The 72,089-nt window shown below is 46.2% G+C and overlaps 1 protein-coding gene and 1 long non-coding RNA gene across 3 annotated transcripts; one reads left to right on the top strand and one right to left on the bottom strand.

Moving 5' to 3' along the window:
• Positions 1–14,148: 14,148 nt before the first annotated feature.
• On the bottom strand, positions 14,149–56,572 carry LOC142010415 (uncharacterized). Its single transcript, XR_012644796.1, has 4 exons — positions 56,336–56,572; positions 29,608–29,756; positions 19,878–19,981; positions 14,149–15,431 (listed from the first exon to the last, which is right to left on the bottom strand). It is a non-coding gene; the product is annotated as an uncharacterized LOC142010415 (long non-coding RNA).
• Positions 56,573–56,740: 168 nt separating this feature from the next.
• Positions 56,741–59,843, top strand: TCF21 (transcription factor 21). 2 transcript variants are annotated; one of them, XM_074988747.1, is made up of 2 exons: positions 56,741–57,324; positions 59,264–59,843. In XM_074988747.1, the coding sequence occupies exons 1-2, from the start codon at positions 56,875–56,877 to the stop codon at positions 59,351–59,353; spliced, it is 540 nt and encodes a 179-aa protein (XP_074844848.1). In that variant the 5' UTR covers positions 56,741–56,874; the 3' UTR covers positions 59,354–59,843. The 2 variants fall into 2 exon arrangements, with proteins under 2 accessions (XP_074844848.1, XP_074844849.1); XM_074988748.1 differs by lacking the exon at positions 59,264–59,843 and adding an exon at positions 57,885–57,941.
• The last annotated feature ends 12,246 nt before the right edge of the window (positions 59,844–72,089 follow it).

The following is a 72,089-nucleotide window of genomic DNA, read 5'->3' as shown; positions in this document are numbered from 1 at the left end:
AAGCCTGAGACAGATATTCAGCAGTGAAAATTTCAGCCTGTATGATTAAAGCTTGGTGAAATTGTAAACAATTGATAAAAGGCCATATAATGGGAAATGTTGGGCAACCTTAACTACGCACAGAGCTGTTGGCTCTGCCTACAGCATTAAGGAGCAATACAAACAAACTATACGTTTTCATAAATAAACAGGATAGCCATGTGTCTCTGAAATCAAGGACCTCCTCAAAACCAGGATCTGGGCCTGTTTGTATTACAGTAATTGACTTAGTCTAATTCTGGTTTGAAGAAAATAGTATGGGGAAGTGAGTCAAGTAGAATCTTTATACAAACACAAGATAAGAGTCCATGCCTGTATTAACATATATATTTTCTAATTATTTACTTCATTTCTCTATCACTATTGTACAGTACCTGATAGATCAGTGGACACTTTTCCAGTGATATGAGAACTTATTACCTAGACTGTAAATTTTACCACAGCTCTGACAGTTATTTTGTTCTATATTTGCTTTGTTTTTGAGAATAATTCAATTGTTGCAGACCCTATTTTTCAAAGCATATTTAAATATCATACATTCAAACTGGAAACTGGCCAAACTGTAAGGCAAGCCAAGGGCTTTCCCCCAAAGATTGCAGATCTGGATAACTGTACTGACTAAATAGGAGTGGGAGAAGTCAAGAGTTTTGGATTCTGGGAATTTTCAAAAAGGATTCTGAGAATAAACAGAACAGAAACAATAAAAACTATGGAAGGATTTGGGGAAGAAAATTAAGCTGAGGATAGAATTTATTCACTAGCTAGATTCTGTTCATATTGACTATGTGTGGAGAAAATTGCTGGACTGTATGGCTATGTCTACACAGGCAGCCTCTGTCAACAGAGGTCACGGTTGACAGAGAAACCATGACAATACCTGTGTCGACAGATTCTATCCGCACACCAACGTGGTTCACAATAGCAAACCGTTCTGTTGACAGAGAGCGTCTACGTGCACCAGCTGCTCTGTTGACAAAACCGGCCCCCGTAGCCCCAGAAGGCAGGCGTGCATGGAGGGAAAGCCCTTCCTGGAACACTGCCTCTGCGTACCCTTAGCGGCCCCCCGCCCCGACCCACGTGTCCTGCCCATGCAAAGGCTAGCCTGCCTCTCGCAGGGAACACTAAGCTGTTGCAGTGCTACTTGCTGTTAGTGAGAGACATAGCTCTTTCCAAACTTCTCTCTACCTTACCAACCCTGCATCCTTCCTGACACCCCACCATTCCTGACACCCAAACCCCCCAACCCCACACCCTCTCTAATCCTACACAACCACCCCCACCCAACCCACACCCTCTGACTCTACACCCCTCCTCTCAACTCACCCCCCCAACCCAACACCCCCCAGCTGACCCCTGCCCTTCCCAACTGTGACTACCTAACTGCACCCAGGACCACAGACCAGCCAGCTCCTGCTGGCCCTGCCACTGGTCGTATTCAGTCTCTATGACAATATCTGGGAGGACAACCCCAAGAGACAGTGTGCAGAGCAGGCCCCCGATGGCATAGTGCCACTGCTGCACTCAATCCCTTGGGTGACCAGGTGGAGCTGGCAGCACCCCACCAGCTCCAATTGGTGGGGCCAGGTGGTCCTGTGGCAATGGAGTGACTAGCAATGGACACAGATTTCAGGATGCGCAAGGACACATTCCTGGAACTGTGCAACTGGCTTGCCCCTGCCCTAAGATGTCATGACATCAACATGAGGCTGGCCATACCCTGGAGAAGAGGGCTGTAATTGTCCTCTGGAAGCTGGCCACCCCTGACAGCTACCACTCCATGGATCACCAATTCGGTGTTGGGAGGTCCATGGTTGGGGCCATCTGGCCACAGGCTGTGCACAGAGGGAGAGGGGATGGAAGAACAGTGCTGGGGGGATAGGAGAGAGGGATGGGGAGAGCAGGAGAGGAGGACTGGGGGAGGGGGAGGGGCAGGGGGCAGAGGGGGCCGGAGGGCAGAAGGGGAGGGGAGAAGGGGGCAGGGAGGAGGGGCAGAGGGGGAATGGGGCCACAGGGGGCCAGAGGGGTCTGGGGGCTGAGGGACATGGGGATCACTGCAGCCCAGGGGCCCCATCCCCAGCAGACCCTCACGGATATGTCTGGTCTCTCTCGCTCATAGGTGGTGCAAGCCATAAATGCTGTCCTACTGAGGAGTTTAGTGCAGATTGCTGATGTGGATGCCCTCAATGCTGGCTTCCACCTCATCAGCTTCCCCAGCTGTTTCGGGGCACTGCACGGGACCCACGTCCTTATCAGGGCCCCAGAACACAGCACTGGGTAATACTCTATTAGGAAGGGCTACCAGTCCATGGTGATGCAGGACATGGTGGACCACCAAGGACAATTCCTTGACATCTCTGTTAGGTGGTCGGGCTGGAACCTTGACGCGAGGATATTCCAGAACTCAAGCCTGTTCTGGTGGATGGAGGCAGGCACCTGCATCCCCTGCCAGGAGCTGGCCATCTGGGACATGCCGATGCCCCTGTGCATTATCAGCGATGCAGCCTGCCTGCAACTCCTGTGGCTAATGAGGCCCTAAAACCCAGCACCTGAACCCCACCCAGGAACAATTCAATGCCAGGCTGGCATGGGCAGGGAACCCTCTTGAGCTCACCTTCAGGTGCCTGCAGGGGAGGTTACGGTGCCTCCTGAACCAACTGGTCATGGGGGATCAGAATGTTCCCCACATCGTGGCTGCCTGTTGCACCCTCGATAACTTGGTGGAGAGGAAGGGGGAGGACTTTCTGCAGGGATGGGAGCCAGCAGGCACCAGCCCCTAGAGACAGTCAGGTGCCACACCTAGCCATCAGGTGCATGCCGAGGGGATTCACATCCGGAAGGCACTGCAGGAGCTTCTTGCCCATGGCCCCTGATAACCCTCCCCAGCTCATCTCCAGGAAGCACCCCATACCTGCAGCCCTTCCAACCCCCCACCATAGCCCTGTCTGCCTCCTGCACCACCCGCCTACCCAAACCCAGTATGGTCTTAAAACAATCAAAGCTTTACAACTAGAACCGAAACCATTTGCCAAATGATAGGTAACTGTGAAAGACCTAAACCAACCAACTGTCCAAAACCACAAACCTCTGTACTGTACAGTGGTCCCCACCTGTGGGCAGCGGGCATGCTGGGTGCAGCCAGGGCTTCCCCGGGGCCTCTCCCCACATGTATGCAGCCCGTACCAAATGTCCAGAGTGGTGGGTGCTGGCTGTCATCTGCGGCCATGCCCGATAGAGGGGAGCCATGCTCAGAGGTGTGGTGTGTGGGGTTGGCCCCTCACCCAGGTGGCTGGCGTGCTCTCAGGCATGGCAGGAGTAGGTGTCTGCCTCCTCCAAGGTCCTGGGGGTCAGGCATCTTGTCATGGGGCTGTGAGAAGTGCAGCAACTGTGTCTGTGGGGGGGCCACCCATGGGGTCCAGGTGGGATGCCCAAGTTGGTGCATGGTGCAGGTGCCAGGACTGGGACATGGGTGCCTCGTGGGGCTATCCAAGTGGGGTCCATAGCTTGCCCTGGCTCCCCGTCCCATGGATGGGTGTATGCCCCCCCCAGGGGGGCCACTAGAGGGTTCCGGGAACAGGTCCAGAGATGCACATGCTGACGCCATGGTACTGGAGGGGCTGAAGGACAGGGCGATGGTCAACGTGCCCTGGCTGGAGTTGAGGTTGGGGGCTGGGACATCCTGTTGCTCTGGGGATGATCCTGGACCAAGGTGATGGCCTTGCTGATGGGGGACCACCTCACCAGTTTCCACCATCTCCCAGTCTGGTGCCCCATCGTCACCCCCTAACATGCAATGCAGGGAATCATAGTAAGGGCAGGACGGCAACCCTGCTCCCAAGCAGTGCTGGGCTTTCCTGGCCTGCATGTAGCCCTGGCATAGCTCCTTGATTTTTGCACGCACCTGTTGAAGGGTGAGTGCCAGGCGCCCATGCTGCGACAGGGCGGCCATAGCCGGGGGCACTTTTGCACTTGGCACTGGGGTTCAGGATGAGTGGCTTCTCTGCCCAGAGGGCTGGCAGGTCCCAGATCTTCGTGCTAATCCAGGGTAGTGCCCGCTTGCAGGTCCCTCTTGTGGACTCCTGGGATGGCTCCCAGAGCCCCTGGGCGGGGCCAGCGTAGTTGCAGCATGTGCCATGTTTGTACCAGCTGGTGAGTGGCTGCTGGAGCATGGGACTGAGCGTGTGCGGCCAGCATGTGGCCACGCCCCCAGCTTCCTGCACGGGACTTCTCGGAGCCCTGTTGCTTTAAGGGCAGGGTGGAAGCAGTAATCATAGAGCCCCACTGTCTGTGGTAAGGGCATCTCCTGGCTCCGGCTACCATCCGCCATGGAGGACTCGCTCTGCCAACAGAACTTTCCGTAGGCACTCTGTCAACAAAGCACTGTCTACAGAGGCATTATACCTGATCAGGGAGAAGTATAACACTGCTGACAGAACAGCTGAGTTATGTCGACAAACTGTTGACAGAGCACTTTACCCGTGTAGATGCTTGGGATGTTCTGTCGATATGGGCACTTCTGTCGACCAAGGCTGCCCATGTTGACACAGCTTATGAGTAAAGAAAATTAAATTTGGTTCTCTTCTATGGACCTCTGGATCCAAGCCTTGGCATCTGAATTTGGATCCAAACCTTTCCAGTTTTCAGGCCGGGGAAGAGGATCCAGAGTTCCAGGTTAATTCTACCAATAATTGAAAACTGGGGGAGGGATATCCTATTTTCTCTGTGTGCAAGGATTGGTAGATTAATGGATAGGAATTCTTGGGCCCCATTGTGAGAACCCTGCACATAAATTCATAACTGCTTCCTGTCTACGACCTACGAACATAGTCCATGAATATAAAGCAGATAACCACAGAATTGCAGTTAATGTGAGTTTTGCCATTTGTTTCAATTAGCCCAGGAGTTAACCCTCAATTTGGTAGCTACAGCTTAGACTATTAAAAGCCTGTTATTTGGACGGTTCAACACAGACCAACACCATTTTCTATTATGCTAAATGCAGTATTTAAAAATGAATATCTACTGATACTGAAATCACCCGAAAAAGGTAAATGCCCAAACTATTACCTACAAGGCGTCAGACATTTTAGCTGCATTTCCTAGAAAATCAGAAGACCTTTTGTTGAGATGTGTCACAAAATAAGAATTTGATCCTTTTGTATTTGTTGCTTGTCAGATGTCTAGCTCTGGTTCCTTCAAATTAAAAACATTCCACCACCAGCAGATGAAGGCATTTTGTGATTCAAGTTAATGGGCCCAATTTATCACTAGCCTATCAACTCAAGAGATGGATCTAGCCAAATTATTTTTTTTAGGTTTAGGAGCTCAGTCAAATATCATTTGACAAAGTGGATGGCCTTTGCAAAATTATTTTGTCACTTCTTGGAACCCTGGCTTTATACCCCTGTCTGTTCTCCTCCTGTACTTCAATGTTTCTGCTGCACTCTTCAGATGACACCTCCAAATGAAATGTCAGAGCTTGTAATCTGTTATAGATAACTACTTATGGAGAAAAACACCAAAGCTCATTCAGACAAATGTCTATGTTTGAATGCATCAGCTACTTATCTTTAAAGAACACATGCATAACCATTGTTTACTTCAGAGCCACAAAAATGTGGTTTGGAGTCCCACTGGAGTTGTGTGAAGACATAGTCATAACTGTGAAAACTGGCATTGTACGTGTGTAAGCGCTTTTATTTGTTTAATGGATGTGTCGCAGAGATTGACAAATCAACTGACTGAGGACAGAGCTCGGCTGGCCACAGCTGAGGGTTAGAGCATTTATGGCTTTAAGCCATCTTTATGTTCCCTAATCCCTTGGGCAACTGGGAGCTGACATAACTCAGAACAAGCTAAAGCAGGGGTTAGTAACCTCTCCAAGGCAGGGTGCTGAAATTTGACTTTTGACCTCTATGCACCATCCGAGTGCCAGTGATATTTTTAAGGTCACTAATAGTCCTACTTACAACTGGCAGAGTAGCCTTCTAGCGACCCCAGCACTCTGGTGGAGGGTGGGCAGGGGGCAGCAGGCGTGGATCCTGCCCTTGCTCCAGCGCAGAAGCCACAGGCGCCCATCTCCAAGCCCCACACTCCAGCGGGGGTGGGGGCCGACTACAGCCCCACACTCTGGCTGGGGCTCCAGCTTCAGCCCCAGCCCCACACGGTGGCCTTGGCCCCACACCACACTGCACCTGGGATTCTCCGGCAGGGGCTCCAGCCCCAACCCCATGATCCCACCCCCTCCCCTGCTGCTTGGAGGGTGCTGAACTTCCACCATGTGCCACTCCAAATTGACTTAGGTGCTGGGAGCGGCAAACATGACGGCCATTGCCAACCCCTGCTCTTCGTTACACCAACGTGAAATCCTCATGTTTTTCCCATTACAGTAGCGAGGAAGGCTGCAGTGCAACACACTCTAGCCCTGACCCTTCCCATCCTATGAGCACCCTGTATACATCTGAAACCTCAGGATCCAGGAGGAGCTGGTGCGGAGGGGGGCTATGTCAACGGAACATCATACTCAAGTAATCCCCGGCTCTTTGTACAGGGCAGTTTGAGGACGCTATGTGGCGTTTTTAATTAGAGGTCTGGTTTCTGAAGACAAGCGGCTATAGGAGAATGCCAATTTTCATTTTAAAGAAAAATTTCTCATTCTCGTGGCTGTAAAGAAAGGCCTGAAAGTATGAAACAAATATGTGCCTCCTAAGGCTCAAAAACCAGGAGGCAAACCCTACCAATGCAAAACATTAGTTTTTAAATCGCATGATTTATAAGCCAGTCTCAGGATTTTGGGGCTCTGATTTACAATTTTTGAACATTTGGATTGGTAACACTACCCAGTGATCCCCCCTCACCTTTCCACAAAAGTTCAGGGATGCGATTATAGTTCACCTCTCCCACTAACATTTTCTCATTCTGTTGGGAAGTACTTTTATTGTGAGTTTCATTTTTTCCCTCACATCTTAAAAATTGAGTTAGAGGATCTACTTCAAGTTTGTAGCTCATCCTTTCACTTCACATTAGCTAGCTTTCCTCTGATGTTTATCTCACAATTCATCCAGTATATAAACTCTACTGTTCTCTTCTTCTAATGATCCTTGTAAATTTATGATATTTTTCATGGGGTTTTTTTTCAGTTCAATGTTTAAATGTGGACCACTTAAAGGAGGCAATAAAAAGAGTTTTCAGTCCTGGCATTTCTTCTCCGCTTCAGAAGTAGAGCCACAGTATAAATGTAAAAATAACATTCGTTTATTTTTCCAGTTGTGTTTCCATCAGAAGCTGTAAGAAATAATGAGTGAAAATTATACCTGCCCAGAGTGCCTGCCCGAAACTCATGAAGCACTGCAGCAGGATGGTCTGGCCAGGTCACAGTCTTACACTTTTTGCCAGACGAGCCATCCCAAAGAAAGGCCTCAGCTTTGCCTCAGTCACTTCTGTGCACTCCAATGCTATTACAGAGGAAGGGATGGAGAAAAATAAGGAAGGGGAACCCAAGCCCACCCATTCTACTGGTCCCAACCCCAGGACCCTTGGGATATATCAAATCATCCAGTCCAGTTACTGAGCTACTGCAAATTAAGTTTTCCTGTGGGTCACATCCTTCTAGTCCAGAGTGCCTCATTTTGTAGCATGGTTGTGCCTTAGCAGATGCTCCTCATTCTTCTTCAGGGGTTTCAGTTCCCAAAGGAGATTGTGAGGGGGGGAATCCAAACTGCTGCTAGTCTCCCTCCTTCTGTAATCTTGTGGTAAAATCCTTTTGTAGAAGAATGGCAACTTTCAAATCCTTTCTTGACTATCCCGGGAGGTTAAAGTGTTCCTTTATAGGTTTTAAACAAAAAAGCAGTAAAGTAGCACTTTAAAGGCTAACAAAATAATTTATTAGGTGATGAGCTTTTGTGGGACTTCTTCAGCTCACAGCCATACCAGAACAGACTCAATATTTAAGGCACAGAGAACCAAAAACAGTAATCAAGGTTGACAGATCAGAAAAAAAAATTATCAAGGTGAGCAAATAAGAGAGTAGAGGGGCGGGGGTGGGGGGAGTCAAGAATTTGATTAAGCCAAGTATGCAAAAGAGCCCCTATAATGTCCCAGAAAATTCACATCCCAGTATTGGACAGACTTCAAACCGGTCAGCCAGCATTTTAATGGAGCGGTCCATTCTGTTAATGACTTAAGAATTTGCACCTTACTGAAGAGGAATTTTCACACTACTTTGGAAAGAGAGGCTGATGAACTCTCTTTTATATTCAAATTCGACACATTATCACGTGGTTTGAACTGGGATGTGAATTTTCTGGGACATTATAGGGGCTCTTTTGCATACTTGGCTTAATCTAATTCTTGACTTCCCACCCCTACCACCCCTCTACTCTCTGATTTGCTCACCTTGATAATTTTTCTTCTGAATTGTCAACCTTGATTACTGTTTTTGGTTCTCTATGCCTTAAATATTGAGTCTGTTCTGGTATGGCTATGGTCTGAAGAAGTGGGTCTATCCCACGAAAGCTCACCTAATAAATTATTTTGTTAGTCTTTCAAGTGCTACTTTACTGCTTTCTTGTTTTGATAGTATATAGACTAGCACGGCTTTCTCTCTGTAACTTTATAGATTTATGTGTATTCCAATTCCTGATGTCCGCTTTATGTCCATTTATTCTTTGATGCAGAGACTGTCCAGTCTGTCCAATGCACATGGCAGGGAAGCATTGTTGGCATGTGATGGCAAATATCACACTAGTGGGTGTGCAGGTGGACAAGCCCCTGATGGTGTGGCTGATGTGGTTAGGTCCAGTGATGGTATCACTAGTATACATATGTGGACCGCGCTGGCAACAGGGTTTCTGGCGGGGATTGGTTCCTGGGTTACTGTTTCTGTGGTTCGGTGTGTGGCTGCTGGTGAGCATTTCCATGAGGTTGGGTGGCTGTCTGTAGGACTGGCCTGTCAGCCAAGGCCTATGAGAATGAGGGATCATGTTCCAGTATAGCTGTAGATTGTCAACGATGCACTGGAGGGGTTCAGGATGGGGAGTATAGGTGATGACTAGTAGTGTTGTCTTATTTTCCTTGTAAGGCCTATTGTGAAGCAGGTAACTTGGGTACTCATCTGGTTTTGTCAATCTGTTTCTTTTCTTCCCCTGGTGGGAGGTTAAGTTTTATGAATTCTCCATAGAGAGCTTATAGTTTTTTGTCTCTGTTGCTGACATTGGAGCAGATGCGGTTGCATCTTAAGTCTTGACTGTAGAAAATGGATCGTGTGATGTGTGCCCTAATTTGACCTATGCCATCAAGTACCTGTACCCTGTACCACTCTACAAAAGGATTTTACCACAAGATTACACAGCAGGGCTCAGCAGCCTTTCCGAGGCCGAGTGCCGAAATTTGACCTTCTGACCCCTATGTACAGCCCCAGTGCCTGTGATACTTTTTACAGTCACATTTAATCTTACTTACAGCACAGTGAGAGCTCCAGCCCCAGCCTATGCCGCAGAAGGGCCTCTGGAGAGAGGGCTTTGGCCCCACCCCGTGCTGCTATGAGAGCCTTGGGGTGGGGGACTCCAGGCCCAGCCTTGTGCTGTGGAGGGAGTTCTGGGGAGGGAGGCTGTGGCCCTAGCCCACAGTTTGGGACTCCGCGGCAGGGCTCTGGCAGCAGCACCATGGAGGAGGCTCAGAGTGGAGGGGGGCTCTGGCCCTTGCCCTGCAGAGGGAGCTCCAAGGCAGAAAAAGGGGGCTCCAGATGGGCTGTCATAGCTGGGGTTCCAGGGGGGCCTCTGGCCCTACCCCACAGAGGGGCTCAGGAAGAAGAAAGGGGCACTCTGGTCCCAGCCCCACACCGTAGCTGGAGCTCCATGGGAGGTCTCCAGCCCTGGCCCCAGCCCAGTGCTGCAGCTCCATGCTCTGGACTCCCTAAACTGTGCTCCAGCCCCAGCCCGGTGCTGGGGTTCTGTGGGGAAAAGGAGGGGCCCTGGCCCTGGCCCTGGCCCTGGCCCTGGCCCTGTGCCACAGAGGGGGCTTTGGCCCATGCCACAACAGGACTCTGGCCCCACCCCACACGGTAGGCTCAGGGAGGAGAGGAGCTTTGACCCCAGCCCCATGGAGGGGGCTTCACACTCCAGCCTTGCACCATGGCGGGACTCTGGCATGGCCCTGTGGAAGAGGCTGGGTGAGAAGGGGAGTTCTCGGTGTGGAAGGGACAGTCCTGGCCCCATGCTGTGGCAGAGGCTCTGGCTCCAGCCCTGCATTGTGGCAGGGCTCCAGCCCCATGCTCCTGCCCCCTCGCAAGCTGCATGGGGGAGGAGGGGCAGGGCTGGAGGTACCTCTGCGTGTCAAGTGTGGTATGTGTGATGGGGGTTACCAACCCCTGTTACAGAGAGATACATGTGAACTGGAATTCATTTGCAAATCTGACACTTTTAAATCAAGCCTTAACGGGGATCTCAATAATCTTACACATTACAAGGACAATTTCCCAATCTTTGATATTTGCTGGAACAGCACCCAGCCCACTTAACCTAATTTGCTTTTTCTACTGGTCCTATTAGTGACGGGTAACTCCCCTCTTTCCCCCACCCTGCCCTGATTTGTTCCTCTTTAGAGTAAAACCCTGATTTACAGGAGTTCAACTTATGCATGACTTGGATTGACATGAATCAAAATCAGCAAGAGGAGTCAGCCAGGTAGTGCAGCTGGCTCTGTTCCCCAGTTCCCCCAGGTTGGGGAAGCCAGGGAACAGCCGCACTGGTCCACCCCACCCCTCAGTCCACCCTTCTGCCACTCGCAGGAACCAAGAAACTGACCAGCGCTACTGTTCCTGGTCTGGGCTCCCTGACACTCATGGCAGCAGGGACCCAGGTGCAACCAGGATGAGGGATCCGTCCTGACTTACTTGAATTTTGACTTATGCGTGGTTGCTCAGGCACGCAACCTATGTGTTAAGTTGGGGGTTTAACTGTTCTCCCTGCTCCCCCACCCTGCCAACACAGCTATATAAACCCTGGATTCTACTCATCTGCTCCAAATCTGAGGAAGTCGGCCTTATTTGTGAAAGCTCATTACCTAGTAAATAAATGTGTTAATCTTTAAGGTGCCACAGGACTGCTTGTTATTTATGGATCTGGAAATTAAACAATTTGCAGATAGATTGTGTTGTGAGCTCTGAGAATAGAATAACCAAGACTGCACCTATGTGACATGGGGGTTAAAAACTAAGCCAAAAGAAATCTCAAAATGTGTGCCTCATGTTAGTTCTTCTAAACCCATATTTCTTCTTACTCTAGCCTTAGTCCCATCTCTAGTAGGTGAACTCTTTGAGTCTTTCCTCTTCGTTCCCATATGTCTTGCAGCAGTTCCTCAAAAACTCCTCAGCATGACATCCATCCATCCATCTAATTTGGGGTCTTACAAACATTCCCTTAGCCTCTGCTTCTCATTTCATTGCCCTGTTTCATCCACATTATTCTAATCTTTGTTTTACAAGACCATACCAGGTAAGCCTGAACTCCCTGAACTGTTCTACAATTGGTACCATCTTCACAATACCCCTAACTTCTTTGTTTCAAATATAGTCCATCCTCTGAACCCCAAACGTCCATTTTAACAATCTTATTTGTACTGTGTTCAGGACCTGCTCCTCTGTCTTCTCAAGTACCCAACATACCGAGCCTTACTAAAGTGAAGATCTGAATACCATCTTGAAAATCTGACAATTTTACAGACATTCTCAATCACAGATTACTTTCCTCATAGCTCTTTAAATCCATATTTAGGGATCTAATTAGTTATTTGGATTTTCATGCATCTGACAAAGTTGGTTCAAGCCAACTAAAATTTAACCCCAAATAAATGTATTTGCCTTTAAGGTAGTATTGTACAGGATTTCTCATTATTTTTGCTGAAACAGATTAATAGAGCTACCCCTCTGAAACTTGAGTTTCAAAGGCACTTATTTTATACCTGCAGCTCCCCATTGACTTCAGTAAACTATCCCTCATGGGAGGCATGATGGAGTGAGCATTTTTTATAAATAAGGCAACTTAATTACTTATTTAACTATGGATTTGGCACTCAAGCTTACTTTGTTATAAATTGTCATGCTATTACAAAGCATTACCACAAAGTGGTATCTGAGATTTTTCACACAGGCCTGTGGCTCAGGGCAGATGCATTCACCATCAAGAGCTTGGGGACTTTTGTGTCCTGTGAAAATATCTGAAATTGTTTTACTATTTGTCTCTTCAAAAAAGGAAAGAAAAATAAATAAATCCCACACCACCACGACCATCACCAACACAACACACTCTTGGTATATATGCTTGGCACTCTTCTCACTGCAATAATTTTGGTTTCCATTCTTCTGATGGTCATTGTAATCAAGGAAGCTAATGTCTAAAGAAATAACACAACATAGGTAATGCCTATGATCCAGGGCCTAAGGAAATCAAAAGATCCCCATTGACTCAATGGGCTTTTGATCAGGGTCTCTGAGACGAACAGTGATTGAATGACTTTATTAGAACATAACAACTACTCTCCTTTTCAAACTATTTTCATCTTATGGTGTTATAAATTGCACAGTGCATTCAGCAGCAACCAGACAAATCATTTCTGTGTGCCCTAATAGTCACTTACTTTTAACTGAAGCATTCCAATATGCTTCTCAGAATAACCTACCTGTAAAAAGGAAAGTGCTACTAAATTTGCAACATGTTGACAACACAGTCAGACCTATCTCTCTGTTATTTTTGTTGGAGTTCACTGAGAAGTGTTCTTAAGTTTGAAGCTGTGAGCTGGAAAGACTCTAGCTAGTAAATTAACGTGATCTTTGTTGGCACACTTAAAGCAAAGGGAAAAGGTCCTCAGAGTTTGTTCTAGTGAGACATCTAGCTGCTCTTGCTTGCTAGTATCTTTCAGAAATGAAAATAAAAAATAGTTTTTTCAGGCTGATGGTCTCAACTGCTCTATATATTTAACAACAAATATGAAGATTAAATATCTCACATAGCTCCGATTCAACAAAGCACTTAAGAACATGCCTAACTTTAATCATGTGAGTTCCAATAAAGTCAATGGGATTACTCATATTCTTTCCAATAAAACTAGACTCAGGTCTATGTGAAAGAGAGAGTCCACTGTGATGCACCTCCAGTGAAGCTTATGCCATGACTTAATTTGGTCCAGATCGGATAAGGCAAAGTAGTTTACATTTTATGATGCCATTGAGCTTTCCAAACATTTCAGCTATGTTCACAATTTTCTTACTGGCAGGTTATGTTTCCATGTTGGTTTATGCTGACAAAAAATTGCAAATTATACTTTGGAGATTAAAGTCTGTCCATTACTCTACTTAGATTAGTGTTCATATTGGGTGGGACCCATCCCTGCTTCATGTGGTGGTAGGGGCTTGTCTGCAAGATAGCCTGTAAAGTGATCTAAGGAGAATAAGTAATCTTGAACTCATAAATGAATGGCAGGTGCTGTTAATGAATACTGACTACTGTGTCTGATTTGTGGGCACTTTTATTTGGCATTCCTGTCACACAAAAAATTCTGGACAACTGGTGGTAAATCTTCATGATAAAGGTAAATTAAGAGAAGCACATGACTTATATTCTGAAATTGATTTTACACGCTTTGTATTGGCAGCTCTGAAATAACTAAGCAAATATTTTAAAGAAGACAAGTTCCTTGAGGAACTATGTCTGATTAATTAAGAAGCACACCTGGCAGCCTGGATTAGAAAGCAAAATGACAATACTGCTGAAAATGTAATCCACAGAAGTCAGCACTGATGTAACTGATATATATCTCAAAGAGCTGGAAGGGACCTCAAGAAGGCCATGGAGTCCAGTCCTATGCACCCACAGAGGGACCAATCACCACCCCAACAGAATTTTTGTTTAACTTAACCTGCACCAGACTCTTGAAACGCTCCCCTTAAAAGACTGAGTTCACAACCCTGAGTTTACAGGGCCAATGCTCTAACCATTGAGCAATCAACTTGCAGTTGCAGTATAGCAATTTTTTATGAGACAGCCCATAGTAGGCATTATAAGAGCAACAGTGTGTGTGTACATGACTGCAGGACTTGTGGAAATGTCTAAAGTTTTTTTCCTTAAATAGGTTCCATCCTAAGAGTTTTTAAAGTAACTTTCTGTCACAAGATTAAGATTCCAAAAATAAGCGGTTTGATTTATAGGCTAGTTTGAAAATAGAAAGATTACTATAAATTGTTTTGTTTGTGAGGAGGATGATGTGATTAATCATAAATTATTCAAATGTATTTTAAGTTTCTTGGTAGATGAACGTTGAATGTGGAAAAAGAACCCTCGCAATCAACTATTTTTATAGGACTTTTGTGCTCAACCTTCCTTAAACTGGTGACCCAGTACCATCTAAAGACCTTTCCACTTGGATATGACCAAACCAGCGACTTCAAAAGTTGTCTCCTGTACCTGCTTTTCTTTATTTTTGGAGAGGGCACAGATTTACAGTCTTTGTGGTATCTAATAACATTTTTTTCATAAAATTGTTGGCCTTGATAGGACTTTTCACAAAATTTATGCGATTTAAGGATGATCTAATTCAAACCTGAGGAAACCTGATTGGACCAAGGTTTTTGACTCCATGAAAGACCTTTTACCTGGGTTTTCCCTCGACCTTGGAGCTAAGCATTGAATGACAGTGTAAGCCAAGTGAGCTGAGAACGTTCACCTTTTGAGTCACCAAGACACGTAAGAAAACATTGACTTTCCAAAATCTCCAAGACTTGGCCACTTTGAGGAAAGGAAGTCAAGACATTAAATAAGATTACCCCATCATTTGTCCAGATCTGAAGAAGGCTAGCAAGAAGTGCTGCATCAATAAAACATCACTGTCTGACTCCTTGGCTGAAGTTCTAGCATTGCTTTGATAATTGTATTGCTTTCTTTATTACATATTAGTAATAGATAAGTTTGGACAATGTATTTTTATTTTGTTTAATAATTTTCAACAAAATAGATAAAACTGATACTCTCATTGCTTTCAATAAGCAACATGAGTCAGGAACCTTTGAGTAGATGGGTGGCTACCAAGAAGTCAACCTAAGCCTTGAGAAGCTTTCTCTAATTAGCTTTTGGGTCTCACTTGCTAGATAGCGGAGACTGTGAGTATTTAAATGTTGCACTGTAAACTTATTTAAATCATCACACTCTTCTCATCTGTTAGGAAGTTGTATCTTTAGGCATGTTATACTCCCGTTCAAGGAAATATGATAATTCCGTTTATTCTGTTTATCAGTTTTGCATTTCTGAATTTGTTCATTCAATCTGCTATCTTTCTTTCCGCAACGAAGCCTGGGCCAATTGCTATGCAGATGTTCTGGGGTGGATTGACTCTTGTAATTCCAAATACTAAAAGGAGGACAAAGAAAAGGGCTAATATTAGATTTTGAAAATAAACCTCTCAGATATAATAGCAGTAGGCTGTCAGTCACTTGCCATTATCTACTTTGTGCCACTCTAATAGCTGAGGAGTGGATTAAAGTATCTCCAGAACAGTTCAATGGTATGTCCTCTCCTTTGCTAATAGAGAGGGTTCTCCAAAATGGGTTAGAAGGCAAGCCTCGACATTGCTATTAAATGCAGGGTTCCAGCAACCATCAGAAGCTATTTATGGTAACTACAAATTGTTTTCCATGAAAAATATACATACAGGCAGATACATTTAAGAGTTTGGGAAATGTTCAAAACAAGAGTTATTTTGAGGGTTAGGAAATAGCTTGTCTGACTGCTGCCAAATGCTTTTGGAATAAATCTTCCGTATGATGGAGTGGAAATAAAATGGAGACAAAAAACATCCCCCCCACCCCTTCAAGACTACAAGGAGATATGAATTTAAAATGTCCTTCACACTGTTACATTTGCACATCCACCCTCTCCATTTATCCTTTTACTTCCGCCCTATTTTTTGTCTCTTGGTTAGTACATCAGACAAGAATGCTGACATATTGCCTCCTCTCTCTCCCCCAAAGCTTTTCCATTTACCTTGGCTGGGTCTACACTTGCCCCCAACTCCAAAGGGGGCGTGTTAATCAGCACAATGGGAGATTACTAATGAAGTGCTGTGGTGAATACGCAGCACTTCATTAGGCTAATTCTCCCCTGTGGCAACTTCGAAGCTTCAAACTTCGAAGTGCCAGCATGTGTACAGTATATTCACAGCAGCACTTCATTAGTAATCGCCTGTTGCCCTGATTAACATGCCCTCTTTGAAGTTGGAGGCAAGTGTAGACAAGCCTCTTGAGAAATAAATTGTATGAGTTTGAAACTGGGTGTAGGAGAGAAAGAAAATGGCCGCTGGCGGACATGTGGGTTTGTTGTAGATGAATCACTTATAAGATGTGCATATCAAATGAACAAGTAACTGCTTAGATCCCAGGCCAGCCAAGAACGTAACTGCATTCCTAATCTTAAGCATGTCAACAGTGTGCCCTTGTCGCCAAGAAGGCTAATGGCATATTGCGGTGCATTAGGAGGAGTATTTCCAGCAGATCTAGAGAATGTATTATTCCCCTCTATTTGGCACTGGTGAGGCCACATCTGGAGTATTGCATGCAGTGCTGGGCCCCCCAGTATATAAAGGATGTGGATGAATTGGAGCAGGTTCAGTGGAGGGCAACAAAAATGATTAGGGGGCTGGAGCGCATGGCCTATGAGGAGACACTAAGGAATTTGGGGTTATTTAGTTTGCAGAAGAAAAGAGTGAGGGGTGATTTGATAGCAATCTTCAACTTCCTGAAGTGGGGCTCTAAAGAGGATGGAGAAAGGTTGTTCTCAGTAGCGACTAACAGCAGAACAAGGAGCTGTGGTCTAAAGTTACAGAGGGAGAGGTGGAGGTTGAATATTAGGAAAAACTATTTCACTAGGAGAGTGGTGAAGCACTGGAATGTGTTACCTAGAGAGGTGATGGAAGCTCCATCCCTAGAGGTTTTTAAGTCCCCCCTTGAAAAAGTCCTGGCTGCAATGATTTAGTTGGGGTTGATCCTGCTTTAGGCAGGTGGCTGGAATCAAAGAACTCCTGAGGTCCCTTCCAGCCCTAGCATTCTATGGCTGTGTCTACACGTGCCCCAAACTTCGAAATGGCCATGCAAATGGCCATTTCGAAGTTTACTAATGAAGCGCTGACATGCATATTCAGCGCTTCATTAGCATGCGGGCGGCAGCGGCGCTTCGAAATTGACGAGCCTTGCCGCCGCGCGGCGCGGCCAGACGGGGCTCCTTTTCGAAAGGATGCCACCTTCTTCGAAGTCCCCTTATTCCCGGAATAAGGGGACTTCGAAGAAGGTGGCGTCCTTTCGAAAAGGAGCCCCGTCTGGCCGCGCCGCGCCGCGCGGCGGCAAGGCTCGTCAATTTCGAAGCGCCGCTGCCGCCCGCATGCTAATGAAGCGCTGAATATGCATGTCAGCGCTTCATTAGTAAACTTCGAAATGGCCATTTGCATGGCCATTTCGAAGTTTGGGGCACGTGTAGACGTAGCCTATGAGTCTATGAGAGTTAAATGGTACTGACAATAGGTGGTCAATGGGATTATTCATGTACTCAATTAATAGCTTTGCTGGATTGGGACCTAAGCAAACACAGATTGAACCTCTCTAATCCAGAACTCTCTTGTCTGGCAACATTCATAATTCAGCATTATTTTAGTTAGCTGACTGACCACTTATCATAGATATGGCCGAGTTCCCATGATCCCACAAAGTTTGTTTACAGCCAACAGAGCTCGCTCTTCGTGATCTGTGCTGTTATTTAGCTGTAATTTACCCCTAAACATCTTTTAAAAGCCCAGTAAGCAGTGGGAGTGTTGGTAATGCGCTAGACCATATTGACATCCCATGGTCCAGCAGATCCTCTTGTCCAGCACCAGTCAGGTCCCAAGGCTTTCAGACTAGAGAGGTTCAACCTGTACTATTACCCTTTTCCTCCGTCACGCCATTTCCCTGACTGTTTATTACCCTCTTTAGCTAAAATTACATTGTGTGTTCTTTGAGATAGGTACCATGGGCCACATCCTCAGCTAGTGTCAGCTGCCATAGGTCCATTGACTTTAGTGGAGCTATGTGGATTCTGCCAGCTGAGGAAAACAGAAGAGGTGGGGCTAGAGCCAAAGTTCTTTAAAGTGCCAGGCACATTTTCAGGGGCTACAAAAATTATCATAAATAGCCACAGCAGCTGACCAGTGTGGCTTTTTTCTCTTCTCGGTTTGAGATACAGCAATTTGACATACAGAGCTAACTTTAAAGGTGACCTTTTGTGCACAATTATCCCCTAGATTTTTAAAAAAGTTGTAGGGCAGGATTCTCAGCTCCATCGGCAGCTACCTTTTGCTTTCTCCTAAGCACTCAGCCACTGTCAAATTGCCCTACAGGGTAGCTGAGGATCCCCCTGCTGAGTGAGGAGTCCTCAGAAAGTGTAGAACCCTTTACACAAGCTCAGGGATTCTCATATTTCATTACACCACAGCCCCCTTCTGACTACCCTAATTACTACATGATCCCAGGAATGGAACCAAAGCCTGAGCCTGCCTGACCCTTCTCATCCCTGGCAGGGGGGACCGAAGACAAAGCCCAAGGTCATCAGTCCTGGGTGGGGGACTTGTAGCTCAAGTCCTGCTGCCTGAGTTTGAAGCATAAGGCTGAACTCTGCCACCCTGGGCTGAAGCCCTTGGGCTTCAACTTCAGTGCCAGGCAGTGGGACTCGGACTTCAGCCTAAATTGTGAGAAGTCTAACATCAGCCCCACTGACCCCATTAAAATGGGGTCATGACCCATTCTGGGGTTCTGATCAGTAGTGTAGACCAGTATACTCTGTAAGATGTGTGCTTGTGAAGCCAGTCAGGGGAAACTCAGAAGCTGTCCAGCTGATTAGCAGAGCACCCACGGTTAGGTTTTTGTGTCTCTACTGGTGGTACACATTCACACATGCCTCAGTGCACATAAAAAGTTATTCTGCACATTGGTGAAAAAGACAAGAGGGAACCTTGGTTCTGAGCCACAGTTCGAGAACTGCTGCAATCACTCCCTGGTGCCCTGCATAAGACACATGTCAAGAGTAGAGAGGTGAAGAGGAAGCTCTGTACAGAAATACTGCAGGCAGCATAATTTAGTAGCCCTTCAGTTTTTCTGTGAAATGAATATTGGCCTCCAAAACAAGACCAAGTCCTTAATTTGATTAACAATGGTTTAGTTTATCTTGCTCAAATAAGTAAACAAAAAAACTATTGTAGAAAAGTGCAAGTTGAGAAAGTGTTCAATAGTGTTTCCTCTGAAAGCGAGCTGGAATTTCTAACCATCACACAGAAATTCTAATTTCTTATTCTAAACATCTCAAAAATATGAATGTCTGGAAATGACATACCCACTGAATGCCAACGATTCCCTCTTTTCTTTCTTTCACCTAGCAGCCTCAACAGAAAACAACTCGTGATAACTTTTAAACCCTGCCTCAACTAACTTTCTCCCAAATACTAAAAATATAGTTTAGCGCCAAACACAATAAAATAAAGGTGGAGTTTCTAAGCCAAGCAAGAGTGGAGCCAAGATGAGCCAAAAACTTGTTAGAATTGTTGAAAAAATAAATTAGAGCTAAATTTTCAGAAAACCTTAATTTTAAACTTAATTTTATGCTGTTTTTTACCAAATCAGGAAATTTTCAGCATAGGATGAAGTAAGTGGCATGCAAAGTTTCAGGAAGATTATTTTTTGCAGAGAAGAGTAGAGGAAGAATGATACCATATAATGCAATACAGTCTTCAACCTTAACTACCACCATGCTACACTTTAAAAAAACAAACAAACAAACCTGTACAGTAAACTCTTTCATATCCAGCAGGTCCTGGGACTGGGAGGTTGCCAGATATTCAAATATTCTGGATAATAGAGAGGTGTACCTAGCAATGCACAACACTGAAGAAAAACAAGAATAGATATTAAGAAACAAACAAAAATATATGCAAAGTACCTTATTTAGCAACAACAATAGCATTGTACACTGTAAACTTACACAGTATTTATTTGTATTTAGTTTCACTATACTGCACTTATGGAAAATGTAACTACAATTTACTTCTGGTTAAAATGCCGGTTATTTGAGAGTTCCAGATGATCGAATGCCAGACATGAAAGAGTTTACTGCATCTGGTACTGATGTTAATAGCTATATTAATTTAGCTCTTTGACATTAATGAGCATCCACTTCTACTTGGTTGCTGTGTCTAAGCCAAAGGTCAGATATTAAGTATAGATCCTAATTCTGCAAGCATTTACTCTTGTGGCTAAGGGCTGTTATCATGAGTAGCCCCCTTGAATCCCCAGATTGACACCGTTTGACTTCACTCTGGAAAGCACGATGCCTGTTATTACGGGTTTTCAGAATCAGGCCCTGTGTGTAACCTGAGCTGTGGCTGATGGATTCCTGTCAGAGAATTACCAAAGCAGTGAAAGGAGGCTCTCACTAGGCCTAGTACACTGCTTATAAAATGAAACCCTCCTGTCCTTAGCAGCTGCAGCCTGTTTTCACAAATATCTGACATATTTCTTTGGCTAACAGCCAGTTTGAGCTGTACCCAACACTTCTGTGGCCCCAGAATCCTTTGTAACTGCTACTTGAGATCTATGCCAAATCCAGCCTCTTGCTCCTTTCCTCCCCTTTATGAGCAGACATCCCACTCTAATTAATTAACCAACTGTGACTTCATCTTTATGTTACCGGGGCTGCCCACACTTTGCCCCCTCTCTCAGCTTGAGGACATCAGCACATTCTTGACTTCACCACTTGTCAACTCCCTTCTGCGAAAGGCCAGTGTCCTTTTTCACTGCCCTGCTCTGATCTGATCTGAATCAAAACTAGCCCATGCTAGAAATGCCTAGGCTTTGTGTAGGTTAAACCTATGCACAGTTGTTACTAATGAGCTCTAATTTCTCCATCCAGAACTGAAAAGGACATTTTTATCTCCATGTTACAATACTGTATTTAGCAGATACAGGTTGTACTTCCCATCTCCAGCACCCTGGAGACTTGAATGATCCTGCACAAGGGGATTCGCTGGATGAGGGGTGGTCAGACTCCCAGGCTGCCTGGACTGGGAGCATTCCTGCAAGGCTCCCACATGTGGCTGCTAAGCTCCCTTGCAAGGCTGCTGCACTCCCCAATCCTGGCCAAGTTCCCCCATGCTGTGGGGTTGTGGGCAGAGCTCTCCACGCCAGCTGGCTCCCTGCCATGGGGCAGCTGGGGTCCCTGTGGCTGCAGGGCTGTCAGCAGGACTCTAAGCCACAGCCATACTCCCTGCTGGCTCCCTGGCTATTGACTGGGGCTCGGCTCCCCATAATAAGGCTCTCCAACCCCAGTCGAGCTTCCAGTAGTAGTAGGGCTCCCTGCCTTGGGGCTGCCCCAGGGGCTCCCCAGAATGTACTGACAGCAGAGCTGCCTGCCACCACCAGGGCTCTGCTGCAACCCGCACAGCTGGAGCTCTGTGGTCCAGGTGTTCTCTGGTCCAGCAATATCCATGGTCCTCCTGGACAAGGGGTGTTGCCAGATGAGAAAGAAATGAACGAGAGAGTTTCAACTTGTACCTAGTGAGAAGGAGCCATGCTATGTGAAAGCAACATCGGGCCTTCTTAGGGTTTGATTTGATTTCAGACCCTGTGGAGTAATCCAGTAGAAGTGAGCAGTGCCTTTTTTGTAAAAAAGGAAAAAAAAAAAGAGGAGCCAGTACTCAGCTGGCTGTGGCCCTCCTTTCTCCTAACCAGTGCCATGGCTGGGGCTGCGGAGGTGCCGGTACTCAGTCCCGGCAAGTACCGGCACAAAAAAAGCACTGGAAATGAGGAAAAAGGAAACAAATTGCATTATGCCTAAATTCAAATAAGTTATTTTAAGCAAAACATACTCTAAAAGCTCTGGAATTTAATAAGATGAATTTCCAAAAGACTTTTAAAGTGTTCAATAGAAATCTATAATAGTGACAAAATTCTCTATGGCTTTGCCCACACTACAAAAAGAATTTCAAAGTTGCTTACTTCCAAGTACAACTTCGAAGTAAGCAACTTTGAAGCTGAGCATCTACACACACCCTACTTCGAAGTTAAACTTCAAAGTGGGGCACTACTCCATTCCTGGGAATGGAGTAAGGATTTCAAAGTTGGGCTCCCTATTTGGAAGTTAACATCAAAGTAAGGGAAAATGTGTGTAGATTCTGTGGTGGCTACTTTGAAGTAGTGCCTAACTTCAAAGTTAACTTTGAAGTTATTTCCTAGTGTAGACACACTCTAGAGATACATAATCAACCACAAAATCCATAGAATTTCTAAATAAAATTTCATGGCACATTTCCATAAAATTATGAAGTCCATTCCCATCAATTTTACAGAGCTGGAAAAACAAAATATAAAACAAATTGAATATCATATTCTCTTAAGATATTTCACAGTATTAAGAAGTTGTCTAGTTTTGCTGTCAGCAGTGATTTCACATTGTAATGTAGTTGTGATGTTGACTCATAGTGTATTTGATGTGTGGTACACAGAGCTGTGTGGCAAAGTGAGATAGCTGCCCTTGCCAACTGAACAATTGTCAGAGTATTTCACAAAAAACATTTTCAAATGAATTTTTGAAAATTTCAACTAGCTCCAGTTTGTAGGGTTAGAGAAACTGCTCGGGTTTTTTGGGTGTTTATCAAATTCTGAGTCTCTTTCAGAAGATGTCTGGCTGTTACACGGGAACGGGCATTTTCATAATATTTCTGGTGCCTTCTAGTTCAGGCAATCAGTAGAAGCACAAGAATTTGATGTGTCCACTTTCAAATGAAACCTGCAAGTCTAGAAAATGTTAATAAAAAGAAAAGTGACTAAACACCCTTTTTCAAAATTAGAATATAGTTAAGTCCAGGTGTTAGCTGAGTCCTAGCTGACAGTTTGAGTCAATTCTAACTACCTAGGTACTTAACACAATTACTGTTTTTGTAGTGTCCGATCAATAAATTTTTAGATCAGAAAGCATCTTTATATTAGCTAGTCTGACTTTCTGTTTAATGCAGGCTAAAGAATATCATCCATTTACCCCTACATTGAACCCCACAACTTGTGTTTGGCTAAAGCATATCTCCTACAAAGGCATCCAGTTTCGATGTAACACTTGGTGGTTTGTTCTAATCTTAATCACTTTACTGTTAAGTTTGTCTTATAGCTAATGTGAATGATTTTGGTCTTGCCTTTCTCCTCTAGTGAGCCCTTTAGTTTAGCCCTTTAGAATGTTTAAAAAATTCAAGCCACACTACATTTTTCTGAATAGCTGGCTTAGAATAAGCACTAAAATAGCTTTTATAGCATCCAAAAGGCCAAAAAACAAATGCAACTCTGCCCATTTTTTCCCTGAGATCCACAAGTTACATGCAAGGCATAAGTGTTTCTAAAAACCAATGGCAGAAGCATTGTGTTAAAACTTTGCATATCTTGATGACAAAAAGCTACTTAAGATAAATCTCAAATCTCAACGTAATTATGAATTAAATGACAAATTCAAAACAACAGTAAACACTACATCATATGACGTTGCTTTTAATAATTTCCATGTACGCATATATATATACAGAGAGAGAGAGAGAGAGAGAGAGAGAGAGAGAGAGAGAGATCTACATAAATATATGTAACTGAATCTGTATTTGACTAGCATTTGTGATTTAAGATATGAATCCTAAGTGTGTGTGTGCAGAGGCATGAGGAAATATTATCTGGTGCACAGCATTCTCTTCTTATCCTCAGAATAGGTACAAAACTAGCAGCACTGCTTTATCCTGTACCTGAACCTATTCTGGATAGGCCCCCCCCTCTAGTGGTGAGATGGGAGTTCAGTCTTTATGCCCAGCCAGTCTCCGGTTTCCCTACTCAGACTGCTAATAAGGATGCTAATATGTGCCACATGCACTGAACATATTGAGTTGAGGTCATAATTTATACAGATTCTTCAGGATCATAGAAGGCCACATCTATGTCATTCCTTTTATCCAACAGCATTATATATATTACAATTTTTGCACCTCTAAACTTCTAAAAGTGACCTAAAACAGCTTTCTATGTAGGTACAAATCCTGTCTGATCTTGAAGGGTCATGAAATAGCATAACTTAAACCTGCAGCAGGTGACATTAAGCAATGGTATTATTTATATTTGATAAAAAAGCCATTGCTGGCCTAGAAAGTTTAGGGCAATTTTGCTGGTGTGGGAGCTCTGTGCTTCTGCAAATCTGGACCCAGATATTCTAGGTAACCCTCCCTATTTCTTTTTAGGTCACACACACCTGTGTGCTCAGTCACCTGCTAGTATTTACAGTTCAGGAGCTCCTGAGTATCCCAGGGTGAGGCTGGATAAGTGAGGATCCTCTATCCAACCCTCTGCTCTGGTCATTTTACTTATAATTAAATACATTTTTTTCAGTTCCTCCACTTGGCTGGGACTTGTGAGCCCCGCCCCCAGTCTCATTCCTTGGAAGCTATGCAGTGGGTCTAACCCCAAAGTACCAATTATAAACTCTATACCAACAGTATATTCTGAACTTCAAAAAAATCAATTAATAAATCCAGTTTACAATAGTAAATAAAATTTAATACACTTATAACTTATATTTTCATCAGTTACTCCATGCCTGAACGTGTGCCCCTCTTCATTACAGCATTCCAGACTGTGACGGCATCTATAAACCCAGTTCTGAACCTGAAGGGATTAAAGGACACAGGTAGATCCCAGGAAGCACTCCCGCTTCAGACTTATAGAGCATAATCCAATTGGAGGGAAAGCTTAAAAGGGAGCAACCCATCTTAGAACAGGTTGGAAGACGCACATAGCCTGAGGGCTCCTGGACAAGGGTGCCTAAGAAGTCTCTGAGAAGATGAGGGCAAAGACATCACAAACCTGGGGTAAAGCTAAATCCACCCTCAGGACGCCTCGTTGAATGACGCTATACTACCCGCTAGAACAGCTGGCCCTGTGAGCGCGCTGTTAAACAGATGGTCGTATGGCCGTGCTTGAAAATCTTGAAGCTGGGAGCAGCACTCTGCTGGTCCAGCAAAGAAGTGCCGCCAAGACAACAAGGGCCAGACTGAGTCTAACTTAATTTTCATTCCTCCAAGCTGCACCACTCTTCTGAAGAAAGGAGTTGTCATAACCAAAGATCAATCGCCCTGGACCCTGGTTAGCCAATGACAGCGTGTCTTCTCTTTTCAGACTCTTCACTGCCCCCCTTCCCCGAATACCCCTTTCCTCACAAAGAAGGTGGTGGTTACTCACACAACTTTCACTGCCTGTCAGCTTGTGACAGGAAGATTACACCACACTCACCCTGCAGGGCTGAATAAAGACTAAGTGAGTCAGTGAACCCATTAGGTAGCTGTTTAATAAAACTCAGTTGGACAGGCATGGGTGAGGCCTTTAAACGCTGGGCGCTGAAACAAGAAGAGGCTGCTGGGGAAGGGCAGAGAATCCCAGGAGAAGGGGAGGAGTGAGTGGAGACTACTGCAGTCACTCTCTGGGAAATGGGAGGAAGCTTTTGGGAACTGGTTGGCCCGCGAAGAAAAGGGAAACTCGAGAGAGGAGCCCCAGACTGCTGAGCTGACAGGCCTTAGGCTGGAACGTGCAGACAAAGGCAGGCTCTGGTCCCCTACCAGCCATGAGACAGTGGCATGAGAGGACTGCCTGGGACTATTGAGGAACTAAACTACCCTGGAAGGGTAGGATATGGACACTGACATAGCTGAAGGGCCAAGTAATGAAGAGGATGCTGCGGCCTCTGGGGCTCCAGGAGTTACTGCAGACAGACAGAGTGAGAGTGTGCAAGCCATGGATGGGGAAGCAGGAGCTTTGGGCTTGTGCTAATCCCCAGAATACCAGGGGAATTGCCAGTCTGCCTCTGTACCCCCTGCCGGAACATCTCTGCCTTAGCTTTACTCCCGCCCCCTGCTCTTGACCTCTGCTCCATTACAACCTGCTGGTGCTTTTCCTTGCCACACTCTGCGGGTATGTCTATACTTTCCAGGAGATCAGCCCAATCAAGGTCGATCTTCCAGGGATTGATTTTTTCACTCCTAGTGGGGACACACAAAATTGAACTATCAGGATTGACAGTTTACCTCTGTGCTCCTCATTATTGTGAAGAGTAAGAAAGGTTGATGGGAGAAACTCTCCCATCGACCTCCCTCTGTGATGGCAGCCAGATAAGCTGATCCTAGATACGTTGACTCCAGCTATGCAATTGTCAGAGCTGGAACTGTGTATCTAGGATGGATTTTCAGGTCTAGTGTAGACTTGGCCTTATCGAAGCCCTTCTCTCCTAAATCATGCCTCTCTCCTGCTCTGAACCGATATTGGTTAGAAATAAGGATTAAGGGTGTGCCCCAAAGCCCCATGTAGTCAACAGGAAGAACAGAAAACTCATCTGTTTCAATCAGCTTTTTGACCAAGCCTGGAATGCGTGAAAGAAAGGCAATTCTTGTGTTAATTGTTCCCTTTCTTCGGACAGTGCTGGTGAAGTTGGCACTCTCTGTGTAGGCTGGTGAAACATGGAGGGTGGAGGGGATGTACAAAACTGGTCTGTATAGGAAGGAATGATTGCACACATGTGCTGTAAATTCTTCTTCTGAGATTAATGTTTTCCTGTGGATATAATTGGCTGCCTTCTGGTTCAGGCCAGATGACCAGTTATATTTCAGCACAGCTATAAAGTTGAATCTAGATGAAATATTTGGACAATGGGAGCCAATGTCTGTGAACCATTCCAGAAAATTATTAAATAAACAAAAAACACTGGAACATCTGATAGCAGAACATAATAATACTTATTACATTTCATTCAAATATAATATTTAAATTCTACTGCATCAGCTTGACTGACAAAAATAAATCAACCAGTCCACTCTGCTAAAAAAAACAGGTTACCATAGCATCACCTTCACATGAATGGCAGCATAATATTTCTCAGTGAAAAGCCTAACCACATGCATCAAGCTACCAACAGACTGTCGCACCAGAATAACTCTGTAGATTTGTTTGCTACTTAAATGTACCCATTCTGCATGATGCTCAAATATCAGTAAGAGATGGAAGAGAACAAATTCTAGTTCTACTAAAGTCAGTGGGCCTTTTATTATTAACTTCATTTAGAGCAGGATTTGGCTGTGTGGGCTATATTCTGACCTCATTTACACTGATGTAAATTGAGAGTGATTGGATTAATAGTCTACATTTACAATTATGCAAATAGCATCAGCATCTGACCGGTTGGTTTAGCCCTGTAGTCTAGATTACTTCCCCTATTCTAGCCACTTTCCACCCGTACACAGTAGGAAGCCTGACCCTAACGAGGAACCTCATATACACAGGGAGAAGCTTTCAGTGAGCATAAAGCCAGAATAGCTGTCGCCTGTGCCAGCTACCCTCCCCTGTTGCAGGTAGCTACATCTTCATCTCTGTTTGTGGAGAGAAGGCCAGGAAGCATGAGAATAAGTACATTATATACTATTTTTTCCTTTAATAGGAAGAGGGATGGACTCTTGGAACTGAAGAAAAAAATAACTTGGATTGTGACAGAGCAATTGGAGACAAATATAAGAAGAGCAAATGGGCTACTCCCAGCAGACATCCTCCTTGAAGGAGTAGAACTACACAGAAAAGTGAGTGAGAAGAAACGAATTAGAAGCCCGGTGAAGTGTGGACTTGATTCTTCCTGGTACTGAGCAGCAGTCAATTACATGCTTAGACACTTTGCTGGACGAGGGTCAAAGTACTGAGCAGCGCACAGAAGTTCAGAGCCAGAGTGCTTATCACCTCACCTAATAGAAGAACTTTGTGAGTGAAAGTGATTGTGACATGAAGAAAACATCTCTAATAATACAATAGGAAGTACTCCAATCCGAGGTGGGAAAAATACCCAGCAAATTACCTGACTAAAACTGCAGCTGGCTTCACTTCTGGATACATGTGTACAATCAAGATGTGATGTGTGTGTATGCATGCACGTGTGTGTGTACTGTTATTCTAATGTGTTTCCAAAGGGACACAGGTGACTTGTACTTAATTACTTCTTCCCCTCCCCCAAGCAGCTGTACTTTTACTTTAGTAACTTTTTGGGTACTTTTTTCATCTCTGACTACAACTATTTGGCACCTTTCACCAATGGATCTAAAAGCAATTACCAAATGTAACCAGTTTACACTGTATATATTATATAACACAATATGGCAAAATACAATAGTTTGGGGTTTGAAAATAGGTGGATCTTCTTTATAGGAAAAATATTACAGTCTAACTCAATCATGTCAGTATTGCAGTGGGTACTTAACCCCTCTAAGAATCAGTCCACTTCTTTTTAGAAGCCAAACTATGTATCTAGGTGCCTAATTTTAGGAATTCTATGATGGAATTCTCAAAAGTAGCCTAAGGGAGCGAAGTTGCAATAGGAATTTGAAAATCACATCTTTATGTTTGAAATGTATAAAAGCTGTAAAAGTTTTTATCCAGAATGATGTTAATATACCATAATTCTGGTACTCAGATAAGGTTTTAAGTTATTCATTATTTGTTCAGTCTGTATTTCTATTTGAGAGGTAGGTTGACTGAAATCACCCGAACACTAGACATTTGTGCACAAAACACAGCCTCATTTACTATTCTGAGGGAGTCTTTATAAGTTCAATATTTGTGGATTTGAATCTGAATCATAATCCACTTCAAGTTGCTTTCAAATTTGGCCAAAGAAAAGAAAGGAGAAAATAATTTATATAACAACGTGAAATAAAATGTACAATCAAAGAAAACAATGTTTGTTCATCAAGTCTGTCAGAACCTCTTCCCAGGAATGTATCTTATCAGTGATCAGTCTGAGGAATGATCTGTTTCATTTTACTTTACCCTGTATGTCAGTGGCAGAAGAAAACAAACAACCAGCAATCCTGATAACTGTAAGAAGCTGGTGTCATCATTCAGTGGAAATGAATTCTAATAAGCCTGTTCTACCATAACTGTAGCCTGAAATATCCTCTTCCTGTCAACCCTTATTACAATCATTTTCTGGCTTTCCCCTTATTATCCAATGTAGTAGGGAAAAAAAAGAGAAAAACATATGTTTGTAAGTTCCCTGAGAACAAAGAGGACTGGGTTTAGTCTTGACTTTTGCAGAACTGTAGAAGCTGGTGAATATGTCATGTTTTTCTCTTATGAATTGTCATATCACCATATATTTGCTAAATAAGCTCACATGTGTCTTCACAAAGCTCTGAAAATACTGGAACACTAAAGGCCAATCAGAAGACTGACTGCCCGATCTTGCTAATCCTCAAAATATTTTAAAGAGCTGCTCTGATCCTTATCTTACCATCTTCACTGACAAAGGCACATGTTGAATGAGATTCTGTGCTATACCTCTAAGAGGCATGGTCTAGAAATTGCAACCACCAGAGAGATGGGGCTAAGGTGGTTTTAAACCATGTAGCTGCCCTCCTGATCCTGGGCTGCCCCAAGGGCTGCAGAGATCTCCAATGTACTTTATTTACCTCTGGGAGACTATCTTGGTAGCCTCCCTGGTTGCTCTGTGGGCTTCGATATTGCCCCCAAATCTCCATAGTACTGCATGCTACTCTGTACAGACCTGGCAGCAGCATAACTCCTAGGATGGTGCTCGTAGGCTGTCTTCAACAGTGCCCTGCAAAGAGGAAAATTCACTCTATTGAGAATTGACATGTTTAGAGCCCTTCACAATTGCTGCTCCACCCAGTACAAAGAGGCAGGGGGATGCCCTTTTAGTTTCTATTTATGGGCTGATGCTTCCATAGCTTTGTTATTGACTTCGGTGGGGCCAAGATCAGGCCCTTAAAGCACATCTATCCCACAATTTATCTAGATGAAGAAAGTAGATGCAAAAATGGTAAAACAGATTTCCTCCACTTTGAGGGATTTATGCTACCCTTCCTGCTGGGAGACCATTCTCCTCGGGCCCAACTTTGGAGACCTCAAAAGACTAAATGCCCACTGATGTCAATAACAGTTTTGTATGGTAAGGACCACAGGTTCTGACTCATCAGGCCCACCAAAAGGGGTGGCAAAGAGGGCAGCTGAATAAATTGCCCATTCAATTGATTCCTTTAATCTAGAGACTGCACAAACTAATAATAAGAGATGGTGCCTGCCCCAAAGGGGGGGGATGAGAATTTAAACGGATGAGAAAGCTAGAGTGGAAGAACAGAATTTTCATCCCCCATCCTAGTGCAGTCTTTAGACACAAGGCACAGTCTTGATCTCATTCATTCAAATGTAATGCAATATTTTGTATTAAATTTCAATGTAGGACCATGGGAGGTAATATTCCATGTCATGGGAGCCTTACTATTTACTTCAGAGGCATAGTAGGTTCCAGCACATAGTCTGGTACTCTGTCGCTGATTGCAACCAGTGTATTAGGTGTCAAGGGAAGGGGGAAAATTGCCCATAATGTATCTAGTCAATTTTATGAGAACAAGAGGGAATGTCCTTCCTCAGGCCCAACAGGGAACATGTTATGCCATTAAACTGGAGGTTAGATTACCCTTATCATAATTTTAGTTTGCTTAGTTACAGATGTTACTGACAGTCATAAAATTATCCAGCTCTTTTAAAAATCCAACCACAATATGTTATCTTGATGACTATCTATGGCAATGAACTCCACATATTAACTAAATGCTGAGAAAAGGGGGAATTTCCTTTTACTTGTTCTACATTTACTGCCATTTAATTTTATGGGGAAACAACATACTTTTCACAGTTTAGATTTATATTTCAGGGCTGTGTATGCCTCAGTTCTTTGATGGATCAAGAATAATTTCAGAAACCATCAATGCAGTTTGATTTTTATCACATCAACTACTATAGCCATTTGCCAAAGCATAAATTAAGATGAAGCTTAAAGTGGTTCATCTGCTAGTGGCCTCCTGGGATGGATTTGTTCTTCCCATTCCCTTTGTCAGCACCACACTATGTTCAATTAGTCACCTTTCAGGGCTATCAAAAGAGATTTATTTTCAGAATAACCTAATAATGTCAGAAACAACACTGTTATGCTCTATCACCCTGTGGGATGGATACTACAGAGGGGGAAGAGAATGATTGTATTGACTCACTTTGCCTTGCGTGTTTCACGTGACTGATGAACTGCCTGACCAGTTTAGGAATCTATGAAGGGTATCATAAATAACTCCCTCACACTCCTTCAGACTTTCTAATAACACTGTGGCAGAACAGTTACAACACTGATTCACCTCCTATTTCTGAAATAATTATTTCTTCACACAACTCCAAGTCTGCTTGGAAGGCATTATATATGCTGACTCATGTTTTATGCCATTAAAGCAATTAAGAAGAGCTTTAAAAATAATTTCCTTGCCCTCCGGAGGTTCTGTTAACAGCTATTTGGGCCCCTTGCACATATATTTCTTTTTACAAGGGCAAGTCTGAGCCTTGGTTCTGCCACCTGTATAGGAAAACATGTCGTTGTACCTCCTCAGCAGAAGCCTTAGGAAAGAACTGTGACTTACAGAGACAGAAATTCCTCCTCAGCTCCTCAGTTACTCTCAGGAGGAAACAATGTGAACCACTTCTTTACCTGGCACAGATTAATCCTCCTATCCTGCTCCCATGCCCTGCTAAATCCAACGACTGGTGCACTGGGGGAGCAAAACCAAGATTATGAATTGTCCTTCCTCTTCATCCATTCCCCACCCACCTTAGGTGGGGACCAGGAATACTAGGTGTGCAGCTCTACCTTACATCCCCTATGCAGGCTAAGACATGGACAGGTCACAAAGGGAGGGACGAAGAAGGGGCATTACTCCCATTATGTATGGCTGCATTCAGGCCGGGCAAGCACTGGCCCAAAGTTACTTGGTACTTCTAACAAATACTGTACAGGTTGAACCTCTCTAATCCGGAATTCTCTCATCCAGCAACATCCATAATCCGTCATGATTTTAGTTAGCTGGACAACCGCTTACCGTGGGTGTAGCTAAGTTTGCTGTGGTCCCATAAAGCTTGTTTATAGACACCAGTCCTGCCTCTCTGTGTTCCGTGCTGTTATCAGCTATAATCTACCACTAAATGTTTTCTAAGATCCCAGTAAGCAGTGGACGTATTGGTAATGATGCGAGACAATACTGATCTCCTGGAACCAGCAAATTCTCTCATCTGCAAATGGTCAGGTCCCGAGGGGGCTGGATTACAGAGGTTCACCCTGTAGGGCTATGACTACACTAATGAGCTTTGCCAGCAAACCCCTGGTTTTGTTGACAAAACTGATGGAATGGCCACGCACAAAATGCATCGCATCAAGAGTCTGTCGACAAAACTTGGCACTTCCGCCAACAGCGTTCTGCATCTCTTCAGTGACAGTTTCTGTCGACAAAAATTCCATGTAGACACTCGGGGGAAACCTCTGTCAACAGACAGAGCTTTCAGTTCACCAGGCAGCTCTGTTTGATGAGCTTCCGATTGGTTATTCTGTCGAGAGAGCGGCTGGGTGTTCTGGCTGTTCTCTGTTGACAGAGCAGATTGCTCTTTTGATATGCTTTGGTGTGTGGATATGATTTTTTGACAGAAGTTTTGCCAGAAGATCTCTTCTGACAGGAACTTCTGTCGACAGATTTCTGTCATGTAAACATAATCCTAGCTGTGTTTAAGAAAGGCTTGGGTGATTTTATAGTCACGAAATTCATTTGCATATGTGAGCTAAGATTACAGTCCGTGAAATTAACTCTCAAGCACAATGAATAAATTGACTACCTTTTGGAAATAGGAAGGAATCTACCATACGTACATAAGATTGGTCCATTATGGTCAGGTGGTCCCTGAAGCTGTCTTCAAGATAATAAAGTCAAAATGCTGCTTTCAGTGATTTAAATAGGTGGGATAACAGGAGGTAATAGGGATGGATAAATTTTAAGACATGCAAAGAATATTTCAGTCTACATTATTTTCTCAGTACAAGAGATGAAATATCTTAGCCGCGTCTACACGTGCACGCTACTTCGAAGTAGCGGCACTAACTTCGACGTTAGGCGGCGAGACGTCGAAGTCGCTAACCTCATGAGGGGATCGGAATAGCGCCCTACTTCGACGTTCAACGTCGAAGTAGGGCACGTGTAGACGATCCGCGTCCCGCAACGTTGAAATTGCCGGGTCCTCCATGGCGGCCATCAGCTGGGGGGTTGAGAGACGCTCTCTCCAGCCCCTCAGCTCACTGGTGGCCACGTGGAGCGGCCCCTTAAAGGTCCCCTCCCCCTCCCTTCCTGTGCAGGAAGCTGAGGGAACGTGCAGGCTGCAGCCTGCACACACGGCCAGCCTGCACCACCCTCACCCCCCCACAGAGCTGCGATGGCTGGTCGGCAGCCCCCCCAGCGCCCCCAGGGGACCCCCCCCAAGGGAAGCCAGGGCAGCCAGGCTGGCAAGCGGCAGCGGGGCCCCTCCTGGACGGAGGCTGAGCTGCGGGACCTGCTGGGGCTCTGGAGCAAGGAGGAGGTGCTCCAGGTAATGGGGAGCAAGAGGCGGAACGCGGATGCGTTCGCTCAGCTGGCCGACGGCCTGGCTGCCCGGGGTCACCCTGCCCGCACTCCTGACCACGTCAGGAGTAAGGTCAAGGAGCTGCGGCAGGGTTACTCCCGGGCCCAGGATGTGGCCAGCCGATCTGGGGCCGCCCCCATCACTAGCCCCTTTTACAGGGAGCTCAGGGACATCCTGGGCTCCCGGCACACCTCCTCCCCTCTGGCCACCCTTGACACCTCGGCCGACGAGCCCCAGCAGGCCCTGCAGACGGAGTCCGCCCCGGAGGCAAGCCCCGCACCCCGGGGGCCCCCCCCGGAGGCCATCCCCGGGACATCGCGGCAGGAGGAGGAGGAGGAGGAGGAGGAGGAGGGGGGCTCCTCCTCCGCAGAATCCGGCCTGCAGATCCTCCTCCTGCCATCCCGGAGCAGCAGCAGGGCCTCCACCCCCCGGGGATCTCCGGACCGTGGGAGCGGACCGACAGGTAGGTACCCCCCTCTGGTGGACACCCCTGGGATTGAGGGGCGGGGGTAAGAGATATGTGTCCAGGGCCCCCCACATGCTCACATGGCCATGGCCCCAAGGACACCAGGGCCATGGCCCTCACAGCACTGCATCAGCCCCTGCCCCCCCGCACCCCGCATGACAGTGCCATGCCCCATCCCCGGGCCAGGGGGGAGCGGAACCTCGAGGGGCCCCCAGGAGGAGGGGGTCGGACACCCCGCAGCAGCAGCACGTGATGGAGTCGGGGGAGTGCCAAAGGGAGACTCAGGCTACATATGAGCAACAAGAGCCGAATAGCTCCCAGGGCCAAAGGAGGATCCTGGCGCTACAGCTGGCAGGTGACACCTCTGCCCTGAACAAACAGGAGGGAGGAGCCGAGCTGGCTTGGACTTGGGGGGTGAGGGCGGGGTCCACAGGTAGAGGCTAGGGGAAGGGAGAGCTGGAAGGCAGCCAGCCTGAGGAGGGGGAAAGCTGCATCCCAGAGGGGCACCCCTTGGGGTCTTCTCCCCAGGATGGGTTGGAAGGACTGTCTCTTCCGACAGCTGGTGCTGTCACTCCTGGCAGAAACTGGGCATCTGTGGCCTAAGAAACCTCTCCTGCTCTCAGACCCTGCGGGGTGAAGTGAGAGTCGCTCCCACCAGGGGACGGGGTGCAGGGCAGGGGGACCCCTGAACCCCATCCATCACAGCAGCATCTCCCGGGGACGGGGATGGGGAACCTGCAGCACAGGGCTGGGGGGACAAAGGCCACAGCTCGGGGCCCACACTAACGCCTGTCTCCATTCTTTTTCCCCCTCTCCTCTCCTGTGTCCTGCACCTGCACCATCAGAAGGACTGGAAGAGAGCACCGGTGAGGCGTCAGTTGTCCCGGAGAGCCCTCCGGGACCATCGCTCCAGGCCAGCCCCTTGGCCAAAGACCGACCGGCCCCATGGCGGGCTAGACGGCGGACCCCACGCCACCAGCAGCCAATGGCGACGGACCCCCAGCTGCTGGCCATCCACCGTCGGCAACTGGAGGTCGCGGAGCAGCACCTCCAGCTGCAGGAGCGGGCGCTGGCCTGGCGCCAGGAGGCATGGGGGGCCTACATGGAGACATTTAACCGCTTGGTGGACTACCTGGCCCCCCATGCTGCGCCGGCCGCCACATTGCCCGCCCTGCCTGCTCCTGCAGCCCCACCACCAGCTGCTCCGCCCGTCGCCGTCCCGTCCGCCGTCGCCCCGCCACCCACCGGCGAGGGCCAGAGCGCCGAGGGACCCCTGGAGCCACCTGACACTCGCCAGCCACCGTACCTTCCGGTCCGGCCCGCCCCCACCCAGTCACGGACCAGGCTGCGACCGTGGTGGGGCTCCCGGCCGCCAACGCCCGGTGCTGGGCTATAGGGGTGAGGGGCCCGGGACGTGGCCCCCCCCCTTGTATATAGTTGGACCCTGTTCTTTTCTGCCCCCAGTTTGCCTCGTCCCCCCCCATGTAAATAGTTCTCCCCTTTATCCTCCCTGGTTTTCTTTTGATTATTGAGGACTGTTGTTTCTTTGTGTTGCTTTATTTTTGTACATATTGCTTTTGTTCAACATTTTTGTACATAGTTTTTGGTTTTTGGTTCAAATATTTATTTACACTTACAAAAAAAAGGTTCGGAAAGAAAAAAAAAAGTTTAAGTTCAGCCACAAGTGCGTGCTGTCATTTGTCCAGGACAGGTGGGAGGGGGGTGCGGTGGGGTGCTCCATGGTGTAGGCGTTGGGGCAGAAGTGTGGTGGAGGAAGGGGCGGGCAGTAGGGGGCCTGGGCAGAGTTCACCCCGCAGCCTGTTCATCAAAGTGGGCCCGCAGGGCCTCCCGGACCCGGGTCCCCTCGGGGTCCACCTGCCGACTGGGGGCAGCAGGTGGCTGGACGTCGGCCCTGCCGGCCTCCGCAGCCCAGCCCTGGAAAAAAGTCTCCCCCTTGCTCTCTACCAAATTGTGCAGGGCGCAGCAGACACCCACAATCTGGGGGATGTTGTTGGGGCCCGCATCCAGGCGGGTCAGGAGACATCTCCAGAGTCCCTTCAGGCGGCCAAATGAGCGCTCCACCACCTGGCGCGCATGGTTCAGGCGCTGGTTGAAGCGCTCCTGGCTAGCGGAGAGATGGCCCGTGTAGAGGTGCATGAGCCACGGCCGGAGGGGGTATGCCGCATCTGCGATGACGCAGAGGGGCATGGTGGTGTCCCCCAGAGGGATCTCCCGCTGGGGGATGTAGGTCCCCGCCTCCAGCCGGCGGCACAGGCCCGAGTTCTGGAAAACCCGGGCGTCGTGGGTGCTGCCAGGCCAGCCCACATAAATGTCCTGGAAACGTCCCCGGCTGTCCACCAAGGCCTGGAGGACGACAGAATGGTAGCCCTTTCGATTCAGGTATCGTCCTCCACTGTGATGTGGGGCGCGGATGGGGATGTGAGTCCCATCCAGAGCCCCGAAGCAGTTGGGGAAGCCCAGGGTGGCAAAGGCGGCGATGGTGGCATCTGGGTCCCCCAGCCTCACGAGCCTGTGCAGGAGCAGGGCGTTGATGGCACACACAACCTGCAGGGAAAGCACATGGGACAGCACCAATGAGGGGTAAGCAGGGTGTGTGTGGCCCTGCCCTGCCCTGCCCTCCCCTGCCCTGGCCCCCCTGCTCTGCCCTGCCCTACCCTGCCCTGCCCTGGCCCCCCTGCCCTGCCCTGCCCTCCCCTGCTCTGGCCCCTCTGCCCTGCCCTGCCCTCCCCTGCTCTGGCCCGCCTCCCCTGCCCTGCCCTCCCCCCGTGGGTTCGCTTACCTCCATGAAGACAGCCCCGACGGTGGCCTTGCCGACACCAAACTGCTGGCCCATGGATCGGTAGCTGTCTGGAGTGGCCAGCTTCCAGACAGCGATGCCGACCCGTTTCTGCACTGTGAGGGCACGCCACATGGCGGTGTCCTGGTGCCTGAGTGCGGGGGTGAGCCACTGGCACAGCTCCAGAAATGTCTGCCGGCTCATCCTGAAGTTCTTGAGCCAGCGGTCGTCGTCCCACTCCCCAAGCACCAGCCGCTCCCACCAGTCGGTGCTGGTGGGGTAGCTCCACAGCCGCCGGCGTGTGAGGCGGGGGGGGCGGGGTGCTGCAGGGGTAGGGGCTGAGCCCTGCTGCCCTGGGGGCATCTCCTCCTCTGGGGCAAGGAGGTGCTCAGCTGCCTCCCGCATGGCACGGAGCAGGGCAAGCCCTGCTCCTGCCGGGAGGGCTGGGTGGACCTCTGGCTGCTGCTGCTGCTGCTGCTGCTGCTGCTGCTGGGGGTCCATGACTGCGGCGCCCGGGGTCTGTGTGCCTATGGCTCCTCAGACTGCGTGCTGTGCAGGCTGAGTGTGTCTGGGAGGGGCCCTTTAAGGGAGCGGCTAGCTGTTGCCCCGGAAGCGCTAGTCCACCCGGTGACCCTGTCTGCAGCTGTGCCTGGCATCCCTATTTCGATGTGTGCTACTTCGGCGTGTAGACGTTCCCTCGCAGCGCCTATTTCGATGTTGGGCTGCACAACGTCGAAGCTGAACATCGACGTTGCCGGCCCTGGAGGACGTGTAGACACTATTCATCGAAATAGGCTGTTTCGATGTCGCTACTTCGAAATTAGCTACTTCGATGTAGCGTGCACGTGTAGACGTAGCCCTTATCTTAGTCCCTATATTCAGTTGGGGCTCTATTCCATGGAGTTTTGCTATTGACTCTGTGGCTGTGTCTATACTAGCACCCCACTTTCGAAAGGGAGGTGCTAATAAGACACTTTGGGATATGCTAATGAGCACTTCAATGAATATGCAGCACCTCATTAGCATAATGGCAGCCTCAGCTCTTCAAAAGTGCCGCTTTTAATCATGCACAGCTGGTCTACGTGGGGTCCATTTCAAAAGGACCCCACACACTTCGAAATCCCCTTATTACTATAACCAAATATGAATAAGGGGATTTTGAAGTGTGCGGGGTCCTTTCAAAAAGGACCCCCTGTAGATTAGCTGCACGTGATCGAAAGCAACACTTTTGAAGTGCTGCAGCCACCATTATGCTAATGAGACACTGCATATTCATTGCATTGCCTCATTAGCATATCCTGAAGTGTCTCATTAGCATCTGCCTTTGGAAAGGGGAGTGCTAGTGTAGACATAGCCTGTGAGAGCAAGATCAGCCCTTAACAGCCCACATTTTTATCATGACCTTCCTGTACTTCATGCAATATAGTGTTTAAAAAATTGAAGGGGTGGTCTTAAGAAGTGAAAAAGGCTTCTGGCACATTGTATGAGATTTTGAATGACAATTCTATAGCAGTAAGCATCCCTCCTTAAATTGTTCTGTGACCTGAGTTGCAAGCCATCTCGCAAAACTTTCCATATCCATATGAACATTTGCATCTTGCCCTTTTGTATCACTTTGTTTTTTAAACAACAAAAGCCAAAGATCTAAATTGTTAGAAATTATTACATAAAATACACTCACCATAATGTATTGCAAAAAGCATAAAAAAGTGAAAATAGAATTAAAATATAAATCAGATAAAGTGTTCCTGACAATATTTCTATTGCAACATTTGATTTTTTATTGTGGTGATGTTATTCCCAAAAGAAAATATCAGAAATGAACACATATGTTGCTTAGGGTTACTTCAGACCTGTACTGTATTTTTAAATGGAACCTGAACTGCATATGAGAATAGGAAGTGTTCTATGAAGCATTTTTAAGAGAACCTTCTTATTTAGGTCCAGTTCTGATCTCACTCCAGATTTGTTGTATTTTATTCCAAAATAGTCTCTTTGACTTTCCTGGGTCTTCATGTGGAATAAGGTTCTAAGTGACGGAAGACTGTGAAAAATTGGCCTTTAATAAGCACTTATAGTCTGGTTAAATTACAGTCAAACTTCCCTGAATAAAGTCTGGCTGCATATCTGCGTAGCAGCCTGTTAACCTGACAAATTATGAAGTGAAACGTCCACAAAGTAAGGGGGAAACAGAAGAAATGTGTGAGCTAGCAATCACCAAGCCTATTAAAGTGCTCCCAAATCTCACCCTGAGGATTCCCTATAGTTCCTGATGTTTTGGCTTGGCCATGAGGCAGGTTGGTGAGGCAAAAGTGGTGGGGAAGAGGTGGAAAGGGGGAGGAATGACCCTGGAAACAAAATATTGGTTTTACACCACAGGATATCTGTTACAGGGGAATTTCCTCTGGCGCCAGCAGGTATTTGAGCAGGCAGCTGGATGTATCCCAAAGGGGGGCGAGGGAAGGAGTAGAAATAGAGATGGAAGTTTGTGGAGTGGGTGAGGGGGAGATCAAGGCATTAAACCTTAAAACTGTTTGGATGACCTGTGATTATTAGACCACAAGGTTTTGAGCACATGCGGTGTTTTTCCCATTAGTGAAGGTAGAGGAACAATCGTGAAGAAATACCAGATTCCCTCCCTAAGTACTACTGTGTAAATCTTCAGGCCTATTGCCAGGCCTTCAGTTTATGGAATGTTTTTGTTCCTTTGCACTGGATTGTTTGATCCTGCAACTGATGTGAAAGAGGCTAGGCGTTCCAATAGCATCTCTAAAGCAGGGCTGCACACTCTACCCTCGTTGTTTGGCCGACTGTTTGGGCCCATTGTTAGGGGCATTGCCCAGTAGCAATCAAGCAATATCATAGAGTGGACCAATAAAGTTTCACCCTAGAACTCACCTTTTAGCAAATGTTTGCTCCCCATGGGCTTGGTAACGGGGAACTTCCTTGGAGGTCTGACAGATGATTCATTAAACTGGAGCTGTCCACTGAAGTGCTCAGTACAAGTGACTTTGATTTATTTGGATTTGTCACTATAAAGATCTCTGGAGACAGCTATTTATCCAGTGTGATCCCTGACAAATTGTCCAAGTGGACTGGGCAGTGCACAGGGAGGACAGTCCTCTATGACCCTTCTCATGGGCTTAAATGAGAACAGGTAACAGCCTCTCTCCCTGATCAGAAACAGGCACAGAAATCAAACCATTTATAAAGCCTGCTCTGCCCACCTAGGAGTTAGTCTCACACACACACACACACACACACCATTTACAGAAGCACATACTTAAATGTATGCATAAGTGTAAGTGCTTTGCTAAACAGGGGTGGATTTAACCATGGGATCAACTGCATTTTTGAATGGGAGTCTTACACAGACAGTTGTTTAAATTCTATCGGAATTTACAAAATACCTGGATAAATTTTGGTGGATTTTCCATCACTGTAAATTTTAAAATCAAGACTATGATGTTTTGGTATAAAATTTGATCTTATTCAAACAGGAATAAGTATAGGAAAGTTCTGTGTCTTGTGCTATGCAGTTGCTCAGACTTGATAATCACAGTTATCCCTTTTGCTTTTATAATCTATAACTTTCTTATCTAAAACTGGGAACATCAACTAGAAATCTAATTTTGTTGATAGTGTATTTTCACTTTCTCCTTCAGCTACTCATATTAACTCCTAAACTCCCACCAAGGCCATGTCTACACTACAAAATTAACTTTGCAGTTGCTTACTTTGAAGTACAACTTCAAAGTAACAGACTTCAAAGTTGAACATCTACACACACCCTACTTCGAAGTTAAACTTTGAAGTAGGGCACTACTCCATTCCCATGAATGGTGTATGGACTTTGAAGTTGGGCTCCATACTTAACTTCGAAGTAAAGGCAAAAGTGTGTAGACTCTCTGCTGGCTACTTCGAAGTAGCATCTAACTCTGAAGTTAACTTTGAAGTTAGTTCCTAGTGCAGATGCATCCCAAGAAAAGCAGGGGTGAGTATCTGCTGCTGCTTTCTTAATCTGCCACTCAAACAAATCTCATTAAAATCTCTGTCTTTGATAGCTCTCTTTTATTATCAGATAGCAGGATAGTTAGTTGAGCATGGGGCCACTACTGGTGTGTTACAGAACTGTTTTCTAGAACACATTTTTTTCTGTCCTGCCTTCTGTACACCACTACTGGTTGTTGGGCAAATAAAGAATGCTCAATTTGGGTCCAGAAGAGATGGTCCAAGTAAGATGGAAAGAAGATTAAAATATAATAATAAGGCCAAATAGAGAAATACACCAAATTAATAATGGCCCTTCTATAAATTATGTTGCCATTATGTGAGGTGCTTAGCTTTATATAGATTGATTCTCCTATCACTTACCCCAGTATAAATCAGGAGAGGGTTAACTGATTTCAATGGTATAAGAGTGGTATAAAACTAATGCAATTGAGCTAAGAATGAGGTTCAGTGATATCTAAAGTAGAGCTGTGCAAACAACTGATTTCTTGGATTGCTAGCCAAACCGAATAATAATACTAAAAAAAAATTCTATGGGGCCTCCCTGAAATGATTTTTTAAATTTTTTTAACTGAAAAAGTTGGGAAAAAGTCATTCCAGGCCAGACAAAGTGTTTTGTTTCAATCAGATATGTCAATCATTTTTAGCTGTTATAAAAATAATATAGTTGAAGTGAAATTTGAAATAAAAAAGGCATTTTGACTTAAATTTGCAAAATATTTCAGCTCACCCAAATCTGCATTATTGAGCGAAATGAGGAAAACTTCACCTAACTCTAATCTCAAATAGTGTGCCAAGATATACATGACTTATGGTGTGCCCTTTGTTGTTAAAAAGAACTCCAGCCTACCTCCTTTATTCAAGGTGAATAGTAATTTATCCTTCAGGTAGTTATGGATTCAGATACTAAGCATCATTAAGGAGGGCAGGTTCTGGTCCTAAATAAATCACTTCATCTTGCTGTTAATTTAGGAAACCCAGGATTTTAAATACAATGATAAATGTTTTCAGAGACAGTGAACAAAACACAGAATCTAGATAGGAGCTGCAGACAGTGTGAGCTATGGGAGAGCAACTGGGAGGGTCTTTTCATCCTGCATGGTAATTGGATGATTTCAGCCTGGGGGTTTTGCATGGCAATCTGTCTTGCTAAAAGTCAGGGTAAGATAAACTGTGTTCTGTCTCTTATTTCTGCAAGAAAGAAAACAATTGAAGGACTGATCATTCACCAATGCACTTCCCCTCTCCTTCCCAAAGCCTCCATGTATCCCAACAAGTATTCCAGAGCAGTGTGGGTTTCCTTATCCATTTTAAACTTAAAACAATGAGTTTAGAGTAGTTTGTGTGTATTTTACAATTATCTTTGAAAAAAAAGTGCTGGAGAGAATTAATGATGCATTTTGGTGAGAAAGATACATAAAGCATTTTGGAATTTACTATGGAAAAGCACAGTACAGTATTACTGTTGTATGTCTCATCTATATTTACATGTCAACTACATAACAGTAACACTAACATTAAAGAGATACATTTGCAAAATCAGCCTCTCCTATTGTACCCATGGGTATGTATTTGTATATGCAGAAAATCACATCTTTATGCACAAGTTTTATGGACATGCAAACTTGAGATTTTCATATTTTATTGTGAAACTGTATAGTGTGCAGCCCATGTAGAAGCCTCTTTGAAAATTTAACACACATCAGCTGTGTCTACACGTGCACGCTACTTCGAAGTAGCGGCACTAACTTCGAAATAGCGCCCGTCACGGCTACACGTGTTAGGCGCTATTTCGATGTTAACATCGACGTTAGGCGGCGAGACGTCGAAGCCGCTAACCCCATGAGGGGATGGGAATAGCGCCCTACTTCGACGTTCAACGTCGAAGTAGGGACCGTGTAGTCGTTGTGCGTCCCGCAACATCGAAATTGTGGGGTCCTCCATGGCGGCCATCAGCTGGGGGGTTGAGAGACGCTTTCTCTCCAGCCCGTGCGGGGCTCTATGGTCACCGTGGGCAGCAGCCCTTAGCCCAGGGCTTCTGGCTGCTGCTGCTGCAGCGGGGGATTCATGCTGCATGCACAGGGTCTGCAACCAGTTGTCGGCTCTGTGTATCTTGTGCTGTTTAGTGCAAGTGTGTCTGGGAGGGGCCCTTTAAGGGAGCGGCTGGCTGTTGAGTCCGCCCTGTGACCCTGTCTGCAGCTGTGCCAGGCACCCTTATTTCGATGTGTGCTACTGTGGCGTGTAGACGTTCCCTCGCAGCGCCTATTTCGATGTGGTGCTGCGCAACGTCGATGTTGAATATCGACGTTGCCAGCCCTGGTGGACGTGTAGATGTTATTCATTGAAATAGCCTATTTCGAAGTTTCCACATCGAAATAGGCTACTTCGAAGTAGGCTTCACGTGTAGACGTAGCCATCAGCTGCTAAGATCATGAAGAAAACCCCTAAAAGACAAATTAGACGGATAACAAAGATAACAAAGGCAGATTTGTTGAAAGACTTACAGGCTGAGAAGAAAAAGATAGGATGGGAGCAAAGGACAAAGAAGAAAAATGGGCAAATGCAAATGTATGCAGAAAAGAAAGGAAATGTATATGGAGCTATTCAAACTAGAAAACAGACACATGGAAATTTCCCTTGCTGAATTAAAGTTGTCGATGTCTCTTTTATCAGGTCCATACGCAGGGAGTGTGTGAAGGGTGCTTTCACATCCTTCCCAATGCGCCACGTGCAGGGCTGTCCCAAGAAAGGCGCAGGATCCTCCCACACTGCTTCTCCCCCACTTTGACCTCTGGCATCTGCCCAAACAGGCTGGCTGGGGATTACCTGGGAAAGGGAGCAAGCAGTGGACAGCAGCAGCTGCTGCAGAAGGCTGTCTACCCCGACTTTCCCTCCTCCCCTCAATCCCCCCCCCCCGCACTCACCACATGGCACTGCCCTGGGTCCTCCTGGCCCATTGAGCTCTGCTTCTTCCACAAGGGAGGGGTGTGTTCAGGCTGAGCCCAGGGGAGAGGAGCGTTGGGACCTAGCAGGGGCAGGATTCAAGCTGAGCAGGAGGTGGCGTAAGAGGACAGTTCGGTGAGTGGGGTGAGGAGCCAACATGGGGATGGCTGTGCCCATGCCAGTCTGGGCCTGGCCCCAGAAGTCCGGTATGGTAACATGACCTCAGGGTTGTTCCCCCACCCTAACACACACACACACACTGTGCCCTACTCCCCACTCTCAGCCCGTTACCTCCTGTACTCCCTCACCTCAACACTTTGCCCTGAGCCCCTCATTAACCTTGATGCCATGCCCTGGGCCCTTACATGCCCCAAACCTTTCTCCTGAACCCCTGGCATCCCCAGCACCTACCTTACCTTCTGCACCCCCGCACATTGCAACCCCCTGCCCTGCACCCTTCCTGCACCCCAACCCTGATTCCTGCACCTCCATGTCCCCAGCACCTTGCCCTAACTCCTGTAATCCCCACACACTCCGACCCCACACCCCATTCATTTTCATTCTATTTGATTTTATATTAAATAAGCATCGTCAGCATGGCCCCTAATTATCCCTTATTTTAATATATTGTCTTCACATCTATGGACTGTTTACAATATATACTTATATCTAGGTTGTTCGTTCGTACTGATGGTGCACATCCACACGCTACCTCAGTATTGGTGTTGTGCATAAGAAATCTTAACATCCCCAAAAGGAAATTCAGCCCATCCAAGGATGGAAAATCTTAGCGGGAACACTGTTCCCTTGTCCTGCATGCCCTCAGGAGAGCCACAGCACATGTGTGGGGCTGGTGGTAGCTAGGAGAGCCCCAGGTGTGCAGCAGCCAGGACCTCAGTGTGTGGGGCAGGTAGGAGACAGGGAGAAGGGTCAGGCAGCAGGGGCTCTAGTGAACATGGGCATGGCTGCCAGCAGCTGGGGAGAGGGGCGGAGCCAGCTGGAAGTGGGGTAGGAGGCAGGGCCTGCTTGAGAACTGGGGGTGGGAAGAGAAGTGCAGAGCCTGTTGGGGAGGGTGTGGGGATGGTCCACGTTTACAAACAAAATCACTATCCCCCGCCCCCCACCATTCCTGCAGATTGGCTGTTTATTTTCACTTCTACCGCAAAGTCAGAAAGCTAGAGCCACGGTGACCATCTGTCCTGTATTAGGCAGGACAGTCCCGTATTGGGATACCAAAAAGGCATCCTGACTTACTTTTAAAAAGGGACTAATTGTCCTGTATTTGGGCCGTCCTCCTGCTGACCTTTTCTGCCAGCAGCTGCGCAGGCACAGCTGCTGGCGGGAGTCACTTCTCCGAGCCTCGGGGAAGCGGGGGAGCATGGGCAGCTGCTGCATCCCTGCCACTTCCCCGGGCCTCTAAGGGAGGGCCATCAGCTGCGGCTTCCCCAGGGCTCAGGGAGCACTGGGGGTGCCTCTTTCCTGGGGTTTCTGGCTAGGGCCAGTGGCTGCCACTTTCTTGGGGAGGGTCAGCAGCTGCCCCCTTCTTCCTGGCTCCCTGGGTAGAGCCAGGAGGAGCCGCCCCTCCTGACCAGATCCCTGTCCCAAATACGGGACAGGGAGATACGGTCATCCTAGCTAGAGCCTTCCTTATATCAAACTCATCCCTGTTCGGTGTCATAGTCATTGCCTTTTGATTAGCTGCAATGGGCAAATGTCCTTTTATGAGGCACCAACAGCTTCACTTATGGGGGCGATCCTGCTAGCGCAGGTTCTGCCTGCTTCTTGTGATCCCACTTTTTTTTCCCACTGTAACACTGTACTATAAGAGTTGAATGTGTGCTGAAGGCCTCAGAGATCAGGACCCCAATCAAGACCTTGATGTGTCAGAATCTCCAAAGAGCTCAGTTCTCCTGGTGGGCCCTAAAGAGGGGGCTAAATTTTGAAACGGGATAAGCATCCAACAGCTCTTGTTGTAGTTTGAGTGTATTGAACTTGTTGGAAAGGCTGAGTACTCATTTAAGTATGTGTGTAACCCGCTGGTATCTGTGTATGTTACTTCATCCCACTGTGCGTGAGTGTTAGGTTCTCAAACAAATACAAACTCTGGCTTTTTAATGCAAACTGTAGCGATTCATGCTTCTAACTTTGTCTGTCTCTGGTTCAACCCCTAGTGAGTCAGCCGAATCTGATGGTGAAAATATGGCCCCTGTGATCTTCATCGTTATATTGATCCTAGACAGTTTAAATCAGAATATCTAAATATTTATTTGTGAATGTAAATAGTCATTATTTTCTTTTTTTCATTTAAGCTGTTGGCTTCGGATGGACCCATTAAATTAAACTTTTTTAAAAAATATAAAGCAATAAAAATGTTCCTATTTTATTATGTGTGAAACTGCTGGGTTTTGAAAACCGGCTGAGGCAAACAAGGTTTGATTCTCCGCACACCTCTAGCATGTCATGAGTCAGTATAAACTGTTGGATGCTAAAATACTGTGTAGATGCACTTTAAAAATGCCCAGAAATTAAATCATTTTACAAGATAACTGGCTAACAGAGGTAATCTGTAAACAGCAACGGTTAAAATCCTCACCCCACTGAAGTCAATGGGAGGTTTGCCCTGGATTCCAGTGGGGCCATCATTTCCCTCTGAGCATCTCCATTAGTTATTTATTCAGCAGACATAACCTGAAGTAAGTCTCTTTATGGAAGAGAATTAGGGTTGCAAAAAAGTGTAAGGAAAGTTTACAAACGTCTTTAGAGCTCCCAAGGGAATCCTGTGTCATCAATGAGAAAGAATTACAGGAAACTTTGAGGAACACTTTATTTTCTTTCCTGGAGAGCTCAGGGAATTTTGAGTAATTTAGGCTAAGGTCACTTGCTACTTGTGCTATAATGTTACCAACAATGACCTCCTTGGTCTTACCATTAAATCCTCGAGTCATCACTAAAATGATCAAAGTTAGCAATTTTTCTTCTTATAGAACGTGTTTTCCCACCATTCTGAATTACGTCCCATTTGGGGTACTAGTGCTCTTATCCAATATAATATAAATTGACAAAACAAAATGCCTTAAAGTCAGTAAAGCATCCAGCTTGTGAGCAAGATACATGAGTGTATCAATGCGCCAGTGTAAATATCTTAGTTGGGGTTTCCAGAAATAAAATTCAATAAAATATTTAAGACTTTTTTCAAATTTCTGTTACTCTGACAATCCTTACCTTGTAATCATATATCTGTCTATTTATCCTACGCATTGAAACGGACTCTGACTGACTGAGCCCCAAGCAATAGGCCTGTGAGGGACAGAAGTATTATTATCTTTGTTTTCTAGATGGGGAATTGAGACACCAAGACATTTTCCAAAGGTCAGAGCAAGAACTTATATGTGGATCTCCAAAATCCCAGGCTAGCACCTTAACCACTGGTTTGTCCTTTCTCCTTTGGTACTACATTTTCTTCTGCATTTTGTACTGCATTATCTTCGCACTACAGACTCCACAGACTAAAGCTATGTCTACACTGCCCCTTTGCATGCTCCTGCAGGATCTCGCTTCCAAAAGAGCTGTTTTTGAAAGCCAAAACATCCATGTAGATGGGGTTCATTCAAAATGAAACCCTGCTTTTGAAAGCACCCTTCTTCCTAATTTTTTTCAGGAAGAAGGGTGCTTTCGAAAGCAGGGCTTCCTTTAGAAGGAATCACATCCACACATCTGTTGTGGCTTTCAAAAACAGCTCTTTTGGAAGTGAGATCCCATGTGAGTATGCAAATGAGGCATTAGATATTTAAATCTGTGCCTTATTTGCATTTTTATGGGCTGTATTTGCATGCCCTTCCGAAAGGTAGGGCAGTGTAGATGTAGCTTGGGATATGTAGCTTGTACTCATGGGGAGGGTCACTTACATTTGTGAATAACCTGATGACTTAAGGGACTGCAGCCAGCTAACATCGTAAAAGAGCCCAGAGAGGTACAAAGAAGACCCCCACATGCACCCAGCCAGCCAGAAGACCAAGCAAGTGAAAGAAGGCAAAACACTCTGCACCCTTCTGGGGATTAGGTTGCACTGGGGAGATCTGGGAAGCTTCAGCAGCCATACTTCCACACCAGCTCATGTATAGGCTGATACTTAAAGGTAGGCTATAGCTATAGCATCGGGATTTTGAAAGGAGCCTGTCTGGGGTCTGCTGTTCTCTGTTTGGCAGCACCTCCTCATGGCGCATTTGGGAAGTTAGCACACTGCCGTCCACATCCCCGCCTGCCTTTGCTTCATGATCTTTTACATTCTTTGAAAGACAGATGCCTCTGGCCCAGACCACCTTGGGCTGTGATCCCAACCGATTACAAGATCAGCAAGACCAGGTCTAGGCCCCAGTCCTACCCTGGGACATGTTAGAAAAGATGGCTGTGTTATCCCACATGTCCTGAACAAATTACTATAGTCTGAGGAGGATACTCAGGATAAAAGGCACCCTAACTGTAAAATACTATTGTTTAACGTGGTGGTGTGCCCCCTAATAATCCCCAGAATAGCGGAGAACTATTTCCTCTACTCGGTAAGAGGCTTCTCAGGGAAGGGATTATTGCTGAACAAGAGAGTAGCCTCACACCAGGAAAGAAGAACAGCAGCAGAGGAAAATACATGGAAGTTGGAATTAGCAGCAGGATGCTTGTGCGTTTGATTTTCCATACTAGCCACCTGGAAAATAGTTAAAAAAAAAATCTGTGGCCCAGCTTTTCTGAAGTGCTTGTGATTTTTGCATGCCTCAGGTTTAGGATGCCCAACTAGATACACCTTCAAGGGGCCTGATTTTCAGAAAGGGAGAAGGTGGACTTTCTGAAAATCAGGCTTCTTTAAACAGTCAAGTTTAAACTTAAGTTGGACACCAAAGCAGAGGCACTCAGATTCCTAGTGTATTTGGAAAATCTCAGCATCTATATCATCTGTACCTAGCTACACCTACAGAGTATGAGTACGGAGGAAGAAAAAGATCTCCTTTCCACTCTGTGTTTTTTGTTGTCTTCTCCTCCTACTTCTTTTGTAGATTTAGTACTTCAGTTCGCCCCCACTCCCAACCCTGCTGAATTCCCCTTCAGCATTCACCCACCCCTGCATCCCACCCACATCCCTGTTTCTGGTTTTCTTTTTATTCCCTTCCTCCATTTTATTTGTAAAACTGGTTTTCTGTATATTACATACATCGAGTTTTATGATGTACTTTTGCAACACTGCTTTCTGAAACAACCCTGTTTTCTATGTGCATTACAGCCACCCATCAATTAGACGCATCATAAAACCAAAGGGCTGGATTATGGCAAACAGCCATGACCCCACTTTGGGGGTGTGCCAGGAGCTATGAGAGTCATTGTTTGTACATGTACAAGACCTGTCAAAGCTTAAAGGAGTGCAGGGTGACTGTGGTCTTTGCACCTCTGAGACGAGGCATCGTTTGCTTTTCTCTGGGCATCCCCTCACTCCCATTCCCTGCTCTACTTGTTCTGGCTAATTTTTGCTAGCTCAGCAACATGCACAAATCTCCAGCAAACAGCTGAGATGAGCAAATCCATGCCCCTGCATTCAATCACATATGTGTGTTTATGTCACTAGTTTTCTGATTGGTGGTAGTGCAGTACGGTCTTCAGCCAAACACTGACTTTGACGGGCAGAGAGCTCCCACTGATTTCAGTAGAGCTGTACATGTGTGTCTGAAGATTTAACGTGGCCTCATATCCAGGGTGAAAATGTAGTACCTCACATGCCCGCCATACTCCCCATGGAGTGCAACTTGTGACCAACTCCACCTGTAAAGAGAAATGAAGGCTGTGGAGTCTATGGGTCCCGTGTGATGCTTAATATGGATGCAGATGACAGAAATAGAATGACTCACTCTATTAAGAGGAAGGGCAGCACCTGAAATCCATTCCATTTTACACCATACCTGTGTCCCTTGACATCTTGGAAACATGCCACTGCAGCCCTGAGCTTGGCAAAAAATGGCTACTTTTGGGACTTGATTTTAGGAATTTCAGTAGGAGCTTCAGATGCTCAGCCCTTCTGGAAATGAGACTATGTTGTGTGTGAGTATTTAACACAGTCTTACCAAGGAACAAAAAACACCAAAACTATTACGATTCCCCACCACAGACACCAATGATGACAAGGTCTGGGCATTTTCATCCTGCTTATCTATTTTCTCAAGAAGCGAAAATCATCCTTCCCAACTGTATCCAAGATACTAACTATTGGAAGACAAAAGATGGAAGTTATTTCTTATCAACCAGCTTCATGGTGTTTTAAAACCGCAAAAATGCAAAGAATTAGCCAACATGGAAACAGTAAGAAAAGAGATATTCAAAATAAAAACAGTTATGTCTTCACTTTAATCCTTCAGTGATAATTTTTCATGAAATATATTGCTTCTTGCATACTTCTCTTTTGAGCATTTGGTACAGGGACCCATGACTTACAATGTCAGCTATGTGGCAATGTTTCTGAGATGCATCCTATAAGAATTAGCTAATATACTGTGTAGAACAGATGGGCGGATATCACACATCATTGTCTGTGAGTTTTTGTTTGCATTTTCAAAATGCATTGGCATCAGCCAGGCTCGCACCCTTTTGTATTTGTTTCCTACAAACATTGGAGAGATCAAGGCTTTACTTGCTTGCATGGTTGAGAAAGCAAATTGTAAGCTTGCTCACTTGTTCATAGACAACAGAAACAACAGATTTATCTTGGTGATTATACTGGGGTGACTCGTTTATGTGAGCCTATAACTGAAATGCGTCTCTTTGAAGGAAAAACATATCGGCCTTCTGCTCTTAATGTGTATGTCTTTCCATTTTATGCTGTTCACCAGTAAAAGTAGTTAATAGATCTCAGACAGACATTGTTTAACACAGCAAGGTGAAAGGATTCCCAGTATCCCTCATCAGAGACCTTTCACAGAGCCAGCAAATAAGTGACATAGAGGCTTGACAGCAGCCTTTACAACTGGGATCACAACATATACACTTTTGTTTTGTGTCCAGCTCTGTCCTGAATGTTAGTATGACCTGAAATCAGGCTGAGTCTTCAACTCTTACCAATGTAATATTGTGCTCTGTGGACTGATTTGTTGATTTGAATGGGACTGCAACACTTGTAAGGTACAACTACAGCATATGAGTTAGAGTGGCAGAATCTAGACAGTTACAGATGGTGACCTACAGATCAGGTTACCTGACAGTTGCCATCATAAAACCCTGTTTTCAGTTGCTTATAATTTTGGCAAACTTTAACAGTTCAGTCTGAAATTTTCTATGGTGTCTCAGGCTGACGGCTTGTTTTCAATTCAGCAAACATGGTTCACTAGTTCACAGGATAAGGTTGGGGTACATACAGGTGGTTTTGCTAAAATAAAAAATTCTGACAGTCATTGTGATTAAAAGACCTACCATCTCCATGCTTTTGATCACAAACTTAAAATGTGGCATGGGTTATGTTAGGGATATGCCTTGAGTACCAATTCTCCGGGGAAGCATTCAGCTACCTTAAAAACAAAAGCATCCTTTCTCTTCTTGCCAGTGTGACTGACAGCCACCATGGACTTTGGGGCAAGGGAGGAAGGTGCCCAGCTCTATGCCAGAAGGGGGCGGGGCCAAGGATGGAAGGGGCAGGGCCTACAGCAATCAGCCTTTAGTGCTGCTCAGACCATAGCACTGGTCCTACACCCAGAGCCACATGGAGTGGTGCAGTAGCACTGCTACAGCATTTCAAAGAGGCCCAGAGCTCTGGACGAGGCTGTTGTTACTTTGGCAGCAGTGGCAGCCGGAGCTCCAGGTGCCTTTGAAATGCCAAGCCCTTGTTTGACTGCCCCTTTTGTCCTCCACCCCCAACATCATTGGACCTGCTTCCTGCAGTTCCCTGCCCAATTCACTGGACACTTTCCAACTTCTATAGCAACTGTGACAGAGTCCTACAGGTAGCAACCTCCTCAGTGCACAACTCTGATTCATTTCCTCTGCACTAGATGAGGCAGAGGTCCTGCAGAAAAAGTATATGATCATATAATTAAGGAGTGTTGTAGAAGGAGTCAGCACAAAGCAGCCAAATTAGTGTGGCAAGGATTACCTTAACACTGGCATTTCCTAACTTCTGATTGCTTGACTTTCTACCTCTCAAGTTCTTTTAATGTAGTTTTTGCATGTAATTATTATCAAGATAATAAGTATCAGAGAGGAACCTGTGTTAGTCTGTATCTTCAAAAACAACAATAAGTCCTGTGGCACCTTATAGACTGACAGATATTTTAGAGCATAAGCTTTCATGGGCTTTCATCAGATGCATCTGACAAAGCAGGTCTTTGTCCACGAAAGCTTATGCTCTAAAATATCTGTTAGTCTGTAAGGTGCCACAGGACTTCTTGTTGTTTATTAAGATGATAGTTATTTAACAGTAGTATGTGGCGCTGTATGTTTTTGAGTCATTCTACCCTCTTACATTTGGCTTTCAGTTGAGACCAAGTGTGAGTTAGAGCGGCCACAAAAGATTTGTTGTGAAAATTACAAAAGAAAAATGGGAACTGCAAAAGAAACTAGACCCACAGGTTTCCTGTTTCGCTTGTGCTCTCAATGATCTGCTTTGGAAGCCCAGGCAGTGCTGACGAGAAAGGTGTCAGATGCCTATGCAGAGAGGACAAAAGACATAGCTAGTGGTGGGTGGGAGTGAATTGGGGTAGGGAGCGTACTGGAAGTGATGAGCCTACAACTAGAGGCTGACATTCGGGAGAGAGCGAGTAACTGGGGCTCAGAGCTGGGGCAGAGGGACAGAGGGGCTGGGCAAGAATGGGGTATGAATGGAGAAGATGAGGTCTGGGAGCTGAGGGATGCCAGACTGGTTGCATAAGAAGACTGGAACTGAGTGCCAAGGAGGGGATGCTGGGAGTATCTGGGTAGGGAGACTGGGACAGAGAGCTGGGAGCTGAGATCAGGGTGAGGAGAAAGGGGAGTCTGATACTGATTGGACAAGGAGACTGGGACTGGGAGCATGGAGGGAAACAAGAAGGGGAGACAGCTGGAAGCAAACAGCTGAGACTGAGGACTGGGGACACTGAGGGTGGCTGGAGAAGGAGCCTGGGACTGAGAACCAGCAGGGGATGAGCAGAGCTAGAGAAAGGCAAGATAGAGCTAACAGAGAGCCAGGGTGCCAGGGGAAAACTGCAACAGGCTGGGCAAACAGACTGAGATATGGAGCTAGGGAAGATGGTGGAGAGACTGGGACTGGAAGATGGGCCCAGTGGACGATACTCAGATTGGAAGCAATGTGGGTAGAGGTGGAGGGAAGGGATGACTGGGGTCTGGAAGATGTGGGAGCTTGATCAAATTAGGAACCAGAAGAGGGAAAACAGGGACTGTCTGGGCAAAAAGCCTGGGCCTGGGATGAAAAGCCTGCTGGTGAAAGGGAAGCTGAGCCACAGACATCCACATCAGCAATGTTATTTTGATATTGTATTTCAGTGGACGCTGGGATCCTAAATAGCTCTGAGGATCTGGGACAGTGAGAATGAAGTCCAAACCACCCAGCCTGAGATGCTGAAGAGCTGCTTCTTCAGAATGCTTAACTTTCTTTAGTATTTGTTATGGTCAAAGCAGAGTCCCACTGTCTTCAGTTGCAGCTATGAGTGTTCTGCACCTCTGCAAAACAGATCCCAGGGTCTCAAGTTGGGTAACCAGAAAACATGGAAGACACAATCAGTGACCACCTTTGAGACGTTTGGTGTCATAACTTGCCCAGCATGACCTGAGAACTCTGTGTCAGAAGCAGGCACAGAATGCAGAGCAGCATTCATCTATGTTAAGCCTGAGGACTCCCACCTCTATTATCACTACCACCACCCCTCTAACATGTTACGTCTATGAAGAAGTGTCTGCTTTGGTAATGTCTGGCTTTGATGAGTTGCAAAACTGTATAATTGCCTAATTCTATTGGCTGTGCTCTGAAACATGCAGAATTTGGAACCATATACAAACTGTAAATCACTTATGTTTTGTACTTTTCATTGTCCATTTCTCTGTGAAGACTATTACAGAATTACTTATACTCACAACAAGAACATGTGTATATATAAACTTCATGTGCGTCTACATTCAGATATGGTCTGCGTAAGTCTGACTTTGAGTATAAGTGTATTTTGAGTATATACCTACATATCTGTTTCTATTAAAATGTGGTCTATATTAGTTTGGTTTTCAGAAGTGCTGAGGATTGAAAACTCCATTGAAGTCAGTGAAAAGCCACAGATGCGCACTCCCTCTAAAACTCAGCTTCATCGTGTATCTGTGTAAAGACACACTTTATAATATATTACTTAGCATATATTTTAGAGGTTTTCATAAAATCTGAAAATTATTTTTGCTTTCCTAATCAGTACTCTGAAAAACGTCTTGGGTGCAATTTGAAGTCACTTTACTGAAAGCCTATGTAGACATGCTGCATGATATCCTTTTACTATTTCTTTGGCTTTTCTTGTGTTCTGCATATCGCACTCTGTGGTCACTTGACCTCAAAGAAACAAGCACCTTCAACTTGATATTTCTGTCATCCCTGTTCTGGGAAGAATCCTATTCCTGGTTAATAACATCAATCACTTGGACCATAAATCTTTTCAGTGGGTATGGTCATTTAAATCTCCACCTGCACAAACAACAATCAGGCACAGAAAATAAGAAAGCTCGTAAATCTCTGTGCTAGTGATTAGTAAATTTCAAATCTGTGGCAAGGATGTTATAAAGAAAGAAATCCTAATTCATTAATTAGAGCTGATATGCTGACAATTTGTTTAGTTTACAGCACAGGGAAAATGCAAACAGGGCACAGTTAACATAACATGACATTAGAGGTTAGTGAATTCCCAACAGATCCCAGAGCTTGAAGATATGATATCTTAATGTTCTTATCCTATTCTGAGTAGGGGATGTTATCTTGCAGCCACATGGCAAGGACTGGTTTAAAATTTAGATCTGCATTTCTTTTTCTGGCTTATATAAGGGAGAGCCTAAATGGATGAAGAGGTAAGTGATGCTTTCATTCCTCATTACAATCTGTATTAAATAATATTTTGCTCCTTGATAAAAGCTCGCATCTGAAGACCTCACACACTCTACCATCATTTACTAATTTATTATCACACAATTCCCTATATATTATGTTAGGTTTTTAGGCATGTGGACAGAGGGCCAGATGCATTGCCCACAGAAGCCAATGGGAATCCTTTTCCTGGTTTCAAGGAGCTTTTGATCAGGCTTGGAGCAATTAAGTTGCACATCATCATTAAGCGTCCTAAGAAACCTTTTTTCCCTGGGACCAGATTGTACTTTCTGCATACACACAGAGGGCACTGCCCATGTGTGGGTCTGCTTCCCTGTTATCCTCTTCTCTCCTCCCACACATATACACAAACCAGTCTCCCAAGAGACTTATTTTTGGTCTAAGGTCTACGTCTGGGGAGGGGATGTGTTAGGGAAGGAAATTCAACAGGCTAAATTTACTTTTCTACAGGGCTCTCCTCTACAGTTGGTTCTGCCGGCAGAGGCATTTAACCATTGACTTCAGGGGAAGTAGAGTTACGTCAATAATGAGTGCTTTTGAAAATTCTATTATATATACTTCAGAAAAATCCTTATGTGAATCCTAATAACTTACCAAATTACATTTCCACATTATTGGGGGGGGCGGGATTAGGAAAACACTCAGTATAGCCCTAACTAACTCTACATTCAATAAAATCAGTGGTAAAAATCCTATTGACTTCAATGACAGCAGAATTAAGCTACAGCAGAGTTCTTTTGAAATTCTGTGGGCCACCTCATGATTGATTTACAGGTCTTTGGTAAAGGGTTGTGCATTAAACTGAATGTAGACAACTAGATCTATTTCTGCTCTATAAATGAACAACATAAATATTAACGTAATTTCCAGTACCTTTAAAAGAAATAAATTTATTTAAATGGATGTTTTATTTAAAGGCAACTATTTGTATAAGCTTTGAAGCAGTTGGTAAATATTTTTCCTAATTGCATTTCAATTGCAGATACATATTGTTATTCTATTGTTACTAGAAGAAAATATTCTAACACTAAATTATAATCTCCCTTTGCACTTGTACAATGCCTTCCATTGGAAGAGCTAAGTGCTTTGCAGAAGTAGATGAAATCAGTTGCACGACACGCTCGAGAATTAGGAATGCATTCACATTATTATTATTATTAATAATACCATTTTACAGATGGGTAAACTCAAACACCGAGAGATTAAGGTGCTCAACCAAAGGTCACATGGGAAGTCTATGCAGAATTCCGATCTCCTGGCTTCTGTTTCTGTGCTTTAATTACCCAGAGGAGGCAGTGTCAGAATACATACTAATAGGATGCATTCTCAAACAATTATCCCCAAATTTCTTTCAGGTGATCTTACCGACTACCATTCATAAGCTACCTGTTAAAAACCCATCTCCAGCTCAGCTGCGTGGTAGCTCCACTGTGCTCCCTAGCTGGATGCTTTTTCGCTTGCCTCAGGAGTCAGGGCCAAGGATGACACCGGGCGCCTGGGTCATCTCGCAGGCGGGATGGAAAGCCCTGCAGAGCTCCAAGGGGCAGAGGAGGGGGAGCTGCCTCGCCCCGGTGGGAAGCTTTGAATTATAGTGTGGAGCTCCCCAGGGCTCCTCTCTGGTGCCTCTTTCCCCCTCCTGCTCCGGAGCAGAGGGCTGTGAATGTGGAGAGCAGCAAGAGGCAGTGGCCGGCCAGGGCCCCTCCCCTGGGCTGCAGCCGGATCCGCCTCTCTAGTCCCTAGATAAAGTACTAGTGTCCTGACCAAATTCCTCCCCTTCCTCCTTCACTCAGCCACGGGCAACAGGCGGGGGTGGGGCGGGATCGTCTCCTGTCTGCAAACCTAGCCCGGCCCGGGGCCAGGGGGAACGCCTGCTCGGCCTCGGAGGTACCTTGGGGGCGTCCCGGCCCCGGGGCCTCTCCCAGACCATGTCCACCGGCTCGCTGAGCGATGGGGAAGAGCTCCAGGAGGTGGACATGCTGGAGGGCGAGGGCCTGAAGATGGATTCCACCAAAGAGTTTGGCACCTCCAACGAGAGCAACGAGGAGGGCTCCCACTGCGGGCTGGGCTCCCCCCAGAAGGGGCGAGGCGCCGCGGGCAAGAGGAAGAAGGCTGCCCCCAAGAAGAGCCCCTTGGCCGGGGTGAGCCAGGAGGGGAAGCAAGTCCAGAGGAACGCGGCCAACGCCAGGGAGCGGGCGCGGATGAGGGTGCTCAGCAAAGCCTTCTCCAGGCTGAAGACCACGCTGCCCTGGGTCCCGCCGGACACCAAGCTCTCCAAGCTGGACACCCTGCGGCTGGCCTCCAGCTACATCGCTCACCTGCGGCAGATCCTGGCCAACGACAAGTACGAAAACGGGTACATCCACCCGGTCAATCTGGTAAGTGCCAGCGGGCTGGGCTCCATGACCTCCCGAGGTCCCCTCCAGCTCTATGAGATGTGTGTGCGCTGGGCCCCGGGGCCCTACCCAGCCGTAGCATGGGCCCGCGGGCACACCCACTGACTGCATCTGCGTAGAGGGCGCTTTGCCACGGGCTCCTTCCCGGGCCCCTCGCTCCCCGAGCGGGCTGAGCAGAGCTGTTCAGAGCACAATGACAGCCGCTTTTCGTTCCCGGGGAACGTGCCCCAAAAGAGGCGGCAGATCCCAAGTGCTGCCCCTGTGCAGCTCGATTCAGCGCCTAAGTTTTGCACAAATCCCTTGCAGGCTCCGGTGCATCCAGCCAGGATTCCACCTTCCAGCCTGTACCTTAAAATTGTCCAGCAGAGAGGGCCGGCTCCGGTTTCTTCCGGGCTGATTCATCACTCTGCATTTCTTCCCGGTTCTCTGGCGGGTGGTGATGTAAAAGACCCCGCCCGCACCCCCCGGGCTTTTTGTTGTTGTTGTTTTTGCAAATCCTCAGAGAGGTCCTGACACGTTCTCTCGGCTTTACTGCTTTGCAGGTGATTCTGTAAAGGAGAATTTTAAAAGTGGGGCGGGGGAGATGCTTTACATCCTAGGTGAGAGCTGTCTAATTTAACTACGGCTGCTTTTTTTTTTTTTTTTAAAAAAAAGCGGTAGTCGTTCATTTTTGCTAGTGCTGGAGAGTTGGAAATAGAGGGAACGTAAATTAAACATAAATATGCAAATCGCTGGATTGCCAGCCGCGTCCCGAACAGTAATTCATTAAAAGCACTGCAAGGATGTATTTAAAAAATTCAGCGGCTAAAACAGATCATTCTTGCTTTTCGTTTGCCTTGCAAATGTGCGCACCTATTTGGACATTGCGTGGGCAACGAACTTCAGAAACCTGTGGCCATTCATTGGCGTTGTTTGGGGTCCAGCGGGAGGGTAACCGGCAGCTGGCTGTATTTTGACCCGGGGTTGAGCTATTCCGTTTTAAGACAGTTGCATCTTAACTTGGGGGTAAAGGCAGCGATCCAGCCGGGGGGCAGACTGCAGTCAGAGGGTTGGCTCCCCTTGGGCACCCCTTGCAAAATATTATCGGCTGTGCATGGCGTTTTAATTGCTCAGGCAATTAAAAACAGCTGCTCCTCCTGCAGCGACAACACGAGGGGGAAATAATCATATAGCATGGGGCTAAGCCTGCACTCTTTACTCGACTAAATCTCTCCTTAGCCTGGGTGGGGACTTTCACCCCAGGAAGCCCAGCAGGAGTTGGCTTGTTAATAGCAGAGTTAAAAAACTCATGGGTGCAGTGTAGAATGCTGAAGCTTTGGGTTGGACAGCAAAAGGGTTGGATTTTAATCACCGACGCGGTGCTGTGAGATTACCCCGTTTAGGAAGTAACGGAGAGGTAGAGCTGGTAGTCTGTATCCTAACAAAACAGACTGGGTCTGTCCCACGAAAGCTCCTCAGCTAATCAATTATTTTGTTAGTCTTTAAAGGGCTCCAGGACTGCCGGGTCGTCCCGTTCCGGGAGGCCGGGTTGGAGCCGGGTTTACTGGTGTACCCCGCTTCTGGGCTTACCAAAGCCACAGGACTTGTGGTTTTTTGAGGCTCCAGACTGCTTCGGCTACCCTTGCGGCACAAAGCCCTGGCGGGTCCCTGGAAAGCGCCGCCGCGGTGCGGGGCAGGGCTAAGGCGAGCGGGCTTGGCGAGACAACACCTTTTCTGGGCACTGTGACTGCGCACAATGCAGCGGGGACGCTCGGTCGCTCGGCTTTGCGTTGCCGCTCGAAGCGTGGGAGAGGCGCGCGCTGGTTTCTCACGGACGCAGGGAGCCCGGGTGAGATCACTGGGCACAGTGATAACTCCGTTCCTTTTTTTTCTTTTTTTTTTGTTACCCCCCTTTCCCATCCTATGTCATTTCCTGCTACAGACGTGGCCCTTTATGGTGGCGGGCAAGCCAGAGAGTGACCTGAAAGAAGTGGTGAGCACAACTCGCCTGTGTGGACCTACAGCATCCTGACCCACCCGATGCCAGAGTGTCTGGCGGGGGAGATGCAGAAGGACCCTGGGGCCTCCAGCCCTCCCCCGGAAAGGAACACTTTTTAGAGTCAAGGGGATGCACCCGCAGGCCCAAGAGGAGACCAAATGTACATTAGCAAAGACTCCACCCCAAAGATCCCCCGTATTTAACGTTACTACTGCGTGTCCAGTGGATTGTCCCGCAAAGCGGCCTTGCTGGTTCAAGGGCTGAAAGCGAGGGAGGTAAAAACCAACCGCAGCAACGCGTATCTCAACGTTGTGACAGATGTAGCTGCCTAGAAAGTATTGACTTTGATAGTCACGTCTGTGAAGTAATTCGCGTTAAAGGTATATAGGTCTATTTTCTTCCAGCAGGTTTTGCTCTTGTTCTGTGAATAAACCTTCCTTGCTATTGAAAATAAAGGCGGAGCGGTCTGATGGTCCTTTCGGAGCTGGAGCGGTCCGTGGCATGGCACCACCGTCTCGGCTCCCCGGACAGCAACCAAACCCAAGCGGGAGGGCGGGGTGGGGGTAGCCAGAACTCCCTGGCCCTCCCTTCGGTGTTTCTTTCCCTTACGGAGACGCTGTGGACGGCGCCCGCTGGGGGCGGGGGAGGAGGGAGCCTGAGCGCCGCTTCTCCGCTCTGTTTGCTTACGCGGTGCAGCAACAGAGACTCTGCCCCTTGCAGACCCGGGGGTCCGGCTGGGAGAAAGCAGCCGCCCGCTGCTTGAAACTGACCAGCCACAAGCGCTGCCTCTGGCTCCGCGCCCGCGGGTGCTGTGGTTCTCAGAGCCCCGCTGGGCCCCGGCTAACTCTTTCCTTTGAGTTAACCGGCCCCCCCCACCTCGATTTTCAGTACCGCTCCGAGCTCTGGCCCGTTCTGATGGGGGTTTTCCTCCCCTGCATTTTATCCTGGGGTAGGGCGTTATTTATTGCGGAGGTCCAGCTAGAAGGATTTTCCCCCGGGCCCGGGTTGGTGGTGCCCAGAACTGTTAATTGAAACGTCTTCCTCTCGATTGATCAGCAAGTGTGTGCAAGGTTAAGCTGAGATAAACTGAGCGCTGGGCTCTTCCCCCTGCCCTAGCAGAGTCCGCAGGCAGCTGATGCGCCAGATCCCACCGAGCTGTTTAATGTTTCAGGGTTATGACCGCACTGTTTACACGACGTCCTCGGTTATTTATACTGTTGTTATTAGCAGAGGGGCTTTAAATTTCCGCTTCACTTGCTCCTTCGGTATTTTTTCAGTTCAGTTTGATACCTGGGTATTCTCTTTTTCGTTTCAAAAAATAGGCAGTTCTGATCGCTGCCGTGGTACGCTCTTTCTGTCCCTGTCGGCAGCGTTGACAAGGAAAAAGTGGGAAATGCACAAGAAGAAAAATCGAATCAAACAAAACAACTGCTACAATACAAGTTAAGTGTCAGGGGGACTTTAAATTAATGAAGGGTTTGCTTTGGGACAGTCAGGGAAAGAAAAAAAAAAACAGGCGGGCAATTTATCAGATTGGTATGAGGGGGTAGGTGGTGATCCAATCCAAATATTACTGGGAAGAGAGTACTGGAAAAAATTACGGCCAGAACCTTCAAATGTAGTTGCTTAAAATTAGGCATCTACATTCGTATTTCTGGCCTGATCATGCAAGCACTTTTGCACTTAAGTAGCTTTGTGCATTCCAATGCCTTTCATTGAAGCCAGTGAGACCACTTGGCTAAAACCAAGTTAGATGCAAAGGGTTTGGGTAGGACCATCTAGTAACTGCCACTGAAGTCAGTGAAAGTTGTAGACCCACCGCAGGGGAGGAAAACAGACTACCTCTTTAAGAGTCTAAACTTGGGTTTTAGTGCCAAACAATTGCTGCCTAAGGCTCAATCCTGAACCCACAAAGTCAACGGCAAATCCACCCTTAACGTCAATCAGACTCTACAGGTGATCATTTTGGACAAGATAAATACATTCATAGATAGCAGCTCCGTTTTACTCCAGTAAGGGCTGCCAGACTGAGTCCCAGGTATATCTTTCTGGTTTTTGTATCTCCAAACAATATGCATTTTCTGACTCTTCTAGTTTTGTTAATGTTCCTTCTCTTTGCTCTAGACTCCATCACACTGTCATTTCCTCCATTTCTTTTCTGAGTAAATCCTCCATTTCATTTCCTTGTAAATCTGATCTACAATTCTTTATTCAAGCAAAGTCCCCTTTGGAGCAAGGGAGGTAGGAACCTGTCCCGTATTGCATAAAAAGAGTCTGGACTGAGCTCAAAGAGAAAGGAATGGTGAAATCTCTGTCTTTTTATTATTACAGGGAGGCTAACAATAGCTTAGGATAATAGCTTATTGCAAATCTGTTTTCTGATTTATCCAAGATATCAGTGTAGTGAGTTACTATTATTTCTCTTTTAATAACCTCTGATTTAGTTTTACCTTTAGAGCCACAATTTTTTTAGTCCCTCGGGTGATCTAAATCCAGATTACAAGAGAACAATGATCTATTAATGTGACTAACAATAAACCAGTAAAGGCATTATGATTTCATAAATACAACTAAAGAAAACTACCTATGACGTGTGTAACAGTGTATTATATGTGTTAATATAGGAAAATATGAATTTTAACTAATTGTTCTAATATTTTAACAAAAATAGTCTTTAACTTCACTTTCTTTACATCTTTAAATTAACACTTGGTGAAATTAAAAACCCAGAGATACATCCCTAGCTGGGGCAAACTAACCTAATCCCCTTGACTTCAGTGAAGCTAGGCCACATTAATACAGCTGATTATATGGTCTTATTTATTATGAGGTGGAAGCTAGCTGCTCGATCCTGTATTTCTTGCACACCTAAAGATAATGGGAAGTTTGTATAAAATTTGCAGGACCATAGATATGCTCTTACTTGCATAGAATCTGGAATTTTACCATTCACTTCAGGAGAAACAGAATTAGGGTCTCATGATCTTATGTCAGGTATACTTTAAAATGAAAGTGTCCTTGTGTTTCACAATGTATGTGAATAAAGCAGAAAAAAATTGTATTGATACTCAAAATTGTGCACATTAACTATAGTTTGCTAAAGAATAGAAACCAAGTGCTTTTCTCTTTTCACACCTTAGAATCAATGGGAATTTGGGATGTACAAACATACAGGATCAGACCCCAGATTTCCTACATAAGCAGGTTTCATCTAGTCTCCATCCCAGTTTTTAACAATGACTAACTCAGTCCACATTTTTCTGCTCCTTTTTTAAAAATCTGTTGATAATAGTTCATTGGAGGCTGGAGTTTCCAGGGATATCTGCCACTTGAATGTGCAAGAAATGGGTAATTAAAAAGGAATTATTCTAAAATGGAAGTATGAAAAATGGAATTGCAATCATGAATAAAAGACTGCACTGAAAACAATGTAGAGACAACAGGTTCATAGACAGAGTAGATACAAAGAGACAAGTTCTGCTACCTTTAATGGCTTTGGTCAACACCTTGTTCTGCAAGTAGTCCTGTTCAAGATTACTTGTGGAGCAAGGTACTCCTCAAAATAAGTAAAGACATTCAAATCTGGCCCAATGAGACCAACTGTGTGCCAAACAAACGAAATGTGGTTTTACTCAGATTGAAAAAAGTGAACCAAATATTTTTACATGAGCCAACAGGTGAAATTTTCAAAAACTTCTAAGTGACTTGTGAGTCTGAGTCCCATTACAAAAAAGTGGCTCAGGCACTTAGGAGTCTAAATCCTCCTAACTTTCACTGGGCTATGTGCTTCTAAATGCCAAATTCTCTTCTGAAAATGGAATTTAGGGTCATAGATCTAATTTCTTAAACTATTTAACTACCCCTCACTCAGGCTGCAAGGCTTGTGCTCAGAATGTATTCTTCAACAGCAATCCTCACGAAGCGAGCAGGAATGGGCAGCAAATGCTTGTCTCTGTTCAAGCCTATGCTATCCTCTCTGTTACTCTGTATGATGGAAACCACTAGCACATAACATGCCAGTGGTACCGTTGCCTGCCCATTGGGGACAGGGAAGTTACAAATGATGTTTGTACTTCGTCTTCTGTAGAAAGGAAGGCAGATGACCTATTGAAGCATGTTGTCTGTTATTACAGGTTAAAGCCTGGATTAAGTTTTCTGCAGTGGGACACCTATGGTGCACAACTGCACAGCAAGGAGGTACAAAAGAGAGGGGGGTTAACACAAAGAACACCTACTCTTCACCCAAGGTCAATCAATTTTTCCTTCTTCAGTCAGGTGCACTTGGTTGCTGTGGAATCCACAGATGTATAATGAATATGGGGTCGTGTTTATTCCATGCAAACCCATTGTCTAGGAAGTATTGCCTTCTTCTGTGAATTGCACAGTGGCCATTGATGCCTATCTCAAGAAAAAAGTAGGATAATTGGAACCACTGTAACAGAAATTATTTACCTCAATCCTCCACACACATCCCACAAATACTACTCGAGCATTTTATTTGTCTCCCATAAAAATATTTCCCTTCATCCCCTGCCCTCCTTGACACCACCTTCATCATTCAGATCCCCCATGAAAACACATATTTTGAACAGCAGACTAGACTCACTAATTCAGATAGTTATTTAAAATACACATCGCCCTCTTATAAGACTTTAGCCTCAAAGTGTGCATCACATGTGTGTGAACTTTGCCTTCTGTATCTGAATTAGACTGTGAATTGAGAGTAGTGGCTGTGTTTTTACAGCACTGAGAAACAATAACACCAATAATATTTAAGGATCAGTTTCTTTGAAAATGTGTAATAGGAAAAATATAACAGCAATAGCATTGGTGAAATCACATGTAAGCATGTTTTCCAAGTCAGTCAGGCACAACTGGGGGGTCAAAAATGTTTATGCTTCAGTACTGTGCCAGAACTGATCACAGTGTATTGGTTTCACATATTCTTGTACACAAATAGGCACAAAGAGAAGAATCTGACGTGTCCCCAGTAAGAAATACATTTGACAAACATCCCTTCTGCTTCCATAAAACAGGGATGTGGAAACTGTAGCCTGTGGCCTGGATATGGCCCACAAGGCTCGGAGCATCCTCCCCCTGCAGTGGGGAGCTGGTGACGGCTTGCCCCACTGCAGGCAGGGGAGCCCTAAGTCTCAAGAGCTGGATCAAGGGCAAGCCACAGGCCTATTGCAGCCTTGTGTTGCCCAGCTCTGGCTGGCTGTGGGGAGTAACAGCTCTGTACACTGCTGTTCCCCCTTCTTGCACAGTTGGAGGAACCGCAGTGCAGGGAAGCTCGCACAGGGAAGCTGTATTCCTGTGCTCATTTGCAGGATTTGCCTCTTCCTCCCCCTGCCCCCCCACTCATTCCCACTGACCAGGAATTGAGGCAATGGGAGCTGGAGGGAGTGGGGCAGTCCCTGCAAGTTCAGGGTAGCGCAGAGCCACCTGTTCCCTCCAGGAACTGTATCAGGTAGGTGCCCAATCCCTTGCCACTTCCCGTCCAGACCCTGTGCCCCCAATCCACTCCGGCACCCTGCTTCCCACCCAGAAACACAGTAAATCTCACATTTTTGACCCTACCTCAGAGCATAGGCGGGGTCCAAAAATCTACTAGCCCTCAGCCCCTGGAAGAGTTAACTAGGAGCTGCGGGGAGTGATGTCTCTCTTTTTCCCCCCCTGCTTCTTAGTTGGGTGACACATCTGCGAGAACTTTTTTTCTCCTCGTCTGGGCTACTTCTACACTAGCAAATTTGTTAGAAAAACCTGGGGCTGTTCTGCAAAATCTCATGGAGTGTCTATACAAAAAATGCATCCTTTCCATATTAAATTGGAAGAACACGGCACTTTTTCTGGCGGCCCTCTTCCTCTCCCAGATGAGGAAGAGCACCTTTTTCCGAAAGAATTTTTATTTTTTGGAAAAAAATGTGTGTAGATGCCCTGGGGGCCCGTTTTTTTCGAAAGAGCAGTCCCCATGGTACAAGATTTTTAGGTCCCTGGCCTGTTCTTTTGAAAGAGCAAGGGCCGTGTGGACGCGCTCTATCGAAAGAGATGATCAATTTTTTCAATCCACTTTTTTGTGTGCAGACATGCTGTTTCAAAAGAAATTTTTATGGAAGAGATCTTCCATAAGTGCTTCTTTCGAAGGATCGCTGTAGTGCAGATGTGGCCTTGGGGGACAGGTCAATGAGGGTTGTTGGTTTTGTTTTATTTTATTTTATTTCATTTTATTTTTTGCTTCTCATTTTGTGTGGCCTCCGACTGATTTTTCTGTGGTCCCCAACCCTAAAAAAGGTTCCCACTCTCTGCTTAAATATGTGAGGTTCTTTTCACCAAAAGAATGAAAAAGACAAACAGATGTCTATTACACTGCACTCTTTCACATAACCATGACTTAATCCTTGAAATCCAGGGGTAACATAGATCATCTACCAGTCTCCTCCACTTCACTCTGTCTTCAGATAACCATACTCAAGTCCAATTTCCCAGCTTTAAATACAGATTATCTGTTTACTAGAGTCAAAGTTTATAGGCCAGTTTATCTAAACTGATCATCTAATACAGACTATTGAACTGCCCCCCAAATAATTCCTAGGGCCTATCTTTAGAAAAGTCCATTTTGGCTTGTCTAGCTGTTGTTTAGAACACTGTGCATGAGGTAATATCCTTTACCAGACTAACAGCAGTTGTTCAAATAAAACATATCACCCCATTCACCTTGTCTTGCTATCATCATGGGGCCAACATGGTTATACCAACACTGCAGGTAACAATATCTGTTCAGATCATACAGGTCAGGAAAGGGGAGAGGTAGGAAGTTAGCTGCAAAGGAGCCTCTGTGTAGCTACCTAAGGAGAAGAGTATAAACAACCATAGAATAATCTCTCATTCCCTCTATTGCTCAGTCCTTCCAAATGGAGGGGGAGGAACCACAGAATCCAGATCACAAAAGGGCGGAGCTCGACCGCCAAAGGGGAAGGGAGCATAGCTGAGAAAGCCTGAGAGCCGCAGCTGCCTTTTTCTCTGCTCCAAGAACAACATCTGTGAAATCCTGAATCCAGGATTGCAGCAGCACAGGGGAGGAGGAGGCAGCAGAGACAACTCCCAGTGATGCAACGCACATAGAGATAACTGTTCAAGTGGACGGCAGCCTAGATCGCTACACTTCCATACTTTCGCTCTTCAAACATACATGAGACAAAAGCCAGTGTGTGACAAATGACCAGAATGACTGTGCTATGCTGGGCTTTTGGGTTTGTGCCGACTGTGATACTTTTAACTATCCAGATTAAAATATTTTTCACTCAAGCAACATTATAATAATATAAAGTGTTTTTATGCAAGCCACATATGATATTGACGAATAATGCTGCCTATCAATTACATATGGTGCTTTTCATGTTTCTTCTATACTTAATGTTCTCCCAGAGGTGAGATAAAAAATTAGTTAACAATGCTTCTTCACTGAAAACTAATGCAGATCTAATAATCTGATGAAGCGGGTCTTTACCCATGAAAGCTTATGCTCCAAAATATCTGTTAGTCTATAAGGTGCCACAGGACTTCCTGTTGTTAATGCAGAAAGAGAAAAACAGTCAGCAGTCCTTCTACACTATGGCTCCCCACATTGCTAGCACTGGTGGAACTGAACGGGTAGTAGCAATTGAAATATTTGACAAGTGAGCACAAGGCATTTGTATTTTCAGGGAGCACAGCCATTGTGAGATGAGAGTATTCAGCACCATTTTGCAAAGAGAAGTCAGCACTTCACAGGATCGGGCCCTGGAGAAACTGATGATGGTAATACAGCATATGAAACTGAGGGATTCTGAAGAATATAGGAATAAATAGAAAACAAATAGAAACATCATGATTTCCCTTTTTCGTCATTTAACCTCACATCACAATCTTTATCAGTGGAAAGCCAAAGCCATACATGTGACTATTTAGTGTGTTTAGCATATCAAAAGAGTCATTCAACACCTCTTATGTTCTAGGCCCTGATTAATATTCTGTTGTTCTTCTCATTTTAATATTCAACCTATTTATTTCCTTCATATGGTCAACAGAGTCTTTTTGGGCAAAGGATATGATCTGTATGTTTACTCAATCCCAACTGCTGAAATTAGATACAAATGAACAGGTGAGATGGTTACGTTCTGCCTGCTGTAAAGCTACTAACTGAGAATCTTGTCAGTAGCTCTTTATCTTTTCCATTTTCTTTTTGGTATTGAGGTTCTCTAAATTTTTTTCATGTCTTAGGTTACCAAATAAAGTTTGAGGAAATAACTTCTTGCTTTTTTAATATAAATAGGTGCTGCGGAGCTGTTTTTACTGTTTACACCAGACACGTAATCATATGATTATATACACTGAATGAGAGCTATCATACTGCACAAAGAAACATATCTACCTGTGATGGGGTGGACTAAGTCCCAACGCCCTCTAGAGGAGGCCAGATGTCTTGCTACATCCAGTGAGGAGCAGACAAGAGGTCCTCCAGGGAAGATAGAGTGGCTGTATCAATGGCAGCCAATCAAGACCTGGCAGGCCAATATAAAAGAAGCTGCTGGGCAAGCACCAGGCCCTTCTATTCAAGAGCTTGAGACAGGCTCATGCTGCCTGGGACTCTTGGGCTGTGTCTACACTACAGTTCTGTTTCAAAAGAACATCAAAAGATGGTCTTTTAGGCCGTGTCTACACGTGCCCCAAACTTCGAAATGGCCATGCAAATGGCCATTTTGAAGTTTACTAATGAAGCGCTGAAATGCATATTCAGCGCTTCATTAGCATGCGGGAGGCAGCGGCGCTTCGAAATTGACACGCCTTGCCGCCGCGCGGCGCGTCCAGACGGGGCTCCTTTTCGAAAGGACGCCACCTACTTCAAAGTCCCCTTATTCCCATGAGGTCTCACCCCTCCTGCAGGTTCAAAGGCCGGGAGCCCCATCGCCTGCGCCCGCCCCTTCCTCCACGTGTCCAGGGGCCCCACCGGGGCTGTGCCAGTGGCACAGGGAGGTAGGGGCACAGCTCGGGTGTGGTCCCTGTGCCTGTGCCGGGCTCAGCACAGTGGAGGGGGTGTCCACTGCCTCCTCCTCCCTGCCCTGGTGGCGCCAGCAGAGGGACCGGCGGTGGCCCCGTGCTGGCCCCGTCCGAGGCCTGGGCCACTCTCCCTGGCCCTCAGTTGTCGGGCTCCCCAGGCCCGTCGCAGGTCTGGTCTGTCTGCCAGCTGCTGGAGCTGTGGAGACAAAAGGGGAGAGGAACAGGCCATCAGTTCCAGTGAGGGACCCCCTGAACCGCCCCCCCTGTCCCTCCCACCCCATCCCAGAGGTCCTGCAGGGACTGCATCTGCGTTTCCCTGTCTGGGTTGCAGGAACACTGGCTCTCCTCTGCCTCCCTCGGTCCATCCGCAGCCTGGCGGCCGTGGTACTTTCTGGCCCGCATGGTGCTGGGTGCCACACATCAGCCCTGTGAGGCCGGGGCAGTGGGGCCATCTGGCCTGCCCATGTCCTGGAGCTGATGTCCCTGTGGGTGGGCTGCGGCCACCCTGGGCAGGACTGTGTTTCCCCTCTCCTGGCCCTGCGGCCAGCAGAGAGCACAGTACATACCTGTGGGTCCCTCCAGGAACTTGGGCGAGGTGTGGTCGGAGGGGGCCAGGCTGGATGGGCCCAAGGGGACGTTGATGATGAGGGCCCCCTCGCTCAAGCCCTCGTCATTGCTTGTGTCCCGGATCCATCGGGGGCGCCTGCGGGTGGCCGGTGGTCCAGGCCGGTCCTCCCCCTCGGTCCCTGTCCCCATCTCCTCCAGCTTGGTTGGGGGATCGGCGGTATCCAGGTACACAGTCAGGGGTCCCGCCTCCCTAGGCCCAAGGAGGTGGCCGAGTCCCCAGTAGTAGGGGTAGCTGGTGGGCGCTACCCCTGACCGTCCAGCTGCATCCTGAGCCCAGCAGTATGCCTGCCAGAGCTCCCTGACCTTGGACCTCACCTGGTCTGGGGTCCAAGTGGGGTGACCCCAGCCAGTGAGGTCCTTGGCCAGGCGCTCGAACGCTGTCTGCTGCAGGACCTCCTCGTCTTCCCGCAGAGCAAGGAGGTCCTGCAGCTCAGCCTTGGTCCAGGAGGAGGCCCAACACTTGTGGGGCTGGCTCCCGTCCTAGGAGGACTCCCCCCAGTCCCTGGATGACCCTTGGGGTGGGCAGGAGTCCCGGCCGCTGGCCATGGTGACAGAGGTGCTGCGGCTTCCCCCTGGGTCATCGCAGCTGGGAGCGGTATACAAGGCACCATGGGCTCCCTGCTGCCTGCACGCTCTCAGCTTCCTGCCTGAGGGCTTCTGGGAGCCTGAATGCTGGAAGGCGACCGGACCCTGGTGCCATAGAGCATCGCTTGTGCTTTGAGCGGCACCGCCGCCTGCCAGCTGATTGCAGACATGGAGGACCCACTCTTTTGAAAGAGCAGGCCGCAGAGTAACAGAAAGAGTAACAGAGAGGGAGCCGTGCTAGTCTATATACTATTAAAAGAAAAAAGCAGTCAAGTAGCACTTTAAAGACTAACCAAATAATTTATTAAGTGATGAGCTTTCGTGGGACAAACCCACTTCTTCAGACCATAGCCAAACCAGAACAGACTCAATATTTTAACCAAGATTCTAACCAACAGCCACAGTCTATACCGCAGGAACACCAGTCCTGGGACTTTTCCTTGCAACAAAGCCTGCTGCCAGCTTTGTCCACATATCTATTCTGGTGATACCATCACTGGACCTAACCAGGTTATTCACAGAATCACGGACACATTCTCATGTTCCTCAGCTAACATCATATATGCCATCATGTGCCAACAATGCCCAGATGCTTTATATATTGGACAGACTTCAAACTCTCTCAGCAAAGAGTTAATGGGCACAAAACAGACATCAAAACATTCCTGATCCACAAACCAGTTAGTGGAGTGGGCCATTCTGTTAATGACTTAAGAGTTTGTGTCTTATTGAAGAAGAATTTTCAGTCTGCTTTGGAAAGAGAAACTGCTGAACTCTCTTTCATAGTCAAATTTGACACATTAACACATGGTTTGAACCAGGATGCACGTTTTCTGGGACATTATAATGGCTCTTTGGCATACTTGGCTTAATCTAATTCTTGACTTCCCCACCACCCACCTCTCTGCTCTCTGATTTGCTCATCTTGATAATTTTTTTCTGATTTGTCAACTTTGATTACTGTTTTTGGTTCTCTGTGCCTTAAATATTGAGTCTGTTCTGGTATGGCTATGGTCTGAAGAAATGGGTCTGTCCCACAAAAGTTCACCTAATAAATTATTTTGTTAGTCTTTAAAGTGGTAGACTGCTTCTTTGTTTCGAAAGAGGGCACTTTTTCCATCCCAGGAACAAAGGACTGCCTTCAAAAGAATGGGAGAGTTCTTTCGAAGTTAATTTCGAAAGAGCACCGTGTCAGTGTAGACATTCTGTGGCTTCTTTTGAAAGAACTCGGCCCTCTGATCCTAATTTTTAATGTACTTGCTAGTGTAGATGCACCCTTGGGCTGTGTCTGCACTTGCATTCCTTCTTCCCATGAAAAAAGGGAAGACAAATTCTTTCAAAGATGGGATTTACTTTCGAAAGAGCAGTGTCTACACTGGTTTTCTTGGTTTGAAAGAAGCTATGTTGAAATAAGATATGCAAATGAAGTGCCAGATCTGCAAATTTGTACCTCATTTGCATTTTTGGTTAACCTTATTTGCATACCTTTTTCAAAAGAGGAATGCAAGTGTAAAGACAGCCTATGAACTACTGCTCTCCTTTTAAAGGGTTTCCTGAACTTTCTGGCTATGTCTACAGTAGCCAAAAACTTCAAAATGGCCACGCAAATTGCCATTTCGAAGTTTACTAATGAAGTGCTGAAATACACATTCATCGCCTCATTAGCACGTGGGCAGCCGCAGCACTTCGAAATTGACGCGGCTCGTCCAGATGGGGCTCCTTGTCGAAAGGACCCCGGCTACTTCGAAGTCCCCTTATTCCTATCTGCTCATAGGAATAAGGGAGCTTCCAAGAAGCCGGCGTCCTTTCAAAAAGAAGCCCCATCTGGACGAGCCGCACCAATTTCGAACTGCCATGGCCGCCCACGTGCTAATGAGGCACTGAATATGTATTTCAGCACTTCATTAGTAAACTTCGAAATGGCCATTTGCATGGCCATTTCGAAGTTTTTGGCTAGTGTAGACACGGCCTCTGTGTTTCTTCCATGTAAATTTCTTGCGGTGATGTTATAGCCAGGTTGGTTCCAGGAGATGAAAAAGACAAAGTAGAAGAAATATTATTTCTATTGGACTAACTTTTTTTGGTGAGAATAACAGGCTTTAAAGCTACACACAGCTCTTCTTCAGGTGTGGGAAAGGTACTCCAAGTCTCTCATCACAGCAACTAGTCCAATAACAGATCCCACTTAAACTTATGGTTTCATGAGCCACAAGGTGGCACTCCTGTTGCACATAAGCATTAAGCAAAGACTGGGATGCAAATACAACATTTCCAATGCTACAAAAATTAAAAATTGCTGTAAGAAGCAGTGCTATTTCTAATGTTCTTTCAAAGGCTAAATAAAAGATTTGAAGTGGGAAAATCTAAGAAAATTGTTCCTGATCAATTCCTATTTTAGGGGTGAAAGTTAATTTGGATATAGAACAAGTTGCCCATGTTGAGAATCATTTTTACAATAATTTTATACCAGTTTCATTTGTTCCACACACAATCAGTACCAGTCTACTGTAATTTCTTACAT

The sequence above is a fragment of the Carettochelys insculpta genome, chromosome 3 (genome assembly GCF_033958435.1).
Source record: "Carettochelys insculpta isolate YL-2023 chromosome 3, ASM3395843v1, whole genome shotgun sequence".
Classification (NCBI taxonomy): Eukaryota; Metazoa; Chordata; order Testudines; family Carettochelyidae; genus Carettochelys; species Carettochelys insculpta.
This window is presented reverse-complemented; position numbering and strand designations above follow the sequence as displayed.

Coding starts and splice junctions, on each gene's coding strand:
- TCF21 (XM_074988747.1), top strand. CDS start 56,875: ATGTCCACCGGCTCGCTGAGCGATGGGGAAGAGCTCCAGGAGGTGGAC. Junction 57,325..59,263: donor ACATCCACCCGGTCAATCTG/GTAAGTGCCAGC, acceptor TTCCTGCTACAG/ACGTGGCCCTTTATGGTGGC.